This window comes from Megascapheus bottae, chromosome 28 (assembly GCF_031878675.1).
Source record: "Megascapheus bottae isolate mThoBot1 chromosome 28, mThoBot2.hap1, whole genome shotgun sequence".
In the NCBI taxonomy this organism is placed as follows: Eukaryota; Metazoa; Chordata; class Mammalia; order Rodentia; family Geomyidae; genus Megascapheus; species Megascapheus bottae.
In genome coordinates, this window is record NC_143536.1 from 14351277 (window position 1) to 14422215 (window position 70939).

At 44.4% G+C, this 70939-nt stretch overlaps 3 protein-coding genes across 7 annotated transcripts in view; 2 read left to right on the top strand and 1 right to left on the bottom strand.

Annotated features, from left to right (window-relative positions):
- Nucleotides 1-25350: 25350 nt before the first annotated feature.
- LOC150045255 (immunoglobulin lambda-1 light chain-like) lies at nt 25351-40211 on the bottom strand. Its single transcript, XM_090320075.1, has 4 exons — nt 40166-40211; nt 39610-40054; nt 27632-27750; nt 25351-25752 (listed from the first exon to the last, which is right to left on the bottom strand). The coding sequence occupies exons 1-4, from the start codon at nt 40209-40211 to the stop codon at nt 25433-25435; spliced, it is 930 nt and encodes a 309-aa protein (XP_090176201.1). The 3' UTR covers nt 25351-25432.
- Nucleotides 40212-42851: 2640 nt separating this feature from the next.
- Nucleotides 42852-56555, top strand: LOC150045256 (PRAME family member 20-like). 3 transcript variants are annotated; one of them, XM_090320154.1, is made up of 6 exons: nt 42852-43106; nt 43415-43747; nt 48004-48134; nt 52749-53048; nt 53343-53954; nt 55884-56555. In XM_090320154.1, the coding sequence occupies exons 4-6, from the start codon at nt 52759-52761 to the stop codon at nt 56434-56436; spliced, it is 1455 nt and encodes a 484-aa protein (XP_090176280.1). In that variant the 5' UTR covers nt 42852-43106; nt 43415-43747; nt 48004-48134; nt 52749-52758; the 3' UTR covers nt 56437-56555. The 3 variants fall into 3 exon arrangements, with proteins under 3 accessions (XP_090176280.1, XP_090176281.1, XP_090176282.1); XM_090320155.1 differs by lacking the exon at nt 43415-43747; XM_090320156.1 differs by lacking the exons at nt 42852-43106; nt 43415-43747; nt 48004-48134 and adding an exon at nt 48423-48557.
- Nucleotides 56556-63685: 7130 nt separating this feature from the next.
- Nucleotides 63686-70939, top strand: part of Top3b (DNA topoisomerase III beta) — an 18754-nt gene continuing 11500 nt past the window's right edge. Inside the window, exons 1-5 of one of the 3 annotated variants that reach the window (XM_090320542.1) lie at nt 63686-63857; nt 65651-65747; nt 66840-66971; nt 68900-69006; nt 70546-70620. In XM_090320542.1, coding sequence (XP_090176668.1) covers nt 65678-65747; nt 66840-66971; nt 68900-69006; nt 70546-70620 — 384 coding nt within the window. In that variant the 5' untranslated portion in view covers nt 63686-63857; nt 65651-65677. Of the gene's footprint in view, nt 63858-65650; nt 65748-66839; nt 67009-68582; nt 68710-68899; nt 69007-70545; nt 70621-70939 lie in introns of those variants that run through there. The other 2 variants (XM_090320545.1, XM_090320543.1) reach the window with 2 other exon arrangements.

The window sequence follows — 70939 nt, forward strand, 5'->3', positions numbered from 1 at the left end:
CTTCTGAAATGCAGCTAGACATAGGCTTCTCAAATTGAAGCAAATGCAGGCTTTCGTCCTGGGCCCCAGTTGGTCAATTGGATGAGGAGTGGAGAATAGAAGTGACTTCTCACTCTCTTTCTAACTAGATAATTTCAGCCCTCATCTCCAATTTTATCCAATTTCAGTTGAAATTCCAAATAGGATGGCTGCACTTCACACAAGATGAGTTCAGTGAACAGATCCTAAGTCAGGTTCCACTCAGAGACACACAAAGGTGTTCTCTGGGAAAGGCGTTCTACCCGACTGAACGCAGTGAGGCCCGGTGGTGGCATATAACTACAGGGAATTTGAAATGTGGCTAGTGTGACCAAAGGATTGGAAGAAATTGATTGGTTAATGAAATAACCAATGAATCTGGGTAGTTGCTCTTATCCTCTAGTGCAAAGAGCAGGGGAGGTCTTCTAGATCTTCTCCTTTCTGTCTCCAGAAGGGCTGGGGACCACGCAGGAAACCCAGATGGATAGGCCCTTAACTCATCTCATCCTGGCAGTATCCTTTCAACCAGGAATGAACAGAGAGGACCGAACAGAAAACGCTCCTGTGAGGTCTGACAGTGCAAGGAGGTGAGGCTTGGACACTTTGCCACCTTTGGCCCATGAGAGAATTCTACTCTCCAAGTTATGTGGCACCTGTGCATGAAGCCTTTCCCACATGAGACCTTCCTTCCATGTGGGTCAAGACACCAAAGCTAAATGCACATTTCCTATGCACAATTGTTAACAGATGCCAACTAATCAAAGACAAATGTTATCAATGTCTGGTAAAACCAAGAAAGGGAAGGTCTTATGGGAGAGATTGTGTTTAGATAGCAAAGTGAGAAAAGAGATGACACACAAGTATGTTCCACACTCATAGACACACTCCTGCTAATTGACATGGCATTGGTAAATCACCTATTTCCTGTTTCTTGCTATTTCACCACTGCCTCAGAGTAGCAAGTATCCAGTTCTTCTCAGGAGAGCATTCTCAGTGGTCTGTACCACAGGAATCAAAATCTGCATAGTCTTCATATATTCACTGCTAGACTCCCATCTTCTATCTACTGCCCAATCTCTAGACAAACGTCAGTAAGAAAATTAGGTCTGGCAACTCCTTTGTACAACTACTTAAAGATAATAAAAATATTTTTTCAAAAACATGTGAAGAAAAAGACAAGTGAAGAGTAATTGCAGAAAGAAAAAGCAATTACTAGGGGGAAAAAATGATTTCTTACTGATTTTCTTAGTCCTTCTATACCAGTTGAGATCAGGGTGGGTGTGATGTGGTCTGACCCCTCTGGGGAGTTTTAGCCCTCCATGTGGAGGGAACACTCCAGCCCTATTTGGTTCTGTTAAGAGTTCTGTATTATAAAGGAGAAAACTAGGTTCCTGAATCCCTCTAATTTCAGATATCACGTGTTTACACACACACCAAAGTAGTACTCAGCCTTACAAATCAGACTAAAACCACAGATTATACAAAATTATCCTGTTCTGACCTCCTCAGTTGCCAGACCCTCCCTGGACTGTGTAAATGCAGACATTCATTGTAGACAGTTGCAAGTGAAAGATGTGAGCTGAAGCAACCAGCCTCTCAAGGCCTCTTGTTCACTGGTCCCTGGGATCTCACCTGTAAACATAACTTCTGATGCACACATTTTGAATATCTGAACTCAATGGACAGATCCTGGGGCTAATTTCAGAGCAGCCTCCCATCAGTGTTCACGGGATAGGAATGTTTTCTGTGTGACATCCGTCTCAGAGCTACTGGTCACTTGAAACAACTGGTATGATGTCTAACCATTTTATTTCTTTAAATTAATTAAAAAATATGCAGACACGCTCTTGTAGTGGCTACTACACCTGAATAGCAAAGACATAGAGATCCAAAGATGTTAAAAAAAAAAAAAACACATGACTTTCTTCCCTGGTGTGATCTCCCTTGCACAGTTTGATTATCCGATCTGAGTACCATTTGTGTGCACTTTCTGTACACATGTGGATTACATGTCCATGCAAGCTGTGAAGTCCTGAGCACACTAATACTATGAGGCAACATCCAGGCCATTTTTTTATTCCACAATTCATGTCATTTTCTATTTCTCTGCTGTCCACTGTCATTACAGACAAGGGATCAGAATGAGGATCTGACTGTGGCATGTTCTAAGCACAGACCTTCCACTTACTTGATGACAATAAGTAAACAGTAAATGGTAGTTAACTCAGCAGAACACAAAGACAAGAAAGCAACTTACACATGCCTGAAGAATAGCTCTTCACAAGGGGGTATATGATTCCTGCGATTGCTAAATCCATTTCTATAGAAATGCACTTTAAAGCCGGGCACTGTTGACTCACACCTGTCATCCTGGGTACTCAAGAGGCTGAGATCTATAAGGATCGCAGTGCAAAGCCTGAAGAAAAGGCTGTGAGACTCTTATCTCCAATTAGCCACCAGAAAACCAGGAGTAGAGCTGGGGCTCAAAGTGGTAGAGCATGAACCTTGAGCAGAAAAGCTCAGAAACAGCAGCCAAGTCCTATGTTCATGCTCCACAACTGACAAAAAGGAAAACGTGAAGAGGAATAAATATTGCTGGTGAAATCCTTGCTTACACACAGTTGGCAATAATGTTTCCATGTATGTGCATGTGTGTGTGTGTGTGTGTGTGTGTACATATGTATGTGTGTATACAAATATCTGATGGGACACTAAGAAGATACTATATTGTTTTGAACCACTCTGTTCACATATTTGATAGCATGGAGGAATCAACTCAATTCAGTCCGAGGCAGAAACTACCAAAACTTTCCCAATGAGAGAAACATAATCTGAGTGCTACTTATATCTATGAAAGAAATTGAATCAACAATTACTTCAAGGCCGAGAGTTTGGCCTAGTGGCAGAGTGCTTGCCTAGCATGCATGAAGACATGGGCTGGATTCCTCAGTACCCCATACATAGAAAAAGCTGAAAGTGGTGCTGTGGTTCCAGTGGTAGAGCTCTAGACTTGAGGAATGTCCAAGGACAGTGCTCAGGCCCTGAGGTCAAACCCCAGGACTGGCAAAAAAAATCACTTCAAAAAAAGAATGCACCATGCCAAGATGGTTTTCTCTAAAGGAAATCATAATCTTACCATACAAGGGAGAATCTTAGGCATTCTCCCAGTTAAACTTTTTAAAACTATTTTGAAACATAAGCTTGCATAGGAATATTTGTGGCAGCTTTCCTCATATTTGGTCAGACTGGAAGCAACCCAGGTGTCATTCAACATGAGAATCCACCAACACATATTAGTATGTCCATCCATAGAAATTTTAGTGACAAAAACCACTGTACTATCAAGCTACAGAAACATATAAAAGGCATCTTAACATAATATTGCTAAGTGAATTCAGTTTGAAATACTACATACTACATAATGTTAGCTGGGTGAAACAGAGAGATAGAGAACAATGGTGATTATTTCAGTGGTTGCAAGAAGTGCTGGGAAAAGGAGAGTGGAATTCATAGATTACAACAGGAAAACTATTTTGTAATGGTGATAAATGGTATTAGATATGATAACAAAGTTGGGGGGGCAATAAGGCAGTAAGTGGAGTGGATGAATGGAGGAAGGAAGATGAGAGGACACAGTCATAATATCCAGTGCACACATGTGAACGTGGAACTAGGAAAGTTAGGCAGATAATTGGAATTGGAAGAGAAGAAGGAGAAGGATGGAAAGGGAGACACTGATCAATCTGCATTGCACTCCTAAACTGACATGTTGGATTGAAACTCTTTGTATAACTATTTAAAGACAATAAATTTTTTAATGATTTTAGGCATTCATCAGCTTTGAAACCTGCTAAAACCTGTACAACACAGACAAACTATCAACCACAGTGAACAACTGTCAGAGCAACAAAGGTATTAAACACGAAATGCTATTTTTAAAAAGAAAACTGGTACCAGGCACAAGTGGCTCAGGCCTGTAATCTTAGCTACTCAGAACTTGGAGATCTAAGGATTGCAGTTCAAAGTCAGCCCAAATGGAAAGCCCGTAAGATTCTTATCTCCAGTTAAGCAACAAAAATAAAGCTGGAGATGGAGCTGTGGATCGAGTGGTAGAGCACAAGCCTTGAGCAAAAAAAAAAAAAAGCTCACAGGCAGCATCCCAGTCCTGAACAGGCTCAAACCCCAGGACCAACACACACACACCACACACACACACACACACATACACACACACACCACACACACACACACACACACAGACACACACACACCACACACACACACACACACCACACACACACACACACACACCACACACATACACACACACACCACACACACACACACACATACACACACACACACACAGACACACACACACATACACACACACACCACACACACACACACACACATACACACACACACATACACACACACACCACACACACACACACACACACATACACACACACACAGACACACACACACACACACACCACACACACACACACACCACACACATACACACACACACCACACACACACACACACACACAGACACACACACACACACATACACACACACACCACACACACACACACACAGACACACACACACACACACACACACACACGGAAACTGGGTGATAGAGGGAAGAGATGTGCGGCCTTTGAACCTATCCAGTTTTTCATGTTCATCTAAACTTTTTCCAAATAACAGAGTCAATTAGTTCCTTTTTTTAAGCTTGAAACTTGCAGGAAGAAATCCAGCTCCACTAATGTTTAATGGTTGGCTAAATGAGTAAACATCTCCTTGAGATGTTGTTTACTATTAAAAGCACACCAATTGTTATGATGTAAATACCTCTTCCCCTCTCTAGTTGCAGAATGACTGCGGGGACTTAGGAATCTAAATTTGCTCATGTGATTCAGTCGTATGGCATGACAAGTTAGTGTTTTCCATTAAACATGGTACCCTGACTGAACTAGAGCTGCAACTGAAGAGTGGACGGGGATAGAACTTGCAAAGAACCTCCCTTTGACCTCCCTTGGTAGGAGGCACACCATTGTGTGGCCTGATGCAGTCTTTCCCATCCTCTGGCTGGAGTCGCTTTTTCTCCCTGTGACAAAAAAAAAACACCTGAGAAGACAACTTAAAAGAGGAATGATTTATTTTGGCTTACACATGCAGGGGTTTCAGTCCATAGTCCCAATTTTTAGCTCTGTTGCTCTGTGACTAGGAAAAGCAGGAGGGGGAGGGGGAGGGGAGGTGGGGTAAGAAAGCTGCTTACCTCATGGTAGCCAGGAAGCAGAAGTATCCAGGGACACCCTTTACAGAAACTCCCCAGGAACTTGCTCCTACAATAAGTAGACACCACCTCCAAATGGCCCATTTCATTTATGATCTCATCACTGGATTAATCCATTGATGAAAAGGGCATCCTCATGCTTCAGTCATGAGGATGTGAAAGAACCAAGCCTTCCACACAAGAGACTTGTTCAGGGGACATGTCATAGCCGAACCATAACCTCCTCTGAAGAATTATTTTTACATGTGGGAGGCAAGGTCCTGGGGCATGTATTAAGATAGCTGGCTCTTCACCTGCTGATATCTTCCCTGCAAGTTGTCCTAGAAGACCATAGGAGGTAACTCTGTTGCCTTCCAGAGGAATAATGAGACTTCAGGGGGAAAATCCTGAGACACTGACCTAAGGACAGATGATAAGTGCTGACTTGGCAGAACTGTGTTCACTTGATATGAAGTGATGGGAATGGGGAAAGAGTGAAAGTAGAGGCAAGTCAGTTACCAAGAAGATTGATTTACTAACATTAGTTTCACCTTTGTTTAGGGAGTTTTCCTATGATGAGTTTCATTTTACAGAGAAAATCGTTTGAAGCAACTGGTAGCAAGTGACTATTATTGAATACAGTCACATCTAACATAAAAATACAGAATCTACTTATGAAGTTATACAATTAAACTAATCCTTAACCTACACAATGAAGCATCACTAAACTGAGGCTTCACAGGGTATAACAGTAAACAGTATACATATGGTAGATAGATAGATAGATAGATAGATAGATAGATAGATAGATAGATAGATAGACAGACAGACAGACAGACTATATCTTCCCACAATTAAACTAGTCCTTAACATGAATAAGTTAGCATGAGTGATCACCAAGTTAACAAAGTTGGAGGATGTACAGAGGCCATTGCTTTCCGGGAGGACAAGCTGACATGAGCTTCTAATTGCTCCAGAATCGCCAGCTTCTCTTGAGTCCCAGGAATCCTTGTTGCTGTTTCAGTCGGTGACAGTACAGGAATCTGCAACGCAGATACAGGATTAAGACTCGCAGGGAAGATGCAGAGATGAGGAAGGAGATTCAGAGATGAAAGAGGAAGGCTCAACAGAGTGAGTCAGCAGAATCCAAAAGGCTAATAAGTCCTGGAAGCTGACTTTGGATCTTCTCACTGCTTAGGTTCCAGAGCTCGGGGACTTCTTCACTCTACTGAGGAAGCTCTCTATGGACAGAGAGAGAGACTGTTAAATGTCTTCTAGGAACAAAGGGCTTCAGACACTCTCCTGGGCACCCTTCAAGGACTGCTCCCCTAATGGTGGCCCAACAAGGCAGGAGAGAAGGGTTTCTCAAACTGAGGATGGAATGGCCCAGCCCACACACCCGAGTACCCTGAGGAACAGGAAATCTGATAAGTAGGGTGGAACCATGCCCCCCCTTCCCCTATCTCTAGCCTTTACCCGAACACCAAGATAATAGCTATCTTTAGATAGAGAAATACTGCCAAGAGAGAATGCAGGTCTCTGAAGGGCTCCTAAGAGGCTTAGCCAATCCCAGCTTGTCTTAAATCCCATGGTATCCCCTGGGAGATGAGCTGAGAATCCCCAGAAAGGTAAATCTGGGTTGGGTGGGTGGTGAGAAAGGGCTCACTACTTCCTGCCTCACTGTCTCAACTTCTCACTTCAACAATGGGAGACAGAAATACCTCCCAACCCACTGAATCACAAACCACGCTCCCTGTTCATGATGGGAGATGCGAGTGGACAGGCGAGGCTTTTCCTGTAGACGGAGAGTAAAAAGCACCTGGTGGCACCTCCGCCAAAGATACAATGTGCTGACTCCTGGAAGTCATTCACATGATGGTCCTTCCACCCTCCTATGGAGTCTCCTTGTAATTACAGTAGCTGGGGAGAGACTGGAGCAACAGAGCCTGTGGGATGAGCTGGGGCTCCTGGGGAAATTTTCCTTAAATGCTTCTTTCCTCTTATCTGCACTTTTATTGTCACACACACACACACCAGTGACCACTGCATTTGGCTGGAGCTTTTTTGATTTGGCTGGAAAGAAAGCTAAGCAAGCAATAGCAACCTGTACTCCTTTTCTTTGTCCCCCATCAGTCCCCAACACATTCACCTGTCTCCTCTTCCAGTTCACTGAAGCCCTCGCTGCTTCCAATGGACCCAAGATACAGAGAAATCGCTGTCATCATAGTATTTCTGAAGAGAAAGGCAAGAGCCACTTGGAACAAGAATAATTCTATGTTGGGTACTCAGAGCAACTGTTCTGGATCTGCTGGTCCTTCATCAGAATGGGCCTCAGCTCTTTTAATCCCAGACCCAGCTGTCTGCCTGCCTGCTTAGTCCCACTTACTGGTACAGTCTGGGCTCAGGCAGTAGTGAAATGTCAAAGCAGAGGAGACATGTTTATGGACATTATATATGTAACAACGCTCAAGGGCCCTACAATGATCTTTGGGCCAATCAGGAGGCTTAAAGTGACAGTGAGTTCCTAACAAACCTGTTTGCTTCTATGCACTGTCTGATGTTTGCACTTGAGGAAATCACCTGAGGATCCATTTACCAGGACCTCTCCTATCTCTTGCTGGCACACCACTGTCTGCCAACTGCCCTGGGTAAGACCAAGTCCTTCAGCCTGAGAATTATAGAAAATGTAAAGAAGAAGAAAAAAGAGAAGGGAAGAGCCAAACCAAGGAGTCGTGAACAAGGAGAGAAAGAATGAAAAAAATGAAAGGTCAGGTGTCTCCTAACTGTAATCCCAACTACTTGGGTAACAAAGATAAGGACGATCCCAGTTCGAGGCCAGCTAGGCAAAAGTTAGCAAGACCCTATCTCAATATTAACTTAGGTGTGGTGGTAAATACCTATGGTCCTAGATCCTTGAGAGGCAGATGTGGGGGTATTATAGTCTGGATATGCTTAGGCCAAAGTAAGAGCATATCTGTAAAACTAAAAGGACTAGGATCTTATCTCAAGTGGTACAGTGTTTGCCTTCTATGTGTGTGGTGTACAAACTTTATTACATAACTGGAGGGTAAGAATGGGAGAGGGGAGAAAGAAAGAAGAGGTAACGTTGACCAAGAAGCTATTGTACTCATAACCTGACTTATGGAATTGTAACCTCTTTGTAGAACTATTTAATAATATTTTTTTAAGACTGGGGCCCTGAATTCAATCCCCTAGCACTGCCAAAAGAAAACAGAGAAACAGAGTGAGACTGGGAAAGTAATTATATGCTGTTTAGTGGAAGCCCTGTGTGAACTGTGCCTGGCCAAAGCAGATGTGACTGTGTGCTTGAAGCATGAATTAAGCCAGTGGGAAACCACTGGCTGAAAGACACGGGGTGGTGAGCGGTTCACCTTTTGCATTCATTGCTGTCAAAAGACAGAAGTCCCTGGATGTACTTACCTTAGTGCAACAACCAAAACTGCTTAAGTGCTCCCTAATTTTTGGTCTCCTACTCTTTGAAATGTATCCTTTTTGTCTATTTTCCTGTTGCCCTCCCTCGAAGTTTGCTTGTAGCTAAGAAAAAAGAGTTGAGATGAGAATTGGGACTCCTGCTGCTCCTGAACCTCTGTGGTCTCATCTCAACACACTCTCTCCTCATGCCTACACTTCTCTCTCAAGGCCCGTAGTGCCTTTCTCCTGTAACAAGAAAAGTGGTCACTCCAACATACTTTTGCGGCCCTCCAATTGCATCACTGCGACCAGAGAGTGACATTTGTGACATTCCCTCCTCTCCAAGAGGCAATCACTAGCTCCATGACTCTCTGGTATTAGCACTGGCTTCACTTCCCCCCCCTCCCCAACTTCCCTGCTAGCTTTTATTCCTCCTTAAATATACCCGTTTGCTTTCTCCTTGTCTACTGTTAAATACCATATTCTTTTGCAATACAAAAACAAAAATCCTTGAAAGAAGCCTTTCCATTCCAAGAAATGAATGGATCACTTCCTAGACCAGGAACATTTGTCATGGGCTGGAGCCACGTGATCTTCCACAGAGGACAACTACAACTGACTCCGTAGGTAGAGTGGCTGTCTTAGGCATTTTGTTATCTTAGGTAATTCAAACATATTCTATCGTTCTATCAACATTATATGTCTTCTGGACCATTAGAGATGAGGAACACACATTTAGAAGTCACATGACTTGCCCAATCCCCTTTGATCTGCAAATAAGGCAAGGTCCTGAACCCACATCCATAAATGGGTTGGGCCTGGGTTTGCAACAGGCCATGAATGGGCTAGGAGAGAAGGTTACTGGGCAGATCTGAGGTCTCTGAACATATAGGAACTTGGCTGAAGCCAGAAAAACATTAGCACAGTCTGGTACATTGATCTGAGAGTAGCAACTATGGTTTGGTCCTGATGCTCAGACTCTATCCTGGGTGTGCTCAATTCCAAGAAATCAAGCGGTGGCACAGCGATGGTTGGCTGATGTACAGCAAGCCGAGCAAGCCCTTCCTACAACACTTTAGCACTGCTACTTGGCCGGGAAGCTGGATACAGGCCTCACAAATGAGAGAAAATTAAAGACCTCGGCTTGGATGAGGTATGGAGGCTGACAAAGGCCCTGACTTCTCTAGGGTCCTGGAACACACAGTGATACCAGAGAAAATGTACTTAATACCCACCAGCCATAGCAAGTGCCCTGTAATCCAGGAGAGGTAGGAAAGACAGAAAAATGATAACCTCTCACCATTCTCTGGCCCATGCCAGCACAGCTTTGTCTCCACGGTTGAAGTTTTGAGAGAATCCTGTCTCATCCGCTGTCAGAATGCATTCTGCCATGGGAAAACTCAGAAGAGAAGCTTTCACTAGACCAGAAGCTTTAAACTTGGACTACTCAGTTCCAAAGGGCTAAGAATAAATTGTGTTTCTTCTAGACCTCTCTACTTCAGATAATTTATGAGAGGAAAAAGTTAAGTGTTCTAAGACATTAGTTGGTGCCAAAGTCGGGGTGAGGGGGGTCAGAGAATCATTGGGACTTATTTCTCAAAAACATTGCACAGTCAAACCCCAAGTTGCTGGTCTTGGCTGGGGCAAGAGCACAGAAAAGTGAATCTTTGTAAAAAAAAATGTCAAGGAAAAATAGTATACAAATGTATATTCAATACTCTTGAAGACAAATCCTCTTTCTACTGTCACTAAATTAGGTGGGAGTCTTCCATCTCTTTTCTTCTTGGTTTTGCTTCCTTTGCCTTTCCTCTGCTCATTTTTCTTTTCTATGTTCCATTTCCTCTTCTTTCTCACTTCATCCCCTAGGACTCAAAGCAGCAGGAGAAACATGACTGTTCTCACGCTGAATTCCCTGGGATTCAAGCTGGTGTGTGCTATCGACCAACACAGTCTTCCTCTTTACTTGTGGACTCTTCAAAAAAAATGAAAAAGTTTCTGTGAAACCTTTAGAAACGCAAACAGTGATTATAGAGCGGCACTCTCTTCCTCGCTATTCTAGTTTAAGTTCACATTGGCATATTCAATAGCTCCCTGCTCTTTCCCCTGGATTCTCAGGCCCTCCTTAGGCTCTAAAGACTTCAAGGCCTTCAACAAGAATGGACTCTTTGGAAACTTAACCAAATGAGAGGCAGCAGCTGATGGAAATCTCTCCACTTCTCACACCCACTCGTCACAAACACTCTTGTTTCCAACTGTGTCACCCTGAAACTCAGCCTTGGGTGCACACATATCTGGAGATCAAGGACAGATTCTCACCTACCACCCCCCCCCACACACACACACAAGCCAGGCTTATTAAGCAGCTGCCCACAAGAGGGCGTGAATCTTTTCACTGTTCTAAGCACATATCTACTGGATATGTAAAATGTGAATGTGTGAAATATGGAAAAACAAGATTCTGACTGTTTAAGGTTACTTGTTTAAATTACCTTATATAGAAAGAGAACAGCCCTGAAGTAGCTTGCACATTGGGTGGCAAAGACATAGTTACTCAAGGACAAGGAAGCCATCTAATGCATGGTGCTGTCAGGAATGATCTGTTCTTCCTCTAAAGCACTCCCTGAGCCACATATACAAGGTCCAGGTACTGCAGATTAAACAATGAGGTGGATAGCTAGGCCTAGATGAGCCTGCCAGGCTCAGCACCCTGTCCAGAAATGATGACAATAACAAGGAAGGAAATGATCTGGGCCCTGGTGGCTCACACCTGTCATTCTAGTTACTCAGGAGGTTGAGATCTGAGGATCGAGGTTCAAAGCCTGCCCAAGCAGGAGAAAGTCCATGAGACTCTTCATTCCAACTAATCACCAGAAAGCCAAGGGACCGGGAGCTTGGCCTAGTGGTAGAGTGCTTGCCTAGCATGCATGAAAACCCACATACATAGCAAAAAGCCAGAAGTGGTGCTGGGGCTCAAGTGGTAGAGCTCTAGCCTTGAGAAAACCCAACAACAGTGCTCAGGCCCTGATCCCAAGCCCAGGACTGGCAAGAAAAAAAAAACCCAGAAAGCCAAAAGTAGAGCTTTGGTTCAAGTGATAGAGCACTAGCCTTGGGCAGAACAGTTCAGGGACAGTTCCCAAGCCCTGAGTTCAAGCCCCACAACTGGCAAAACCCACCCATCTCCTCCCAACCTTGGATCAGATCCTGGGCAGACGCCAGGGTTAGTGTTGGGCACAAGAGATTGGACAATCTGAGTATAGAATCTCTCCATCGCAGAGTGCAGTACTTGCCTAGGAACTTACTCATCGCTCATACATGGCAAGCCAAACAGGGAGGGAACACAGGGCTGAGGCTCAGAGAAGAGGAGCCATGACATAACACATGGACATGCCTTGCAGTGACCAGCCAGGATCCCACCCGCCACAGGTAAGTTGAGAGCATTTAGGAATGGACGTGGAGACTTACGTCAAAAACAAAATTGCCTGACGCTGTAGAGGGATTGCCTTGAGCTGCAGAGCTCAGGAACAGTGTGCAGGCCCAGGGGTAGGGTGGTATCCTTGGGCTGAAGAGCTCAGGGACAGCACCCAGGCCCAGAGTTCAAGCCCCATGACTGACCAAAAAAATGCCTGTGATTGCTATCATCCAGGTCATACAAGAACGGGAAGGATGACACAGGAGTGGAGGTAACTCCTTATCAGAGCACTAAACTGGCCTTGGAGTGAAGAAGTACAGCCCACATAAGTATCGAAACTAGAACATGGCAGCCTTGGGTCCTGGGCAGAACTCTGAAAATCCCTACAGTTTAAACCTGGGTCTGGACCAGTGTGTGCATATGAACCCCATTGTCGGGTGTGTTGTACAAGCAGTTGAAAACCGAAGCTGGTTCCTGCCCCAGCCCTGTATATCACCCAATCACACTACTGTCTCTAGCTGTACTCATAGATCCTGATGAAAGTAGAGAAAGAAGCATGTTAAGTAGTTGAAGAGATCTACTAAGGATTCTGTATTCTTCACATAGACACGCAGACCCCAGATCTATTTTATTCCACAATGCCCGGCCCCTGATTCTGAAATAATGAGCAAAGTTAAACAGATGGAATCCAGGCCCTGAAACTATATGTCAGATTCAGCAGACAGCCAATCAATCCTAGTTAATGAGTTGGAATTCTCTGATTGGACTGGGAATGCATGTATAGTACTGGGCCCTGAGGGCTGATGTCCTGAACAAGGCATGTAATAATGATGAGGACCACTTAGCCACCTGGGTAACAATTACCCAGTGGCTACCTAACCCTAGAGACTTCCATGGTGACTACAGGAGTTTTGCTTCTCTTTCCTATTGCTATGCTCTGGAGCCATGTATGCAACCACTGTGTTCTTTTAGTGTATCTCACTGTCACTTTAATAAAACGTTTTTTTAATCAAGTTCATTGTATTTATGTCTTGGTTGAAATCTTCTAATGCCAGACCTGTTGGCTAAGGTTAATTGGTTGCACAGGATTTCTGGTGACCCTACCAGTGTGGGAAAATGGAAGAAGCCTGATTCCTATTCTTTGCATGTCATCAGAAAAAAACTCTTTACAAATACTTGGAGGAAGCTACAAGGACACAGAGTGACAATAAACCCATGGCATTTTTTTCATAAGTTCTTCTGGAACATTAGTTGATGTGGACACGAGGTAAGAGTAAGATGGAGAGGAGCAGAATAGAAATGGCAAAGCCTTTGGCTTGTCAGGTAAAGTCAATCCAACCCCTATAAACTGTTGTGCTTAAGGGGGACAAACTTGAAAGCACATGACAGGATTCAAAGGCGCTCTCTACCCACTCAAGCCAAGCTAAATTGCCACTGTCTCCTCAGTCTCCAAGATTCTTATGTTCCACCAGGATCTGTGTGTGCTGCTATTATACACATTGCATCCTCTAGAGGAGTTAGTGCTCAATTAAAAGAAACCATGCTTGAGAGACTGGATTTGATTCTAGCCAAATTTTGTTACTATATTGGCATGCTCTTTTTTAAATAAAAAGTTTAAAGATTTGGGGGAAAAAATGATCTGGAACTACGGGAATTCTAACCCTTAAAAATAAGCCTTATTGGGGCCGGGAGTTTGACCTAGTGGTAGAGTGCTTGCCTAGCATGCACGAGGACCCGGGTTCAATTCCTCGGTACCACATACATAGAAAAAAGGCAGAAATGGTGCTGAGGCTCAAGTGGTAGAGTTCTAACCTTGAGAAAGTCCAAGGACAGTGCTCAGGCCCTGAGCTCAAGCCCACGACTGGCCAAAAAAATGAGACAGCATGTGTCCAAAACGAAAATGCAATGTCAGAAAACAGGCTGAAAGTTCCAAAGATGACACCAGAAGAGGGAGGCTTCCAAACTGGATTTAAGAAGGATAGCCACCTAGTGAAAATCATCTCTGGGCTTCTGCAGTTCCAGATCCACTGAAGGTACTTCCGGGACAAGTTTCAGAGGAATGATGGCCAGAAAGCTGAAGATGTGATAAACAGTACCGAATCTGTGGTGGAACTCCTGAAAGAAGAGACAAATCAAGATGAAATAGTCTGGCCTAGCACAACTGCAAATGCTGAGCTGTTGAACAAGCTGCAGTCACAGAAAGAATGGCAGAAAGGCATGGTGATTCATTTCATCCTGCGCAGGCTTGAGGATTTCCTGGAGCACAGGGTGAGAGCTGTTCGCTACCTGTAAAACACAGCAGCTAAGATTTGAGTGTATGAGCATTCCTTCCTATGGTCAGGACAGAACCATCCCTGTCCACTGGGGATCTACCTTATGTTCTCTATGAAGAACTAAAAATATGAACTAATAATGTTCACTATTTTAATTATTTTTAATTTATTGATAATTTATATGAATTAATTTTTATATAATTGCTATTTATCATTTTTATAAAGCGCCATTTGAATCTTAAGTGTCATGGCTTTGAAATGACAATTTAGGAGTCTAGGTAGTTTGATTAGCCTCTGTTTCAGAACCAGAATCATTTTTGGAATGGGTAAGTTTACCTCAATAAATTACTAATCTTTGCACATTTTTAGAAAATAAGCCTTATTAACATGGTTAATTCTTATTAATTTTGAATTGTTTATTGTTAAAATAGATAATTTTTAATTATCCATAGGGAACATTTTGCTATGAATGGTTTGAAATGGGTAATAAGCAACCAATTTAAAATAAAATATGAAACGTGCCATTGTATTATAACACTATATACTTTCTTGACAGTTAACTTTTTTAAAGTTTTCTAGCATGTATACAGAATAAAAATATGGCCAAAAAAATAAACCCTATTAATCGGACATGGTGGCTCACACCTGTCATCCTAACTACTCAGGAGGCCAAGATCTGAAGATCGCAGTTCAAAGCCAGCCCAGGCTTTAAAGGCAGTGAGACTCATCTCAATTAACCACCAGACAACTGAAAGTAGAACTGTGGCTCAACGGGTAGAGTGGTAGCCTTGAGCTCAGGGACAGCCCCCATGCCCAGAGTTCAAGCCCCACGACCAACAAAAATAAGTCCTACTAGCCTGGCACTGGTTGGCTCACACCTGTAATCCTAGCTACTCAGGAGGCTGAGGATAACAGCTTAAAGTCAGCAGGGGCAGGAAAGTCCATGTGGCGTTTATCTCCAATTAATCACTAAAAATCCAGAAGTAGAATTGTGGCTCAGGTAGGTGGTAGAGCACTAACCTTGAGCAGAAAGCTCAGGGCAGCACGAGGCCCTGAGTTCAATCTCCAGTACACACACACACACACACACACACACACACACTACTAATATGTATGCATCCACATCGTCACAGTTTCCCCCATTCACATTCAGTCTCCAAACAGTGACCCTGCTTATGCTGGAGGTTAGCTAGGGTCAGATGCTTACATTGTACTGGAGACAATAATGGATACCAAAACTAACTTTTTGGGAGGGGGTACCTTTTGGGCTATGTATGAAGAAATATGTTTTCTAGGAAAACCCAATGTAATTATTCACTCCAGACACATTCACCATCACTATACATGGACTTAAACTTCAGTGCCCTCAATTCTCTTAAAACACAAATCCACACCACTACAATTGTTAAAGCTGCTTCCTGAGACTGCCACAGATAGTGCTAGCCCTTGATTTAGTTTCTGTGCCACATCCCCCCGTCCCCCATCCTCTTTTCCAGCAGGATCTGAAATGACGCTGTCTTTCTAGACAAAAATAGGCAGCCAGGCACTGGTGGCTCACCCCTGTAATTCTAGCTAGTCAGGAAGCAGAGATCAGAGGATCAAGATTGAAAGCCAGCAGGAAAGTCCATGAGGCTCTTATCTCTAGTGAACCAACAGAAAACTGGAAGTGGAACTATGGCTCAAAGTAATAGAGCACTACTTTTTTTTTCAAATTTTTTATTGTGATTAATAGAAGGGTTACATTATATTCACCAGATAGAAGGTGCATAACTTCACAAACATTGATACCCTTTCTCATGACATGGTCCCCATTTCCCTCCCACCCTCCCCCGCTTATCTTGATTTCCCCCTTCCCTATCCAATTTCAAATAACTAATTAAGCATATATAAAATATATCAGATAACAAGGTGAAAAATTGTAACAATATGAGATAACCAAGGGATGGCAAAAGAGATGAGAGATAACATAGTACATTAAGGACAACAGTCACTCATTAGATGGCTTTTGTTTCCTTATCCTGGAGTTCCTTACCTTAATGTCGTACTATTTGGCCTAATGTCTCTAGATTTTGTTCTATTGTAAATATCTGCTAGGAGAGCCCAAGGTTTCTACTGATTATGACAAATGAGGGAGACTATTGGGCCTACGTTCCTTTGAGTCTGGCTTACTTCACTTAATATTATTTTTCAAAGTCTTTCCATTTCCTTACAAATGGGGCGATGTCATTCTTTCTGACAGCAGCATAGAATTCCATTGTGTATAAATACCACATCTTGTTGATCCACTCACCAACTGAGGGACATCTGAGTTGGTTCCATATCTTTGCTATGGTAAATAGTGCTGCAATGAACATCATTGTGCTAGTGGCTTTAGTCTGTCCTTGTTTCTGGATGACTGGGTAAATGCCCAGTAGCGGAATTGCTAGGTCATAGGGGAGCTCTTTTGAGGAACTGCCATACTGCTTTCCATAGTGGTTGAACGAGTTTGCACTCCCACCAACAGATAGAGCACTACTTTTGAGCACAGAAAGCTCAGGGATAGCACTCAGGCCTCAAATTCAGGCCCCACTCTAGACAAAAACAAAACCGGCCACCAATTCCATTCCTTCATCCAAATTAAACCGTTTTCCTCTGCAAGTGAGTGAGCTGAGAGTATGCACAGTTTCCATCTGCTCTGGGCTCTCTATACCATTAGACAACAGCATACACTGTGTAAATCACACCACACCGTCTCTCGTTTCCACAAGTGTTTTGTCTACATAGTTGCCATCCAAAATTTTGTCCAGTAGCCCAGAATAGACATGGTAGCATCTGTGTCTGCATCTACCAGGGTAAGAACACTGGTAAGTTTAGGGTCAGGGACTTTGTATGGCCAGGCTTGGATCTAGTGCTAGAAACTGGTGGCAGCCATGGATGGTCTGTGTGGTGGGCATGTAGAGTGAGGGATGAGGGATGCAAGAGACCCTAATACCTCTTCCAAGGTGAGTTTCTAGAGGAGGATGGACAAGCACTGATCTGAGTGGAGGGGCTGGGTCTGTGTTGGCCTAGCCATTTTGTACCGTAATTTATGGGGTTTGATCTCTCTCCTTCTCTGTCCACTTCCCCTCCACTTACTCCCTGTAGTGATTTTCTCTAAGGTTTGAGGGATGCCTGCCCATCACACCTCCCACCTCCACAAACCAATGTCCTCCAACTAATTTTCCCATTTCCCCTTTGGAACAGCCCACTTCTGCCTACATTCTCCTCAGCCTTCTCTCTATCCTCTGTCAGAATAGTCTTTACCCCACAGAAAGCTCCCTTAGTCCTCCTTCCAAACATGCTCAAGAGATCAGGGTCTGGAAACTGTAACCCTTCTGCACAACATTTTGATCACAGCAATAATATATTTTAAAAGAATTGCATAGCCAGGTACTGATGGCTCATATCTATAATCCTAGCTACTCTGGAGGCTGAGATCTGAAAATTACAGTTTGATACCAGCCCGGGCAGGAAAGTCTACAATAATCTTATCTCCAACCATTCTCATAATCACCAGAAAACCAGAAGTGGAGCTGTATATAGGTCAAAGTGGTAGAGTGCTAGCCATGAGTAAAACCATTCAAGGACAGCACCCAGGCCCTGAGTTCAAGCCCCATGATCAACAAAAGAGAAAAAAACACATTAAAAAAAAAACTGCACAGGGCCAGGGGTTTGGCCTAGTGGTAGAGTGCTTGCCTAGCAGGCACAAAAACCTGAGTTCAATTCCTGAGTACCACATACATAGAAAAAAGCCAGACGGGGTGCTGTGGCTCAAAGGGTAGAACGGTAACCTTGAGAAAACCCAAAGGCAGTGCTCAGGCCCTGAGCTCAAGCCCAGGACTGGGGAAAAAAACTGCACAGCAAGCAGTGCTCTTTCTTATAATGAATGGCATTGTCACTCATGTATAGTTGATAATGGACTTACAATTGACCTTCTTCCCTGAGGGAATTGTGTATGCCCTTCTATAAGGTACATGTTTAGACTTTGCTATCTAAAGTTGATTGACAAGGAATAAAACCAAGTAAACCACATTCCTATCTCAGACCTAGGAAGCAAACATCCTACCCTTGCAGAACTGTGCTTCATCCTGAGCCTTGTCTCCTGAAAGCCCCTCCACCAGGATTTCAGATGATCGGTGAGAATAGAGAATCAATTTCAGTACATTGATACGGCTCAACAGTTTTTTATTAAAGAATTTATTAACATTGGTTTTACATCATATTTCAAATGTCATGTTTAACAAACAAGTATTCAAGAAGGGAATCTCTATATATAATCACTGGCACGTAAATTTTAGAACATAATTAAAATTAAGCTGAGGGTTTGTATGTCATAGGTACATATTAATATATATAATAAAACATTATGTCTATAGAGTATATAGCCCATCATAGATTTTTATGTCTATGTAGTTATGTTTATATCTCCAAGACCAAATATTGAGTCATCGATGTTGGACTGTTAACAGTTTTTGAGAAGTCGTGGTTTGAAAAAATGGCCAAGGCACCAGTGGCTTCCATCTGTAATCCTAGCAATTTAGGAGGCCGAGATCTGAGGATCACGGTTCAAAGCCAGCCTGGGCAGAAAAGTTCCAGTGAGACTCTTATCTCTAATTAACCACCACAAAGCTAGAAATGGTCTATGGTTCAAAGTGATAGACCACTAGTCTTGAGCAAAACGACCATGCTCAGGCCCTGAATTCAAGTCCGATAGCTGACCAAAAAGAAAAAAGAAAAAAAGGCTGCGTGAGGAGGACTGAAGGCATACGATTAACTGAAACATTGTACTTAGTGGATGATGGAAAGAAAAGAAGTGAAATAGGAAGGGGATGAAGACAGAGCCACTTAACCAGCATGATATTATGAGAGTGCAAATGGGTTCATAACGCACTGTGCACTCCAACCATAGTGTCTCCTCACTCGTCCTATTTCAAATCACAGGCAGCTCCAAGTCACTTGGTTTCCAGAGTTCTGCCACTATTGCATTTATCACCTATGCTATTTAATTTGGAAAACTTGGTTGTGGGTAATGGCTTTAGCCATCTTTCTCTTCTCCTTGTGCAGGTGGTGCTCGGCTCCCAGCAGCCTCCTCCAGCCATCTTTTTCAGACCCAACACCACATCTTCAATTAAGTTTTGATAGAGAAATATTTGAAGGTGATGTAGAAATTGCCATCGAGACCATGTTGAACGATTTGAGAACCGATGGTAAATGAGATGATGACCCAGCACCTCTACCAAATATTAATGCAGCCATTTCCCAAAAGGTCATTCGGTGGTGCACTCACCACAAACATGACCCTTCTCATTGTGAGGATGAGGAGAACAAAGAAAAGTATACAGATGATATTCTTGTCTGGGACCAAGAATTGCAAAGAATTGACGAAGGAACACTTTTGGAACTTATCCTGGTTGCAAACAACTTAAACATCAAAAGTTTGCTTGAGCCAGGAGCAGTGGCTCACGCCTGTAATCCTAGCTACTCAGGAGGCTGAGATCTGATGATCAAGGTTCAAAGCCAGCCTGGGCACAAAAGAACCTGAGACTCTTATTTCCAATTAGCCTCTAGAAAATGGGAAGTGGCACTGAGGCTCGAGGGTAGGGTAGCAGCCTTGAGCTGAAGAGCTCAGGGATAGCATCCAGGCTGAGTTCAAGCCCCATGACCCACCAAGAAAAAAAGTTTGCTTGATGTCACTTGTGCATCTGTTGCCACCACAATTAAAGGGAAAACTCCTGAGGAGAGTCACAAAGCCTTCAACATCAAGAATGACTTTTTACAGAAGAAGAAGAAGAAGAAGGAGGAGGAGGGGGAGGGGGAGGGGGAGGAGAAGACGATGACAGAAGAAGCCACCCTGCTATGCAAAGAGAACCAGTGGTGAGAAGAGAAACGGAATGTCCCTAACACCATAAACCCAAATACTACCTGCACTCCTCTGTCTAGAACTGTTCATGTTAGACAAACCATAGGCAAGTGCAACAGCATACTGATTATATTAGCATAATACTGTCTTCATCTGCCTATGTAGTTTGAATATAGATCCCAGACTATCGGCTGAGTTTCTTCTAGCCTGAGCAAAATCTTCACTTATCTTTACTCTGACTAAAATAGTTGTCGACTCTCTGTGTAAAGTAGCATTTTAGGCTTTCTCTCTCTGTGTCTAGTTAACTTCAGTCGAGAATTCAGAAGTTGACATGGTAAATATAACAAGTTGAAACAAGGCTTCTGATAGAATTAGCAAAATATGTCTTTATTCCCAAAATGAAAACTGGAAAAGGCTACTTGAAGTTAATGTTCTGCGTGGGGTTTAGGGGTACCTTGTAGCCTCTAGAGCCTCGCAGGATCACTGGTACGAATGAAACAGGGCTCTTAATTGAACCTGAGGACTCTTTTACCTCTGATTTTTAATCTTTTCAGCTTTGAATATGTTGTCCAGACATTCAGTTATTATCAAATTTATATGGTGGTTTTGGGAAGAAATGTTACTAGACAACTGTTTAGCCTTTCAATTAAAAACACTTAATTCGTAAGAAAAAACTTGGTTGTGTGGAAACAGTCATTCTAGTAGTGTATTCATTTGTAGGTATATATTTTAGGAGCATTATTGCCCAAAATGTCCACATCAGCCAGTTACAAAGGTATACACTTTTGTAATGTTTACTATTGCAAAGTTTAAATGTAGTTGAAAATCTGCTAGAACAATTTGATAAGGTATGTATTAAAGTCACTAACTGAGAGGGGAAGAAATCAGATTATCTCTACTCATAGAGAACTTAATATAATGTATGGAAACCCCCCCCAAAAAAAAAAAACACAAGGGCACTTTCCAAAATAATAAATAAATTTTACTAAGCTGAAAAGCAAAAATTATTTTATCCATGTACATTAGCAAATATCAATGCAAAAGGAATTTTTCAAAGCAATTCCATTTATAATAGTGAGCATTGGAGTTCAGAATTTGTGTGTATTACAGAGAAGTTGACAGGATTCCTTCTCTGAAACAGTCAATGTTTCTTGGCAGCTGATGGTACTTTTAAGATATGGGCCCTAGGGACATAAAATTAAGACACTAGGGACAAGCCCTTGAAAGGAATAAAGGACCCTGGACTTTCTCTCACCTTTGGCACTGATCAAGACGAATTACATTTATAAACAACAGATAACATCATGAATAATCATTAAAACTGCACTACATAAAGGTATTCAAAGGAATCCTGCATATAGGAAGGGGAAAAATAAATGTAACCAGGGGAAAAAAATGGAGAAAATACATCTCACCAGACAAGACGCAAATGAGTAGCAGGAAAGAAACACTCCCAAAACAACAAAACAGCAGGAACTACTGCATAGCTTTCAATTAACACTGGGATGTTAGTGGTCTACATTCTCAAATCAAATGACATAGAATGGTGTAGTGAATTAAAAGGCAAGACCTGAATATTCATTGGCTATAAGAAACGCATCTTAACAAACCAAATCTTGTATTAGGGAACCAGAGTAGAACCCCAAATCAAGTAGGATTATCTGTCCCCATGTTTGGTAGTGTAGATGTCAAACGGAAGTATGAAAAGCATGCTCTCTCCCTGGAGACCCCACCCAGTTCTGATTTGTTCTAGCTCTCCATTTTAGGAGCATCAGTTCCTATGGGTGATTTTCTGACCCAATGCCTGCCGTGTCCCTGGGCTCAGGGACAGAAACCAGGAATCCAAAGACTCTCTCTCAAGGGATCCAAGGAAAGGTGAGCCCTAGGGTCCTCAAAAGGCTCCTTGCTGAGGGGACAAGCAGGCACTCGGGGTGGCAGGGAAGGCAGCTGAGAACCTCCCAGGGAACAGATTAGCACAGCACACTCCTGGCCTGGAGAAGCCTTTCCATGCCTGCCTTCCCTTTCCCAGTGGGCTACTGGGCCCATTTCCTGCCCCCCCCAATGGTGGGTCTGGCCCTGTTGGAAGTCATGACCATCAGAGGGACAGTAGTGAGGGACAGACACCAGGACACAGGCCACCCCAGGCAACGTGCTCTCCTGTTCTCTACCATTCCACTACATCGGTGACCTCCATTTTCCCACACTTGCTACACTAGGGATATTTCCATCCATCTGTCACTTAGGACTCAGGATTTCTCATCTTTCCCACTTTGTGCACAATAAGACACTCGAGCTCAGAGCGCTATGCCTTCTGAAGGCAAGGCTCTACCATTCACAATCACGGCTGCAGTGTGCTCTTCCAGAAAGAAGTGAATGTGAGGTACCAAACCTAATCAGGGCTTCCTGGCAATCTCAAGAATGGAAGTGGAGACAGGCACGGTCGCTCACCCCTGTAATCCTAGCTACTCAGGAGGCTGAGATCTGAGGATCAAGGTTCAAAGCCAGCCCAGGCACAAAAGAACATGAAACTCTTATCTCCAGTTAACCTCTAGAAATCGGAAAGTGGGGCTTGGCTCAGGGGTAGGGTAGTAGCCATGAGATGAAGAGCTCAGGGACAATGCCCAGGCTGAGGAGAAGGAGGAAGACGAGGAGGAGGAGGAGGAGGAGGAGGAGAAGAAGGAGGAGAAGGAAAGTGGAAATGTCCCCTGGGACAACTAGCCACCCACCCAGGCAATCTCCAAGTTGAAGTTTTCATCAGAACTTTGACCTAAACCAGAACTGAGGAAGGCAAGGAAAAGAAACATTAGGGGAAAAGAGACCAAGCCTGAAGCCAGGCACCAGTGGCTCACACCTCTAATCCTAGTTAGTCAGTGGCTGAGGTCTTAAGAATTGAGGTTCAAAGTCATCCTAAGCAGAACCAAAAAAAAAAAAACTCATGAAATTCCATCTCCAAAATAATCAGCAAAAACTTGGGCTAGAAGCAGGGCACAGTGGTTCATGCCTGTAATCCCAGCTACTCAGGAGGTTGAGATCTGAGGATCAAGGTTCAAAGCCAGCCTGTGCACAAAAGGACCTGAAACTCTTATCTCCGATTAACCTCTAGGAAACAGGAAGTAGGACTTGGCTCAAGCGTAGAGTGGTAGCCTTGAGCTGAAGAGCTCAGGGACAGTGCCCAGGCCCAGTTCAAGTCCCATGACCCACAAAAAAAAAAATTGGGGCTAGAGGCATATGCCAACTAAACAAGTACAAGATCCTAATTCAATCCAGGTGCTGCTCTTCCCCCGCCCCAAGAAAAGTACAGAGAAAAGCAGAGAACTGTAGAACCCACAAACAAACAGCACTGAGACAAGGGACTGCAGAACTGTAGCTGACAAATGTAAAGCTCACAGTCCCTTACACCCTGGTCCCCTCTCAGCCCCAGATCCCAGGTCTGATGCTACCCCCAAACTGCCTTCCACACCCTAAGACACATCCTAAATCCTAAAATCCTGGAGTGCCTGACATGGAGGGATTTTTATCCACCCCTTTGAGTGTCCACCTTATCCAATAAAAATCTATTAAACCCAAGAACTACAGTCTCTTCCCAAGTCTTCAGATTCTTTATCTCATTTGTTCCCTGGTGTATACAAAGCTCCCAATAAGCTACTGGAGGCAAAGAAGGAGAAAGGGAGGGAAAGGAGGAAGATTTTGGAGGTGCTTTTTTTGGGGGGGGCGGGATAGTTCTACTAATATTTCTTCTCCTTATTATCTTCAGTTCTGATTTAGGTCAAAGTTCAGATGAAAACATTAACCTGGATATTGCTTAGGTAGGTGGCTAGCTGTAGTCACAGCCACCAGAACTGGGGGATGTGACTCCTTCCAGGCCCTCTCCTTCTCCTGGAAGGAGGGAGAGAAGAAGAGAGGGGAAGAGGGGAAGAGAGAAAGGAAGAAAATTCTAGTGGATATATGGATGATTGATTAAAAGAATTTTTTAGGGCTGGGAGTTTGGCCTAGTGGTAGAGTGCTTGCCTAGCATGCACGAAGACCCAGGTTCGACCCCTCAGTACCATATACATAGAAAATAGCCAGAAGTGGTGCTGAGGCTCAAGTGGTAGAGCTCTAGCCTTGAGAAAGTCCAAGGACAGTGCTCAGACCCTGAGCTCAAGCCCCGGATTAGCCAAAAAAAAATTTTTTTCAAAGATTGATGACAGATGATGGGTGCATGGATGGATAGATGGATGGATGAATTAGTGGATTAGGTAGTTTGGTTAGTTGGGTAGGGAAGTTGACAAGGAAAAAGCTGGATGATAGGTAAGTTGGTAAACAGTGAGGTGATGAGTGGGTAGATTGGTGGATGCATGGGAAGTGGGTTTTTATGTGGCTGAATAGATGAATCTCTGGGTGGACAAATAAATCCAAATCATGAGAAGCACAGAGCTTTGGTACCTGACAACTCTCTACTAAGGATTGAATCTAACCATTGGGTTCTGTTTATGGAGCTAATCCTGATTAGGATGTGATCCGGGTCATTTCTTACTATCTCTATGCCTTGACCCCTCAGACCAAGGTGGCAGAAGTATCTCAGAAAACCACAGTTCTCAACAGCTTGTCTTGAAAGGAGGCAAGAAGGAGGAAGAAGGAGAGAAAGTGGGCTGATATCCAAGTATCTAGACTGTTTCCCAGACCATGAGCTTCTCTCCTGAGCTACCTTTCTACCAGGCCCACACTCGCCACAGTAATCCCACCCCACCCTTATCCCCTAAGAACTGGAAGTGAAACGAGGTTAATATACAAATGCGAGCCCGGCACTAGTGGCTCACGCCTATAATCCTAGCTCCTCAGGAGGCTGAGATCTCAGGATCATAGTTCAAAGCCAGGAAAGTCCAGTTAGCCACCAGAAAACCGGAAGTGAGACTGTGGCTCAATGTGATAGGGCATGAGCCTTGAGCAAAAGAGCTTTGGGACAGTACCCAGGCCCTGAGTTCAAGTCCTACAACCAACGAAGAAAAGTGAGATAGAACAGCATCTGTCTTCAAAACAAAACAAAAAGCCAAGAAAACATTTATTGGGCTCAAGTAGGACTAGGAGGATAGAGGAGACGCCATGCTGAATCTTTCACCTTCAGCCCATCAAGGGTGTGAGATTCTTCAACTTAGGAACACTGTACATGGGACACACTCTTCTCCACAGTGCTCCCCTCGTGCGTGACATGGCACGTGTACTTGCTCCCAGATTTCCACTTGTCAGGTGTCAGAGTCAGGTAGCTAGTGGCCATGTACTTGTTGTTGCTTTGCTTGGAGGGCTGGGTGATCTCCACACCCTCAGTGACCAGGATGTCATCTGCTTTCCAGGTCACCATCACTGTGTGTGGGTAGAAGTCATTCATCAGACAGGTTAAGGTAGCTTTGTTGGCCTGTAGCTCCTCAGAGGATGGTGGGAACAGCGTGACCAAGGGGAAAGCTTTGGGCTGACCTGTATGGAAAAGGAGAGGCTGAGAGGTGTCATAAGAGAGCCAGGAGTCAAGCCCCAGTGGCTCATGCCTGAAATCTTAGCTCCTCAGGTGGCTGAGATAGGAGGATCACAGTTCAAAGCCAGCCTGGGCAGGAAAGTCTGTGTGGACCATCAGAATACTAAAAGTGACACTGTGGCTCAAAGTGGTAGAGCATTAGGCTTTGAGCAAACGAGCTCAGGGACAGCACTCATGCCCTGAGTTCAAGTCCCATGACTGAGAGAAAGAGAGAGTGACCACATGCCACACATGCCAGCGCCAGGAGGTGGGAGAGCAGCCTCCATCTAAACTTATTGTGAACATTCATTGTAGCCACCTTATCCATTCAAAGACCCTTTTTCCCTCATCTTTTCCCATCATCCTAGGCAGTTCTAGACCTCCCTCAGCTCACCCCAGAGACCCACCCTAGTCTCTTCCCTTGAAGCCTCAGTTTCCCCAATGGCACTAAGGCTCTAAATGCTGCTTCCTCCCTGATCTCTAGAGTGTGAGTTTAGAATCTGACCCTGACCTTCTGAGCACAAATTTAGGTCTCACCTAAATTCATTCTTCCTGTGTTCAGAGCCTTCTCTGCCAAGTGGGGGTTTCTATTCTGCCTGGCAGGAAGATCCTGGTATGGGAATACCTTGCATCTGTGTCCGTGGCACCCCATCTTCTTAGCTCTCCTGGAGTCATGGGTTTTACTCAGACAAGAAGGGACTCCTCCAAGGTTCTTCTGTTTCCCGCTCCCCAGCCTGACCACAGGACTCTGCCTTGGCTATGTTCTTGGAGCTACAGAGAAAGGCAGCCCTCTGCTAACCTCAGTGGATCCCAATTATTGCTGAATTCTTTCTCAGGGGGCTGTGGGGCTTGAACTCAGGCCCTGAGCACTGTCCCAGAGCTCTTTTGCTCAAGGCTGGCTAGCATCGACCACTTCGGGCCACTTCCAGTTTTCTGGTGCTTAATTGGAGGTTGGAGTCTCACGGACTTTTCTGCCCAGGCTAGCTTTGAAGCAATTCTCAAATCTCATGAGAAGCTAGGATTACAGGCACGAAGCCACCAGGGCCTGGCGATTACTGATTTCTGATTTTACTTGGCAGCCTCTGAACACCACCCCTATTTCCGTCCTCATTCCTCCATTCCTAAATCTAATGTGCCCTAGGAGGAAGTGGGGAACTAACGAGCAGATAAATGAGCCACAGAGCCCTTCGTTCAGAGACAAAAGAGCAGCTGTCCTCAGAAGGCCAAACTCCAATCGCTGCCCAGTGTGTGTCGTCTGTATCCCTGTGTCCTCAGGGCCCAGGAGATTATATCAGAGAATGAGCCAGATCCTTTGCTGTGCCTCTGCTGGTCTCCACTTGGGATGAATCTGTGAGTCACCTGGGGTGGAAATCACAGCCTCAGCAATATCTTTGTGCCTCCTCTATGGCAGCCTGGATGGTCATCTGGCCCCTCATTCCAGATTCCGAGGCTAATGGACTATCTCAGTCTTACTCAGATTGGGATCAGCTCCTGGTCCCAATCTGCCTCATAAGGGAAGAAGCCTTGATCCTTGGCCAACCTTCATCCTAGGCTCCTGGGACCAGGCCAGGTGCAAGCCCAGGAATCTACAGGTAGATCTTCTTGCTGTTGAGGACATTCCTGTCTATTACCAAAGACCACCCACCTCCCTCAGACACCCCAAAATAGAAAAGTAAAGGGACAATCCTCAAGGTTGACAGAGGGGAAGAAGCCCACCCCCCCACAAAAAAAAAAAACAGGCCAAGCACTAGTGACTCATGCCCCGTGACTGACAAAAAATAAAAGAGAGAAAAACAGATAACAAGTGGAAGGGACAAGCTGGGAAAGGTTATGAGAGGCACTTACCTAGGACAGTAAGCTGGGTTCCACTGCCAAAAACATGCTCCAGTGACTGAGGCTCGGACCAAAATCCATGGGTCCAGCATCGAGAGCCAGCCCCTGGAGGGCCTGGATGGAACGGGAACCTGCAGAGCATAGGCACAGAGCTGTGATGGGTTCAATGTCCTGGGTGGATGGTAGTGGGTGGAGAGCCTCCCAGTGATCTGTCCCCTGGTAGCAGGCAAGCCCCACCATTATGCCCCTCCCTCCCCACTTGTGCCATTTCTGATGGCAACGTTAGGAACAGTGGATGCTCAAAAAATCTCTTGAGTGTCTTCTCAGGTTCAGGGAGCATCAGAGAGTCCTGAGCTGGCTCGTGCTAGAGCTTCTGTGTGTCCTCCTCAAAAAGTCCCACGGTCCCGACAGACCAGTTTCTTCCACAGCCCCAGGAACCACTGGGTCATTTCAGACTTAAGGTGTTCCTCTATGGAGAATCCTCTGCGTTTGTTTCCGTGCACGGAGATGGGACTCAGTCCCGTGGCACCCAGGAGACCTTCTCTAATCTTTTGGACTACTATTCATCATTCTATCGATCCACCATGCATCTGTCTCGCCATCTGTTTGTCCATCTACCCATATCAGCACCATTTCTTCATCCAGCTATTCGTCCATCCACCCATCCATCATTTCATTTGTCTACCCATCTGTGTCCATTTGCCCATCCTCTGTCCATCTGCCACTCATCTTTTCATCGGCCCATTCATCCACCTGTCCATCCATACATTCATGTGTGTACACCAGGCATTCTTTCTCATGCTTAGGACATTTCAGGATTCCTTTGGCTCTTGATCTCTCCCCCACACCTCTTAGATCAGGGACCACAAAACCCTCATCATGGTCAACCCAAGCTCTTTCCTCAGTTCTTGTTGCCCGAAGTCTCTGCACTTGATGTAATATTAAACCCACCATTTTCCCAATGGTTCTCTTCTCCAGTTATCTCAGAACACTCAGTCCTCTTCTCTTTGGCCCATGCCTGGCTACTGGCCCCCAGACCAGCCCTGGGTCCTCCTTCCTTATCACCTCCACACACCATTCAGTCCCATGACTTGACCATATGGGAGGCGCCAATCTATCCCCACTGAAAAGCCTCTCCTCAACTCTATCTAAATTGCCTATCAACCTTCAACAGCTGGATGCCCAATAGGAAATCTGAATTATCATATCCAGATAAGCTTTACGCCCTTGCCTTCAATTCATCTCTGTCTTCATCACGACAGCGGCTGTGAGTTTTCTTGCTCACTTCCAAGCTGAAAGCATGAAGTCATTGTACACTTCAGTGATTGCCCTTCTGTCATTGCAGTCTCCACCTAAATAACCATTGGCGTGGATCAAGATGCATTGGTTTGTTGGCTTGAACTCCTTTGTACAACTATTTAAAGGTTTTGTTTGTTTGTTTGTTTGTTTTTGTCACTTGTGGGGCTTGAACTCTGGGTCTGGGCACTATTCCTGAGCTCTTCAGCTCAAGGCTAAGGCTCTACCACTTTGAACCACAGCGCCACTTCTGGTTTTCTAGTGGTTAATAAAAGATGAGTCTCACAGATTTTCAGGCCCAGGCTGGCTTTGAACCATGATCCTCACATCTCAGCCTCCTGAGTAGCAAGGATTACAAGGATTAGCCACCAGTGCCCAGCTATTTAAAGATAATTTTTAAGAAGAAAAAAAAGAACATATAAAGCAAATTCTACCCCTAAGTCCTTATCCAATTTCAACAAAAACTGACATTCAAACAAGTCTGTATGAAAATGTTTATAAGAGCCTTATTCATCTTTACCCCAAACTAGAATCAACTCAAGTAATCTCTCAGCTGAGGAATGGCCAATTGAATGATGAAACTCATAAATGAAATCAGTTCTCAGGAATGGTTCAAAACTAGCCTTGCCAGAAAAGTTTCCATGAGGCTCTAATTCCAATTAGTCACTTAAAAAAACAGAAGTGGAGGGCCAGGAGTTTGGCCTAGTGGTAGAATGCTTGCCTAGCATGCACAAAGACCCAGGTTCAATTCCTTGGTACCATATATGTAGAAAAAAGCCAGAAGTGGTGATGAGGCTCAAGTGGTAGAGCTCTAGCCTTGAGAAAGTCCAAGGACAGTGCTCAGGCCCTGAGCTCAAGCCCAGGACTGGCAAAAAAAAAAAAAAACCCACAGAAGTGGAGCTGTGACTCAAAGTGGTAGAATGCTAACCTTGAGCAAAAAAGCTCAGGGGCAGAACTCTAGCCCTGAGTTCAAGTCCCACAGCCGACAAAAATAAGTGTTTAAAAAGCTAATCTTCAGAGGCCACACACCATGTAGAATATAGAGTATGGATGCAGGTCAATGGGGAGCACGCACTCAGCAGGTGCAAGGCCCCAGGTTCAATCCTCAGCACCACAAACACACACCACACATCCCAAAACAGAAATAAAGTCCAAATGACCAGTTGCCAAGAAGTAAGGACGGTTTGGAGGAGAGAGATGGAAGTGAGGGTAGCTCTCAAAGAGCAACACAAGTGAAGATTGTGGTGACAGAAAGGTTCTGTCCTTTCACGTTAGCCATGTTGGTGTCCTACTTGTGATATGTTGCTGTAGCTTTAAGAAACTGAGTAAAGAGCACATGGGATGCGTCTGTATTATTTATTATAATTTAAGGTGATGCTATAATTACATCAAAATAGAAGGTTCTAATTAAAAACAAAAACCTCGGGCTGGGAGTTTGGCCTAGTGGTAGAGTGCTTGCCCAGCATGCACGAAGACCCGGGTTCGATTCCTTGGTACCATATACTTAGAAAAAGCCAGAAGTGGTGCTGAGGCTCAAGTGGTAGAGTTCTAGCCTTGAGAAAGTCCAAGGACAGTGCTCAGGCCCTGAGCTCAAGCCCAGGACTGGCAAAAAAAACACAAAACAAAACAAAACAAAAAACACCTCACTGACATGGTATTTTTCAGGGCTTTGTCTTTGGACTTTATACCACATACAGAGAGGAGAAAACTACACGCACACCATCACTAAAGCAGCTAGCCTGGACAATAACTAGCTATCTCTTCCAGGGCCTACACTTCTGTACTACCCAGGAGCTAATAGGAGGTTTGTGCATCATTAGTTGTTTTGTTTTGTTTTTGCCAGTCCTGGGGCTTGAACTCAGGGCCTAGTCACTGTCCTTGGACACTTTTTGCTCAAGACCAGCACTTTTCCACTCAAGCCACAGCACCAGTTCCAGCTTTTACTGTATATGAGGTACCAAGGAATCGAACTCAGAGCTTTGTGCATGCTAGGCAAGCACTCTAACATTAGGCCATATTCCCGGCCATCACTAGCTTTAAGTTAGCTTTTTAGCTAATTTACAGGGAGCCAGAAAACTTGGGGATCAAGATATGTAATATTGGAATACAACAGACTTACACCTGTAATCCTAACTATTCAGGAGACTGAGATCTGAGAGTCACAGTTCAAAGTCAGCTTGAGGAGGAAAGTCATGAGACTCTTATCTGCAATTAACCATCAGAAAACTGGAAGTGGTGCTGTAGCTCAAAGTGGCCTTGAGTAAAAAAGCTCAGGGACAGGGCCCAGGCCCAGAGTCCAAGCCTCATAACTGATAAGAATTAGAAGAATAAGAATAAGAATAAGGAGGAAGGGCCGGGAGTTTGGCCTAGTGGTTAAAGTGCTTGCCTAGCATGCATGAAGACCCGGGTTCGATTCCTCGGTACCACATACATAGAAAAAAGCCGGAAGTGGTGCTGAGGCTCAAGTGGTAGAGCTCTAGCCTTGAGAAAGTCCAAGGACAGTGCTCAGGCCCTGTGCTCAAGCCCAGGACTAGCAAAAAAAAAAAAAAGAATAAGGAGGAAGAGGAGAAGGAGGAGGGAGGAGGAGGAAAGGGGGGAGGAGGGGCCCTGGTGGCTCACATCTGTAATCTTAGTTATCGGGGCCTGAGATCTGAGGATTGTGGTTCAAAGTCAGCCTGGATTCAAATGGTGCTGTGGCTCAAGTGGTAGAGTGCTATCCTTAAACTGAAGAGCTCAAGGATACCACTCAGGTCCAGAGTTCAAGCCTCACAACTAACCTAAAAAACATAATATAATTATAATAATAATAACCACAACAACAACAACCTAGCACAGTGGCTCATGCCTGTAATCCTAGCTACTCAGGAGGCTGAGATCTGAGGATGATGGTTCAAAGCCAGCCCAGGCACTAAAGTCTGTGAAGCTCTTATCTCCAGTTAACCACTAGAAAACTGAAAGCGGCACTATGGCTCAAGGAGTAGCGTGGTAGCCTTGAGCTGAAGAGCTCAGGGACAGCGCCCAGGCCCAAAGTTCAAGCCCCATGACCCACAAATAAATAAATAAATAATAGTACATCTGGGGATGAATGGCTCACATCTATAATCCTAGCTACTCAGCAGGCTGAACTACAGAGCACTGAGGTACAAAGCCAGTCTGAGTAGAAAAGCCCACAAGATTCCAACTCCAATTAATCAACAAAAATATAGACATGGCTCAAATGGTAGAGCACCAGCCATGAGTAAGAAAGCCAAGAGAGAGCATGAGGCCCTGAGGTCATGTTCCAATATCAACACTAATATTAATAACAATAATGATCATTGAAATAGAAGCACTTTAAGCCAGCAGTTTCTTAGGCTTTTCCCCTCAAGCTGCTCTTTCTTACCTCTCACCATCATTACTACCTTTCCCCGCAGTCACTCATTTCTGCCTTTAGCCCAGGGATCCTGGAAATCTTCCCACAAGCCAGTCCTTTACCTGCCCAACAGGCTCCACAGACTGGGCCAGCTGCTTCTTGCTGGGGCGTTGAGATCAGGAGCTCTGTTCTGGGCTGCTGCCCTGGGGAATAGCAGACCCTGCGTGCTCAGGGCCAGACCCAGAAGCAACAGACCCAGAACAGTCCCCCACTGTCTAGAAGCAGGGCCTGGGCTCCGAGGAATAGGACCTGTCCCAGATTTCATCTTCCCTCAAGATCAAAGGTTCCTTGAGCCTCACTTGCGATATGGGCTTCCTCAGTCTTAGGGCTGGCAGCAGCTTTTCCAATGCAAATGAGTCTGTGGGGGGCATGTTTGATCCCTGCCCCCTGCCCTGCCCCTTCTAGAGATCTCTCCCAGGGGGACGTTGGCTAACTGCCCTGCTGTGGTCAGATCTGAGGTCAACTGTCTGATTCAACAGCTGCCTGCCTGGTCCCTACCCCCTGGGATTGTGTGGGGGCCATGCCTGACTCACTCTGAGGCCCTGGTTCCTCAACGATCCCTTGGGTCTATGAAGCATGTCTTTGGGTCCTGGAACAGGAGTCTCTGAGGGATTGGGTTGGAGGAAGGATTCAAGGAAGAGAGGGAGGAACTTTAGCAGAAAACAAAGGTTCCAGTCCAGAAATCATGATAAAATGATAAACGCGGTGTTTACTGCACTACATTCAGCATCTATCTCACTGATCCCAGATCCCATACACACATCCACATCTCATAAAGTGACAAATGACAAACATCATCTGCGTGTGGTGGCATTCAAGAAGCTAAGGTAGCAAACTTCTGTGTTTCAGGCCAGACTGAGCTACGTTACAAGAGCTTATCGCAAACACAAAAGCAGGATTACAGGTGGCTCACACCTGTAATTCTAGCTATTCAGGAGGCTGAGACCTCAGAATCACAGTTCAAAGGCAGCCCAGGCGAAAAAGAAAGTCTGTGAGACTCCTTATTTCCAATTAACTACCAGAAAACTGCAAGCAGCACTGTGATGCAAAGTGTTAAAGCACTAGCCTTGAACACCCAGACCCTGAGTTCAATCCCCACGATCAACCAAAATAATAATAATATAAAAATTATTCATAGTATACAATATGACATTTTTCTGTGCTTTATGTAAGCATTGTGAAGTGATCTAATGAAACACTGTATTTTCTGCAAATCAAAACAACATTGAGATTCCACCTCACTCCAGTTAGAATGGCAAGAATGGCCAAAAGAGAATGCTACTACACTGTTGGTGGCAGTGTCAACTTGATCAACCACTCTGGAAAGCAGAGTGGAGGCTCCTCAAAGCACAGAGCCCCCCTATGACCCAGCAATCCTACTCCTGGGAATTTACCCAAATGACCTCAAACAAGGCCACACTAAAGTTACCAGCACCATTATTTCATTGCAGCCTTATTTACCATTGCTAAGATATGAAACCAACCCAGATACTCCTCAGTGGATGAATGGATCACAGAAAGGTGATATATATATATATATATATATATATATATATATATATATATGCCTCCATCAGAAAGAATGACAATGCAGCATTCATAAGGAAATGGAAAGACCTGGGAAAAATTATATTCAAATCAAAGAAATAAAGGTCACACCGTTTCCCTTATTTGTAATAACTAGAACATGTCTATGATATTCCTTTTTTTTGCCGGCTCTGGGCTTGAGCTCAGGACCTGATCCCTGTCCTTGGACTTACTCAGGGCTAGAGCTCTACCACTTGAGCCACAGAACTACTTCCAGCTTTTTTCTATGTACGTGGTACCAAGGAATCGAACCCGGGTCTTCATGCATGCTAGACAAGTACTCTACCACTAGGCCAAACTCCCAGCCCATCTATGATATTCTTAGGAGGGGTTCATAATAGCCCAATCACTAAGTTCACATGGAATGAAGCATATCAAAATGAACTCCAAGAATCAGAAACAAGAGGGCTCTTATTATGTCTTATATGCAGTTGTTTCTATTTTTTCTTTCTGTTTTAGTTTTCTGTACCCTTTGTCTTGTAGCTAAGGTTATCGGATCCATTGAAGGGAAAGGGGATCACAGAAATAACAGGACAAAGGATGAGCTAATGCAACAATGACACTCATAGACACTATGTTGGAAATAAACTTTACAATGTGGGGGTAGGGGAGTGGAAAGTGGTAAGTGGGAGAAAATGAGGGAGGGGGTAACAGTGTTTAAAAAGAAATGCACTCATTACCTTACTTAGTAACTGTAACCTCCCACCCCCACCACCCCCATCCATCACCTTTACAATAAAAGCAAAACAAATATTGCGCTTTCCATCTCACGTATTTCTTTTCTGGAGTGAGAATACTGAAGGTCTATTGTTTTAGCAGGTTTCAAGTGGGCATGATCATCTCCCACAGACTCCACACCACACCACAGAGCTCTAGCACTCTTCCCAGCTCTTACCCAGAGGCCAGCTATTGTCTCCCCCGTGTTATGTAGAATCACAGGCTATCCCAGACATCCCTTTGTCTGTCTAACCACGACTACAAGATACTGAAATGAAACAGACTTCCTGTTATCCCAGAAAGAGCTCACAGAGGCCATGATGAGCTCAGCCCCACAGCCTTATGTAGCTCTGCTAGAATTCCTGTATGCAACACTGACTGAAGAGCTGAGGACCTGCAGTGATCAAGGCAGATCACCAGTGAGACCAGACTCCTAATTTACCAGCTCTGTCTGCTTCTATCTACCCTGTTGATACCTGTTACCTGTGCTAAAGAAAACCATCCTCGCCAGGTGAGGTGGCTCACACCTGTAATCCTAGCTACTCAGAAGGCTTACATCTGAGGATCAGGGTTCAAAGCTAGCCCAGGCACCAAAGTCCATGAGCCTTTTATCTCCAATTAACCACTAGAAAACCAGAAGTGGTGCTGTGGCTCAAGGGGTAGGGCCGTAGCCTTGAGCTGAAGAGCTCAGGGACAGCACCCAGGCAGGAGTTCAAGCCCCACAATCGTCAAAAAAAACAAAAAACAAAAAAACGGGACTCAGATGTTCAGCAGAGAGCTCAAAAAAAGATCATGGCAGGGCAGGGCATCAAGGACTCATCTCTATAATCCTAGCTACTCAGGAGGCTGAGAGCTGAGAATCAGAGTTCATACCAACCCGGGCAAGAAAGTCTGAAACTCTTATCTCCAATTAACCACCAGAAAACCAGAAATGGAACTGTGGCTCAAAGACTGTGCCTTGATCAAAAAAGCTCAGGGACAGTACTTATTAGGTCAAGGACAGTATTCCTTTATACCAAGGAGTAATGTTTAAATCCTTTCCAACAGTTATACACTGCGTACTGGTCAGTACAATAATAAAAAAAAAGATACAAATATTGTGACTGTAGATAGCTGGTAATCTAAGGAAGATAAATGAAAAGTCACAAATATACCTTTCAAATTTGTGAAAAGGGCTAGGTGCCAGTAGCTCACACCCGTAATCCTAGCTACTCAGGAGGCTGAGATTTGAGGATGGCAGTTCAAAGCCAGCCTGAGCTAGAAAATCCATGCAATTCTTATCTTCAGTGAATCAACAAATAATGGGAATGAGAGCTGTGGCTTAAGTGGTAGAGTGCCCATGTTGAGCAGAAAAGCTAAGAAGCAATGTCCAGACCCCAAGTTCAAGTCCCAGTACTGGCATAGGAAAAACAATTAGTAACAAATTCTTATAAGGGCTATGAAAGAAAAACCAAAATGGAAAATAGCAAGGCATATGTGTTACACATTAAGTGACTGGAAAAAGCCTCTCTGGGGAAATAACATTTCAACTAAGACCCAAAAATAAGTTAGAAGGAGGTTATAAAAATGACTCTACCTGCCCTTTAAAATACAGAAGAACTTAATAAAGTTCCAAACAGAATTTGATAGGTAAGCTAAAGGAAGCCTTTCCAGGTTCTGGCCTGTAACCCTGGCTGCTCAGGAGGCTGAGGTACAGAAGGTCATAGCCAGTCTGGGCAGAAAAGTCAGAGAAACTCCATCTCTAAATTAACCAGCAAAAGGCAATGGTAGAGGCATGATTCAAGTGGCAGGATACATGCTGAGCAAGAAAATGGAGTGTGTGGGCCCGGAGTTTGGTGTAGTGGAAGAGTGCTTGCCTAGCATGCATGAAGACCTGGGTTGGATTCCTCAGTATCACATACATAGAAAAAGCCAGAAATTGTGGTGTGGCTCAAATGGCAGAGTGCTAGGCTTGAGGAAAAAGCCCAAGGACAGTAATCAGGCCCTGAGTTCAAGCCCCAGGACTGGCAAAAAAAAAAAAAAAGAAAGAAAAGAAAGAAATGTAGTGAGTACAAATTAGAGGTCAACCCCCATACACACACATAAAAAAAGATTGAGACCAGAGGCCAAATTCACAATTTTTTAGTTTATGAGCCCCAAGTACCTAATGAAGCTAGATTCAGGCATTTCTAATTTGTTTTTGCAACTGCTGTTTCTTTCCCAATTCATCCTCACTCATCTTCCTTGCAATCCTAGATTAGACAATATCTTCTATGAAGTAGCCTAATTCGAAACATCTTCCAGTCATCATGCTTTATTTAAAAGCATATAGTTTTTTTTTCCTTTGTATTTAATTTTTTTTTGCCAGTCCTGGGCTTGAGCTCAGGGCTTGAGCACTGTCCTTGGACTTTCTCAAGGCTAGAGCTCTACCACTTGAGCCTCAGCACCACTTCTGGCTTTTTGCTATGTATGTGGGGTACCGAGGAATCGAACCCGGGTCTTCATGCATGCTAGGCAAGCACTTTAACCACTAGGCCAAACTCCCGGCCCCTGTATTTAATTTTTTAAACCATTCATGAGCTTGAACTCAGGCCCTGGGCACTATCCTTGAGCTCTTTTTTATTTTTTTTTTGCCAGTCCGGGGCTTGAACTCAAGGCCTGAGCACTGTCCTTGGGCTTTTACAAGGCTAGAACTCTACCACTTGAGCCACAGCACCATTTCTGGCTTTTTCTATGTATGTGGTACCAAGGAATCAAACTGGGGTCTTCGTGCATGCTAGGCAAGCAGTCTAGCATCCTAGCCCACATAACACCTTTTTATATTGAATTCTCCCAGAAATGATTGTATAATTCCAATGATAAAAATACATCATCAGGGGGCCGGGAGTTTGGCCTAGTGGTTAAAGTGCTTGCCTAGCAGCACGAAGACCCGGGTTTGATTCCTCAGTACCACATACATAGGAAAAAGCTGGAAGTGGTGCTGAGGCTCAAGTGGTAGAGCTCTAGCCTTGAGAAAGTCCAAGGACAGTGCTCAGGCCCTGAGCCCAAGCCCAGGACTGGCAAAAAAAAAAAAAAATACATCATCAGAAATCGTTTCATCTTCAAGGTGCCACTGTATCATGCCTGTAATCCTACTATTCAGGAAGCTGGGATCTGAGGATCAAGGTTTAAAGCCAGCTGGGACAAGAAAGTCTGGGAGTCTCTTAACTCCAATTAACTACCAAGAAACCAGAAATGGTGTTGTAGCTGAAAGTGGTAGAATGCTAGCCTTAAGCAAAAAAACTCAGGACACCGCCCACACCCAGAGTTCAGGCCCTATGACCAACAACTGCAATGACAACAATGAGTTTTGTTTGTTTGATTTTTTAAGAGAGAAATCATTTCACTTATTCATACTTTATTTCTTGTTGCCAGTCATGGGGTTTGAACTTAGGATCTGAGCACTGTCCTTGGTTTTTCTCAAGGCTAGAGTTCTTCCACTTGAGCCACAACACCACTTCCAGCTTTTTCTTTGTATGTGGGACCAAGGAATTGACCCCAGGTCTTCATGCATGCTAGACAAGCACTCTATCACTAGGCCAAACTCCTGGCCCCATACTTTATTTTTTAAAGAGGGATCTCACTCAAGCAATCCTCTCTTCAAGCCTTCCAGGTTACCTGGGGCTACAGGCATGTGCCACCCTATCTGGACTTCTTTTAAAATATAGTCACTGGAAAATTGGAAACTGCAAATATAGCTTACCTGAATGCAGGAAGATAGTACTTAGAGGAAGGGCAAGGTTGGGTCCAGAAAAAATAAGGATGCAATCAATAGAGGTTAAATCTGCAGTAAGTGAACAGATAGGAAGCCTGATTTAAAAAAAAAAAAAAAAAACGAGATGCAAGCTTGGTGCCAGTAACTTATTCCTGTAATCCTAGTTAGTCAGGAAGCTGAAGTCTAAGGATCACAGTTCAAAGGCCGCCCAGGAAGGAAAGTCTGTGAGACTCTTATCTCCAATTAACCAGCAAAAAGCCAAAAGTAGAGTTGTGGTTCAAGTAGTAAAGTGCCCAGCCTTGAACAAAAAAAAAAAGCTAAGGGACAATGCCCAGACTCTGAGCACACACACACACACACACACACACTCAAAATTACAATTAAAATTAGTTAGCTATTAACCCATTATCAGACTATGATACATAAGAACAAAACTAAATGTGAATTAAACAATAAAATTATTATAACACAAAAAAATTATGCTAGGAGGGGGGGAGGGGGGAGAGGAGCAATTGGTGTGTTTTGACCTCTGCTGGGCAAACGTCAGGAATTCTGTTCCACATCCCACAACGAAGAGTTATCAACCACCTATCATGTGACACATATTCCTAGAGGCCCAGTGAAGTTTTTTCTGTGCTGTCTATGGTAACTTAACCACACAGTTTCCTGGAGTTTTTACCTCTCTCTCTCTCCCTCTCTCTTCTTTTAATTTTATTTTATTGTTGGGGTAATGTACAGAGGGGTTAGAACTGCATTCATCAGGTACTGGGTACATTACTTCTTGAACATTGTTACCCCTTCCCATGTTTTTCTCTTACTTCTCTTGCCTCTCTTCTGTTCTACATGTGTCCTATGAGACAGTATAGTCAGACCAAACTCAGAAAAAAAGGAAGAAAAAAAAGTCATCACTGGTGGCTCACGCCTGTAATCCTAACTACTCAGGAGTCTGAGATCTGAGCATCTCAGTTCAAGGTCAGACCAAGCAGGAAATTCCTTTACACTCATCTCCAATTAACCATTCGAAAACCAGAAGTGGTATTGTTGCTCCAAGTGGTAAAGCATTAGCCTTAACTGAAAGAGCTCAAGTCCCAAGACAGACAAAAACAAAAACAAAAACATCTTCTCAAGATCCAAACAGCTTTAATTCCATAATCCAGGTTCCAACAGAGTTTACAACAATACTGTATGACAAAACGCTGAACGCCCATCTCCTCTACTCTGTGCAAATTCCACCCTCCTTCCTACATCAGTCTCTGAGTGACCCCCAGCTCTCCATGTAAGCTCTGCATTTCCTGGGCTGTCTGGGACCCTGAACCAGCATCCTCATCCTTTTCATCCCTTCTTTCTCTCTCTATGTCATTCTGTTTCTCGAAGCTGCGGGTTCCTATAGCACAATAATACATAGCCTCGTCCTCAGGCTCTAGCTCAGAGATGGTTAGATAAGCCCTGTTCTTAATCATGTCTTTGGATCCAGAGAATCGAGATGGAAGTTGAGGGCCTAGATACTTGTCTGTGGGTGAGAAATATCTCATCAAGAACCGTGGCGGGTGTCCTGGCCTCTGCTGGTACCAGAAGATGCTGTAAACACCGATGTTATGGTTGCTGTTCAGGGTGCAAGTGAGGCGGATGGTGGTTCCAAGAGGAGAAGAGGCAAATGGTGGCTGATGCAGTGTGAGCTGAGGATCTCCACCTAGAAAACCCCAAAGCAAGGTGCCTGAGATCCACAGGCAAAGCCAGAAAAGAAGCAGGAGATTGGGGGCCTCCCCACACACACCCTGCAAGCCAAAGTTGCCTCACTTACCTGTGCAGTGAGCCAATAATATGAGTAGAACAGGAGTCGGGGACATGGTGTGGGACCTGCAGAGCTCTTCCTCCCACAGCCACTGCTCCTGTGGCCCTGGAGAAAGGGCAGCATTCTCCTTCCTGCCCTGAGAGGAGGAACCAAGGCAGCCCTGGCTCCCGCTCACTGCACTTTTTCCACTTTCTTGGGTTTTGCAGCCTCAGTTGCAGGAACAGACTGGTGGCAGCTATATTTGGTGTGTGCATGTGTGTGTGTGTGTGTGTGTGTGTGTGTGTGTAACTTTGTCCAGGAAAGTTATTTGGGAGGAAGCACCTGCTGGAAGCATACTGGCCAAAGCCTAAGAGATTTGCTAGTATTCTTCAGGTCCCCAAGGGAAAGTAACCTCAACTTCTCCCTAAGGACTCTGAGCCCCACAGAAACTGAAATGCCCCACAAACTAGGAAGAGCACATGTCCTCCAAATAAAAAAGCAAATTAAATTAAATTTTAAAACCAAAAAGACCACCTGCTGTGTACAACAGAAAATTTGCCAAGGGGGGTTCTCGGGACTGTGGTATGTTTACTCCTCCAAGCACAGCAGTGCCTTCAAATAGTGTCTTTTCCTTCCTAGAGTAAACTGGAGCAATGGGGCTTCCCATTGCTGGTTCAAAGCCAGCTTGGGCAGGAAAGTCCATGAGACACTTATCTCTGATGAACCACCAGAAAACCAGAAGTGGTGCTGTGGCTCAAAGTGGTAGAATACTAGCCTTAACCAAAGAAAGCTCAGGGACAGGACCCAGGTCCTGAGTTCAAGTGCCATGACCAACAAGAAAAGGAGGAGGAGGAGGAGGAGGAGGAGGAGGAGGAGGAGGAGGAGGAGGAGGAGGAGGAGGAGGAAGAAAGTAATGGTGGCAAAGCTTTGTGTGTGTGTGTGTGTGTGTGTGTGTGTGTGTGTGTGTGTGTGTGTGTGTGTGTGTATCTGTATGTATCTGTATTAGAGCTTGAACTCAGGGCCTCCACTGGCTAGGTTAGGCTATGTTTGGCTATTCCCTGCTTCACAGAACACATTGATTGGCTAATTCACTGTCTCTTGCAATTTGGTTTAAATGTTGCATGGCTGAGAATGGCTTGAGGCCTTGTTTGATCACTGGTTTTCATATCTGTGCTCCATCTAGTGATCTTGGCTTGCTTTCCTAGTTCCAACTGGACCTGGGTATTTCTCTGTCTGTCATGTCACCATCAATGGGCCCTCCTCCCCAGTGTCTGTACAGGGCTCCTTGTGAAGGTCGGGCAGAGAAAAAAATGATGGCTAAAATCCCACTGTGAGGAGTGGAAAGTAATTGTCTAAAAAAAAAAACAAAATGTGTTGTTTACCTGACTTGTGTAACTGTGACCCCTCTGTACATCACTTTTATAATAACAGTTTAAAAAATAATAATTGACAAGCACAGGTGGAGAAGCTGCCAATTTTGATGGTGTTCTAATTCTGAGATAAAGAAATGGAGAGACTTGAAAGTGACTCTGTGGCTCAAAGTAGTAGAGCGCTAGCTGTGAGCTGAAGAGCTCAGGGAAAGTGCCCAGGCCCAAAGTTCAAGCCCCATGACCAACACACACACACACACACACACACACACACACACACACACACACAGAAATGAAGAGACTTGCTCTGCCAGTTGTCATCCTTCTAGCCTACTTTCCCAGTTCCTCTTTCATCTTACATGAATGTCCCCGTTTTGAACAACACAGTTAGTTGAGCTCCCTCTCGTTTATGAAGCAAGATGGTGGAAATTTTCCTCAAAGGAATAAACGAGCCCACGTTATTCACCCAAATTCTTCCCTCATTCACTTATTTCATAGGTATTTATTGACTTTCTGCCTTATTCCCAGTCTGGGGAATAAATCTGGAGAGAATGAAAACCTTCGAAATCCTTGCTTTCACAGAACTTGTGAAATAGATTGAGGATGTGAAGCAAGTCAGTAACCCAATATAACAGCTGATTTCATAGAATTGTCATAAAATTATAAAATATACAATATGAGGGCCAGGAGTTTGGCCTAGTGGTAGAGTGCTTGCCTAGCATGCACAAAGACCCAGGTTCGATTCCTCGGTACCACACACCTATAAAAAAGCCAGAAGTGGTGCTGAGGCTCAGTGGTAGAGCTCTAGCCTTGAGGAAGCCCAAGGACAGTGCTCAGGCTCTGAGCTCTTGAAAGCAGCCAGGCATCAAGAGAAGTCTTCCAGAGAGATATACGAAGTCTGGGAGATCGAGGATGAAGATGTGCCCAACTTTCACATGGGTCACATGACCCAAAAAAGAAGCAATGGGATCTGCGCGCTGGTGGTTCACACCTGTCATTCTCGCTACTCAAGAGGCTGAGATCTGAGGATCCTGGTTTGAAGCCAGCCCAGGCACGGTAGTCTGTGAAATTCTTATCTCCAGTGGAGTCAAAGAAAAAGCTGGAAGTGGCGCTGTGGCTCAAAGTGGTAGAGCACTAGCCTTGAGCGAAAAAGCTCAGAGACAGCACCTAGGCTGGGAGTTCAAGCCTCGTGGCCACCAAAAAAAAAAGAAGAAGAAGAAGAAGAAGTAATATGCATTGAGATAAAAGTATTGGATGATGGGGAGAACAGAGTAACTAAGTGGAATTGTTTACTGATTATTGCATCATAATAAGTTCTGACACCTAAATATATGTCTCCTCCTCGTTCTACCCCCCACCACACCTTGCACCACTTCTTGAGAGACAAACCTTTGCCATTCTCCCTTCCTTCACTTCCAAGCATGTATCTGTGGCTTCTCTTGTGACAGTGATTTCATCTGCAGTAACAGCAGCTTTCTTTGCCTCATTCTCATTCCAGGTTTCTCATACCACTTTCATTTCCTAGTATACAAATTAGCACCTCCAAGACAGCACTGACCAGAGCGAGTGAGAGTTGACATCCTCACCTCCTCCAAGACCTTGTAAGCTGTGCTGCTGCCTTCAGAATGGCATAGTCTATCCTGGGGGTGGGGGGGGTCTCCATCTGTTCCACTCCTTCGTGCTCCTATACCTGCAAATAGTCTACTATAAAACTGAGTCTGGGGCTGGGAAGGTCGATTAGTGGTAGAGTGATTGCCTAGCATGCATGAAGCCCTGGGTTCATTTCCTTGATACCACATACACAGAAAGTGGTACTGTGGCTCAAGGATAGAGTGCTAGTAGTTGTATGAAAACAAATCTGTTTTTTTTTAAGTGTGATTTTAAAAAAATGTCATTTTAATCATTTTAGGCAGATAATTCTCCACCTAATTCATGACATGAACCTCAAAATGGGACTTTAGCTGGACACAGGGAAGCAATCAAGTTAAAGTGAGGTCGTGGGGGTGGCCCTTAACACATTATGACTGGCATCTTTGTAAGAGGAAATTTGGTCTGAGACAGCTGTTCACAGAGGGAAGATGGTATGAAGAGATGTTGGGAGAAGATTATCATCATCAAGCAAAAAGACACCTGAGATAGCTCACAGCCAAGCGAAAGGCCTAGAACAGATCCTACTCTGGTAACTTCCAAGAGAGAAATGGCCCTGCTGACATCTTGATATCACATACTGGACACCAAAACTGTGAGACAATAAATCTGTATTGCTTTAAGACAACCAGTTAGTACTTTTTACAGAAGCCCTGAGGCACTAAAATGCAATAGATTTTGTATCTGTCTTCTTTTCCTTTGTGTGTGTTAGCACTTATCCATTCCATTCTTTTTCATAGATGTCTTCTGTATCATAGTTGCCCTTTATGTATACATAGTCACTTCAGTTGTTTTGATCTCTTATGCCGTGGTGAACATGAACATACGGGTGTCTCGTTGAGTCCGTGTTCTGACTTCTTAGGCATACACCTAGGACTTTTGGACCGTGTGGTTTCTCCATACATTTCCTTTTCAGAAGCCACCAAATATTTCCATGGTACCTGCATATGCTCACCAGCAATGGACAAGCATTACAACTTCTCAACATCTTTTTTTGGGGGGGGGGTGGTATGGAATTTGAACTCTGAACCTGGGAGCTGTCCCTGAGCTCTTCAGCTCAAGGCTACCACCCTACCCCCAGAGCCACAGCCCCACTTCCCCTTTTCTAATGATTGGAGATAAGAGTCTCACGTTCTTTAGTGTCCAGGCTGGCTTTGAACCTCGATCCTCAGATCTCAGCCTTCTGAGTAGTTAGGTGTGAGCTACTGTGCTGCCTGGCTTCAACATTTTTTTCAAAGTCTCAGGCTTGAGCTCAGGGGGTAAGCACTTGAGCTTTTCTCAAGGCCAGCACTCTACCACTTGAACCACAGCACCACTTTTGGCTTTTTCTATGTATATAGTACTGAGGAATCAAACCTGGGTCTTCATGCATGTAACACAAGTACTCTGACACTAGGCAAAACTCCCAGGCTCTTTTTCTCTTTTGATTTGGATCAGTCCTAGAGCCCCAATTAACCACCAGAAAACCTGAAGTGGCACTGTGGCTCCAAGTAGTAGAGCACTAGCCTTGAACAAAAAGCTCAGAGACAGCACACAGGTACTAAGCTCAAGTCCTATGACTGACCGCCCCCCCAAAAAAGAAAAGAAAAATAAATAATACTCAGCTATAAGAAAACTGTTCCTGTTGAGAGAAAAGAGCTTGAATTGAGTTTGCTTGAACTTAGATCTACAACCATGTAATTGCATTCACTCAGTGAACATGCACACTGAATTCTTAGTATATGTCAAGCTCTGCCTGGAAGCTAGTGAACAAACATCTAAAAACATCTAAAAATTGATCACTGGTAGAAGGGAGACAGTCAAGAAGAAAACAAGAGGACCGGGAGTTTGGCCTAGTGGTAGAGTGCTTGCCTAATATGCACAAAGACCCGGGTTCAATTCCTCATACCACATACATAGAAAAAGCCAGACGTGGTGCTGTGGCTCAAGTGGTAGAGCACTAACCTTGAGAAAGCCCAACGACAGTGTTCAGGCCCTGAGTTCAAGCCCCAGGACTGGACAAAAAAAAAAGAAGAAAACAAGAATTTTAGGTAGTAATAAAAAGCCACAGAAAATGGAAGAGGTAATAGGCAAGAGTATGAATTCAAAAAAGAAGTGTTCTGATTAGGAGAGTGGGTTTCAATGAACGACCTGAGAGCAGTAGTGAGTTCTCAGGTGAGTATGTGAGTGGCTCATGCCTGTAATCATAACTGCTCAGGAGGTGGAGATGTAAGGAAAACAGTTTGAAGCCAGCCTGGACAGGAAAGTCCATGACACTGTTATCTCCAATAAACCCCCAAAAAAATTTTTTTTAAAAAGGAAGTAGATCTATGGCTTCTTGTAGAGTGTTAGTAACCTTAAGGAAAAAGATAAGGAACAGAGCTCAGGCCTTAGCTGAAACCACCCTACCAGTATATAAAAAAAAAAAAAAAAGCCCTAGTGCAATGATGGCTGCCTGTGGTCCCAGTGATTCAGGAGGCTAAGGTAAGAGAATGCTTAAAACCCGGGAATTAAAAACAAAAACAAAAAAACAGCCTGAGGGCCAGGAGTTTGGCCTAGTCATAAAGTGCTTCCCTAGCATGCACGAAGACCAGGGTTCAATTCCTTGGTACCATATACATAGAAAAATGCCAGAAGTGGTGCTGTGGCTCAAGTGGTAGAGCTCTAGCCTTGAGGAAAGCCCAAGGACAGTGCCCAGGCTCAGAGCCCAAGCCAAAAAAAAAAAAACCTGAGCAACATAATAAGACCCCATCTTAAAAAATAAAATAAGTCAGGTGCAGTGGCTCACACCTGTAAGTTCTAGCTGCTCAGGATGCTGAGATCTGAGGATTCTGATTCAAACCCAATCCAGGCAGAAAAAAGTCCCTGTTATTCTTATCCCTAACTAACCACAAGAAAAACTGGAAATGGCACTGTGGCTCAAAGTAGTAGAGCCCTAGCCTTGAGGCAAAAAGCTCAGAGAGAGTGCTCAGGCCCCACCACCAAATTAATTAGTTATCTGTATATGTATGTATATGTGTGTGTGTGTGTGTGTGCGTGTGTACATAAAGAGTTCTCATTGGCAGAGCAAACTACATGCTATAGTTCAAATTAATAATGTCTCCTACAAGCTGGGTCCTGGTGGCTCATGCCTCTAATCCTAGCTACTCAGGAGACTGAGATCTGAGGATCTCGGTTCAAAACCAACCCATGCAGAAAAAGTCTGTGAGACTCTTATCTCCAATTAACCATTCAAAAATCAGAAGTGGTGCTGAGGTTCAAAATGTTAGAGAGTTACCCTTGAGCAAAAATAGCTCAGAAATAACACCCAGACTCTGAGGTGAGCCCCAGGACTGGTAAAAAAAAAAAAAACAAAATTCAATGTACTGAATCGTGTCTCTTTCTTCAGTCTAGTGTCTGATATGCAGTGACTCATCACTAAATGATAGCTATTATTCGTGTGTGTGTATGTGTGTGTGTGTGTGTGTGTGTGTGTGTGTGTGTGTGTGCTCTCACACACTGATCCTAAGGCTTGAACTCAGTGCCCAGGAAGCTGTTCCTGAACTTTTGTCCTCAAGGCTGGTCCTCTACCACTTGAGCCACAACTCCACTTCCAGCTTTTTGGGTGGTTAATTGGAGATAAAAGTCTCACAGGCTTTCCTGACTGGGCTGGCTTGAAGCCACTGTCCTCAGATCTCAAACCCCTAAGTAGCTAGGATTTTAAACTATTGAAACAGTACTTATTTTTCTGTGTGCCAGTACTGGGACTTGAACTCAGTCTGGGTGTTGGCTGATCTTTTATGCACATGAATAGTACTCATTTGAGCCACTTTTTCACTTGTGGGGTTTTTTTGTGATTAATTGGAAATGAGAGTCTCATGGGCTTTCCTGGCCTGGGGTTGGCTTCAAACCACAATTCTCAAATCTTAGCCTCCCAAGGAGCTAGAATTTATAGGCATGAGTCACTGACATGCTGGCTGTATTTATTTTTAGTCCCATTTAGAGGTTGCCTAATCATTTTATTCAATCCACATACTTTAACATGGTATGACACACTGCTGAATATGGGAAAATCTTCACCACATGCTTCCACACATTAATAAAGGGCTAAATGTGGAAAGATAAAAGCATTAATGGCTGTAAATGAATAACTAAGGGAGTTTGTGGGTCACACTGATATGAGAAGTAAATAGTAAGGAAATAGGGATATCCTAACAACTCCATAGGCATTTTCTTTCACTCTCATTCGTCTGTCTCCTCCCATTGTCACTCACCACCCTCAAAGGAGCCCGCCCCACTTTCTTGTAATTCCTTTTACCATTTCCATTTATAATCTTTTTTGGGGGGTTTGGCAGTCATGGGGCTTGAACTCAGGCCTTGGGTTCTGTCCCTGAGCTTTTGCGCTCAAAGCTAATCTTCTACCACTTCGAGCCACAGCTCCACTTCTGGTTTGGAGGTGGCTCATTGGAGATAAGAGTATTGTGGATTTTTCTGCCCAGGCTGGCTTCAAACCATGATCCTCAGATTTCAACCTCCTAAGTCTGTAGGGTTACAAGATTTATATATCTTTAATAATTACTTCTAGGGGTTATCTTTGCATTTGTCTGTTGACCATAAAAGTACCTTTTTATTTCTCTTTTTAAGGGTCCTAGGCTTTAAATTCAGAACCTCCCACTTGTTAGGTAGGCATTCTACAACTGGAGCCATCCCCCTAGCCTAAAAGTATCTTTTAACACCATCGTCCACCTTTTAGCAAGCACTGTACATCTACCAAGATAAGTCTATAGCTATGTCAGAAATTAACATCTCAGAAGTCATTGTGGGACTTACCTTCATGGATATCAGCCTTATCAGCATCTTTTGCCTTTGTTTTTGTGCTGTTTTCTTTTCTAGGTGGTGCATCTTACAGACTCATCTCTCCCATAGCCATTTGACATTTGTCAGGAGACAGAGCTGCTGCAGGTCCATAGCAGAGCCCTTAGGGAAGGGAGTGGAAAATTATATTCATTTGCGTAAAATATCTGGTAAGATTAACATCTCCTGAGTATTCTTCTCTTAGTTGTTCTTTTTAAAAAGTTGTTTCTTCATAAATATCCCCTATGACCCAGCAAACCCACTCCTGGGCATTTACCCAAATGTCCATAAATAAGAACATACTAAATCTACTAGCACAACGATGTTCATTGTAGCATTATTTACCATAGCTAAGATATGGAACCAACCTAGATGTCCCTCAGTAGATTAATGGATCAAGAAGATGTGGCATTTACTAGCACAACGATGTTCATTGCAGCACTATTCACCATAGCAAAGATATGGAACCAACCAAGATGCCCCTCAGTCGATGAGCGGATCAACAAGATGTGGTATTTATATACAATGGAATTCTAAGCTGCTGTCAGAAAGAATGAAATGGAAGGACTTGGAAAAAAATAATATTAAGTGAAGTAAGCCAGACTCAAAGGGACATAGGCTCAATGGTTTCCCTCATTTGTCATAATCAGTAGATACTTTGGGCTCTCCTAGCAGAGATTTACACTAGAGCAAAACCTAAATACACAAGGCCATATAGTATGATGCTAAATGAAAGGACCTCCAGGATATAGATACAAAAGCCATATAATGAGTGATTGCTGTCCTTAATGTACTATGTTATCTCTCATCTCTTTTGCTGTCCCTTGGTTATCTCATATGGTTACAGTATTTCACCTTATTATCTGATATATTATATATGCTTATTTGGTTATTTGAAATTGGATAGGGAAGGGGGAAAACAAGATGAGGGGTGGGGGGGGGAATGAGGACCAAGACATGAGAAAGGGTATCAATGTTTGTGAAGTAATGCACCTTCTATATGGTGAATATAATGCAACCCTTCTAATGATTACAATAATAAATATATGAGAGAAAAAATAAAAAGATGTGGTACTTATATACAATGGAATTCTATGCTGCCATCAGAAAGAATGACATTAGCCCATTCATAAGGAAATGGAAAGACTTGGAAAAAAATCATATTAAGTGAATTAAGCTAGACCCAAAGAAACAGGCTCCATCATTTCTCTCATTTGTAATAATTAGTATATGACTAGGATTCTCCTGCAGAGGATCACAGTAGCTCAAAAGCTATGTATGTATGACCATATAGGATGAGGCTAAGCAAAATGAACTCCAGGATATGGAAACAAGAGGTTTATCTTTGAGATTGTTGTTCTTAATGTACTATGTGAAATTTTCTTTTCTTTTTTCCCCTTTTATGGTTTATCTCATGTTACTGTATCTGACTTTGGTATATTGTATATATGTTTGTTTGTTTATTTGAAATAGGGAAGGGAAAAGGAAGAACAAGATGATTGGAAGGATGTGGGATGGGGGAAAGTGGGAGAAAAACATGGAAAGGGGTATTAATGTTCAAGAAATTACGTACCTACCACCTGATGAATGTAACTGTAACATCTCTATACATCATGCCACCAGTAAAAAACTAAATAAATAAAATTTTGTTTCTTCAAAACAGATTCCCAAAAATAGCCTGGCTATAGTAATATTTGTATCTTTTCCCTATCTATCCTTTCAACCTATTTAGATGTGTTTCTTTTTATTTTGTTTGATTATGTTTAAATTTTGTTGTTCTCTTTTTATTCTTTTTTATTATAAAGGTGATATACAGAGGGGTTACAGTTGCATACATCAAGTAATAAGTACATTTCTTTCTTTTTTTTGTCAGTTGTCGGACTTGAACTCTGGGTCTGGGTGTTGTCCCTGAGCTCTTCAGCTCAAGGCTACCACCCTACCCCCTTAGCCACAGCGCCACTTCCAGTTTTCTGGTGATTAATTGGAGCTAGGATTACAGGCCACTGCCACCCAGCAAGTACATTTCTTTTTTAACAGCATCACCTCCTCCCCTATTTTCTCCCAGTTTTTCCCCCTCTTGAGCTGTCTATTCTATTTTTTTAATAGAACTGTGGTTTGTGCTCATGCATCCTAGGCAAGTGCTCTACTACTTGAGCCATGCCAGAGTACTAGAGACTGAACTCAAGGCTTGAGCATCATAGGCAAGCACCCTTCCCTCAACCTAAGGTCCATCATAGGGCTTAAATTCAGGGCCTGAGCGCTGTCCCTAAGCTCTTTTGCTCAAAGCTAGAACTTTACCACTGTGAGTCACAGTGCAACTTCTAATTTTCTGGTGGTTCATTGGAGACAAGAGTCTAACGGACTTTCTGCATAGGCTGGCTTTGAACCTTGACATTCAGATCTCAGCCTCCTGAGTGGCTAGACTACAGGCGTGAGCCACTAGTACCTGGCTGGCAAACACTCTTGCACTGAGCTATGTTTGTGCCTTCTTAAGTTTTTGAGGCAGGGTCTTGCTATGTAACGTTTGTGGTTATTAAGAATCTTTGTGATTGGAACCTTATAATAATAATGATGATGATTACTATTTTCAAGTTGTCATCACTAATAGAGAAACCTGATGGATGGGTGTATGGATAGTACTCTGACATCCAGAAACTTTGATGAACTGTGTTTCTTTAAATTTGTCTATGATTATCTTTCATATGCTATTGAAGTGTCATACGATCTGCATGTATTGTTAGGGCTATATTTTTTTTCTTTTCTAGTATTTGATCTTTTTTTTCTATTCCAGCACTTTTTCTTTCTTTTGGTTAGATTTGTTTTGTTAGATTGAATCCCATGGGGCTGGGAGTTTGGCCTAGAGGTTAAGTGCTTGCCTAGCATACACATAGACCTGGGTTTAATTCCTCAGTACCACATAGAAAAGGCCAGAAGTGGTGCTGTGGCTCAAGTGGTAGAGGACTAGCCTTGAGCAAAAAGTGCTCAGGCCCTGAGTTCAAGCCCCAGGACTGGCAAAAAAAATCTAAAGAAGTGATTAAACTCGAATACTTTTATGCTAGGTATGATGAAGAGAATCTGAGAGATCTGATACAAAGGGGGAGTATAAACTAAAGGTACTGAACTGAGGGAAGCAGCCAGAACTAAACTATATGTTTAGTTCTTCTTGGCAGTCTTATATCTTCATGAATAGATCATTTGTTTCCTGGGGTATAGAGAAGTTACCTTTCACAGGAGAATCTTTGAATCTGTTGCAGGGAAGGTCAGAAAAAATCTTTCCTGTATATACCATCCCTTAATTTCTGTCATCCTAAAATATTGAAGAGGTCATATTTTAATGTCCTAAACCCCATCAAGAGTCTACTAGAAGCATCCACAAAGATTGATGCAAGGATTTCAGTAAAGGAAACACCTAGGAGGAAAAATGAGGAGGAACTAGGGAAAGCATAGAGTCTGTAGGCCTACATGTGTCACTTCCTGTCAGAATAGAGCAGAGCTGGAGGGGACATTAATGGAGATGAGAGAGATCTCATCAAGAGATCTATCAAGGCCCTCCTGACAAAAGCAACTGATGGGCCCGGAACGTGGCCTAGTGGTAGAGTGTTTGCCTAGCATGCATGAAGCCCTGGGTTTGATTCCTCAGTACCACAAACACAGAAAAAGCTAGAAGTGGTGCTGTGGTTCAAGTGGTAAAGCACTAGCCTTGAGAAAGGTCAAGAACAATGCCCAGGCCCTGAGTTTAAGACTTACAAAAAGAAAAAGGCAACTGGTGAATGAATGGCATCTCGTGGGCTGGGTCTGCCACAGTCACTGGTCAGGACAGGATGCAGAAGGCATGGCTTAGACTCCAAGATTGCCCTTGAATCCTAAGGGCAGCTACATTTCCAGAGATGGAGATACAGGATGCATTCTCATAGTGATCACACCATCTTTATCTTGGTCCTGACCTTCAAGACATAATAAATCATCACTACAGCTCGTATGCAAGAACTTCCCTACTATTCTGTCACTGATCTTCTTGAATGTTTTGACACAATTACATGAATAATCATTCTAACATTAACCATCCTTGCATTCATGTCAGTTGCATTTCATTACTTTTTTTTTGACAGTCCTAGGGCTTGAAGTCTGGATACTATCCCAGAACTCCCAGAACTTGATGTTAGAGGTAAAAATCTCATGGTCATTGCTGATCAGATTCAAACAACAATCCTCAGATCTCAGCCTTCTGAGTAGTAGGCAGTCTCCTGAGCCACCAACACCTAGATTCTTGCTCTTTTAGATGATATTTATGTTTAATTTGCCAGCAGTTCACTAAACATGTGGCATCTAACCTTGAAAATGAGATGGCCTAGTTATTGTTATTTCTTGTATGGTTCTTGCCTCGCATTGTTGCCAAGGCTATAATCTCACTCTAAAGAGTAGACTGCAGGATTTGTAAGAAGGAATATTGATTTCAGACTTGCATAGATTCCAGACCTCATCTAGCCACACACAACTATTTAAATTAATTGAAGTGAAATAAAATAGAAAATTAATTCCTCAGTCACTCTAGTTACATTTCAAGTGCTTACCAGCCATGTGTGAGTGATGGCTCCCACACTGGAAGAATCTAGAACATCTCCCTGTGCACCAAGCCTGGCTCTGTGGCCTGAGTAGACTAGAAAGGGAGATGAGATAGGAATCCATTTCGCTGTGATGATTATGAAAGGCTTGTTTCTTCTGTGCAATCTGGGATGGGTGCTGAGAAATATGTCTTTTGAGAATTTCTACCCTTCCTACATCAGGTTCGTGGAAATGAGCAACCAAGCTCTACCCAAACTTTTGGAACTTGCAGCCCACAGCCTACTAAGCAATGAAGCCTCAGCTATACCTGCACTGGAAGAGTTCACAGTGGACCTCTTCCCACCATTACTCACTGCTGCCTTTGCTAAGGGGCACAAGAAGGCTCTGACGGCACTGGTACAGGCCTGGCCCTTCCCCTTTCTGCGGCTGGGCTCTCTGATAGTGCAATGGCCCAACCAAGAAAGTGTGCAGGCTGTGCTGGATGGGCTGGAGGCTTTCCCTACCAACAGGACCTGTCTCAGGTAAGAGGCACAGAGTTAGAGGGAGGTAAACTGATAGGGGAATGTTAAGTCCTAGGTTCAAACCCCAGGATTGGCACACACACACACACACACACACACACACACACACACACACACACACACACACCTGTGGTTTTCTGGGCTAAGCAATTGATGTTGCAACTGAAGGACATTGGAGAGGAGGCCTCTTCTCTTCTCCGGAGCATGGTACAAGTATAGGAAGAATAGGGGCTAAGCTGGCTCCCCGACAGTGTCCGAATCTCATCACATCCCTTTCCTTTCACCCCATTACAGGAGGTCGGAACTAAGGGTGCTGGATTTGACTCTGGACTTTGAGCAGGTCCAGAGTAAAGGAGTTTCTGAGGCCTTAGCCAAGTTTCCATTTTGGTTACCATCAACAGTCAAGGCACAGATACCCCAGACCCTGGCCAGGCGCAAGCCAGAAGATGTAAGAAAAGGACCAAAGCAGCCCTGGGAGCCAGTAGAACTACACATTGATCTTTTCTTGCGTGGACCCTTCAAGTTAGATACATTCCTTTCAAGCCTCCTAACAAAAGTGGAGCAAAGTGGCGGGTTTCTGCGCCTCTGCTGTAGGAAGCTACATATTGAAGAAATGCCCTTCAACAGCCTGATAGGAATCCTCAAGGCACTGGAACTGAACTTCATCCAGGAGCTGGAGGTATTCGACTGGTTCCGGGCTCTATCTGAGCAGAGACTATTTGCCACCCAGCTGGGGAGAATCTGCACCCTGCACAGCCTCAAGCTGGCCTATTACCACTGGTCCTTTTCTCCAGATGGAGAGGGCTCCTCCAGCTACTTCCTCTCCCAGCTCAGCAAGCTGAGCCACCTCCGGAAGCTCCACTTGTCTTATTCCTATCTCTCAGGCAACTTACAGCAAGTACTCAGGTGGGCAGAGGCCTCTACCTATCGAGGTTCCCAGGACAGCCCCAAAGTCAAGTCAGGGCAGGGAGCATAACAGGAAGTGGATCCATTCTCATGGATTCTAAGATGCAGCTTGAAAACCTATGTATGGTTGGTGCAGCTGGTGAGTGGGGGTGGGAAAGATTCATATTGTTTTTATAAGAAAATTCCAACATTTAGCTTACATTGTAATTGATTCACAAATTGCCTAAATAGAAGTCTATAAACTAGAAGAAGAGTTCCAGTAAGTAGAAACAAAGGAGTAGAGGAGAAAGAAAAAAAGCAAACAAGCAAAAAAAAAAAAAAAGAATTAGGAATTTGGGCATTTTGATGATGATGATGTTGAGATTAGATGTTACTATGTAATCTAGGCTAGCCTCCAACTCTTTATCCTCCTGTCTCAATCTCCTGACTGTTAGAATTACAGTTATCCCCTCCCATATCCACTCAGATTGCTCTTCTCAAGGATTTTCCCCCTTAAGAGAGAGCTTCCTTAATCCTAGCTACTCAGGAGGCCGAGATCTGAGGATCACAGTTCGAAGCCAGCTTGAGCAAAAAAGTCTGTGAGATTCTCATCTCCAACTAACCACCAGAAAACCAGAAGTGGAGCCATGGCTCAAAGTGGTAGAATGCTGGCCCTGATCCTAAAAACTCAAGGAAAGCACCCGGCCCCCAAGTTCAAGCCCCACAAATGACCAAAAGCGATGGGGTGGGGGAGAAGAAAGGAGAGGCTTCCTTATTATGCATGTTCAAGAAAATCTGAGTCCCTTCTGACTGACTGCTGTGAATCCATGAAAAAAATGGCCCATTTCAAAATTGAACTGGATTATGTGACACTTAGCACCAGCAACACCATTCTGGTTTTGCTTTGTCTACTTAGAGCCTAGGACAAAGGTTTAAACCAAAACGATAATAACCTCCTGTGAGTTTTGTTCAGGAATACGTTCACTGGACAGTTCTCTTTAGGTATGGCTCTGTGCTGTGCTAGGCGAAGAAACATAAGTCAGAGCTCTCCTATTGGAGTGCCTGTTTCCCGGATAGACAAGTAAAAAGGCTGTGCAAGGTGCACATAATACAACGGTCTTAGTTCTTAGAAATTTCCTGGGGGGGGGGCATTTGGTAAATTGAGGCTGATTAAATGCGAGCTTGAATGGCAGCGTCCCCAAAGCCAAGCCTGAATAGTAGCAGACTCGTCCTATAGATTCCATATCGTCAGGCAAGTTCTTTCCAAATGGCTCCTCTGAGCAGTCATCTTGAGTGTATCCCATGTGGGTATCTAATTCACCAAAAAGAAATATAGAATTGGAGAGTATGTTAGCTTTTCCATCACTATGGCAAAAATACTTGAGATAATCAAAGGAAGGAAGGGTTAATTTGAGTTCAGAATTTCAGAGGTTTCAGTCTATGGTTGGTTGACCTATTGTTTTTAAACCTGAGGTGAGGGAATAGAACCATTTACTTCATAATAACCAGGAAGCAGACACTGAGGAATGAGCCAGTATCCAGGATCTCCTTTAAGAGACCTAACTTCCTGACACTAAGCCACACCCACTTCCAGTAGTACCACAATCTGGTATCAGGCCTTTATCAAAACCATAGCAGTGGTGTTGGTAGGGTACTTGGTAGGTATATATATATGAAGGCAGAGCCAGGCCTTAAACCATGAAAGGACATAAAATTCTAAACTTGCTGGTGAATGTGTATCTAGATGAGGAGGCAACATTAAGTTACAGGGCTAGGCTGTAGCTCAGTGGCAAAGCACTTGCCTAACAAGTGCAATGTCCTGGGTTCCATCCCCAGTACCAAAAAGAAAACAGAGAGAGAGGGGAGGGGAGAGACTAGGTTCCTCCATAGGCGAAGCAGATGTCCACAGGGCCTGGCCTTCCCCTGAGTCAGTGAAACTTTTCTTCTCAGCTGCCTGCAGGCCCCACTGCATGCCCTGGAGATTCGCTCTTGCACACTTCTGGACACTGACATCAACTACTTGTCCCAGAGCCTTCATGCCACCGCCCTGAAGAAGCTGGATCTGAGTGGTAACAACCTGTCCTACATGGTCCCTGGACCCTTAGACACTCTGCTGGGGAAGATCTCAGGGACCCTGCAGCACCTGGACCTGAACCACTGCCGGCTAAAGGACATTCACCTCAGTGCCATTCTGCCAGCCTTGTGCTGCTGCTCCCAGCTCAGCTCTCTGGGCCTATCCGACAACCCCATTTCCAAGGCCGGCCTCCTGAGCCTGCTAGAGCACACCGCAGGACTGCTGGAACTGAAGCGGGTACTCTACCCAATCCCCATTGAATGCTGTGTTTACTTGCATGGCCTCTCCTGGGGCCCTGTCAACAAAGGCAAGCTGTGCCAGGTTCAGGCTGAGATGCAGAAGCTACTACAGACTGTGCAGCGGGTGGACATGCAATGGAGCCCCCCACTGCCCTCACCCTTGCCAGTGAGACTAGTGCAGCTGGACTGAGGTGGGGGTGCACAGAGCAGGTTCTAGAGATTGTAGTCAGAGAGGAAGGTGGAAACCCATAGCCACAGACCATCCTGTCAGGAGCATAAGCTTTGCAGGGAACATAAAAGAACCTCCCACCAGAAGGGTCCAGTGCTTTCTTCCTCTTTTTATCTCATTCCTCTCCGTCAGCCCAAAGTTTCCCTGTTTCAAGTGTCCCTTCCATTCGAACATTTTATCAAAGTTGCCCTGCTGTCAAGTGTTAAGAATTAGAGGGCTATCGGGCTCTGTTGCCCTTAGCCCCATGGGCATTGCCTGGACTCAGCCCATTCTTCTGGAATGACTACTCACTCCATCTCTCTTGTCTAGCTTTTGCTTCTGGATAATATGAACTGGAGCCTTAGCTGGTTGCTCTGATAGCAGGTCATCATCTGTGTACAAAAACATTCTGAGCTTCTGGGACACTGGAAAAAGCTACCCCTAGCACTGGCACCAATCCCACAGCCAGTTAACTGGGCTATCACAAAGCCAATATGGGTGCTGTCCTCAGACATAGCATACAGAAATCCCAGGAGTTTGGCCTAGTGGTAGAATGCTTGCCTAGCATGCACAAAGACCCGGGTTCCATTCCTCAGAACCACATATGTAGAAAAAGGTGGAAGTGGTACTGTGGCTCAAGTGGAAAGCCTCTTGCCTTGAGAAAGCTCAAGAACAATGTTCAGGACCTGAGGTCAAGCCCCAGGACTGGCAAAAATAAATTTAAAAGAAATCCCAGGACACTCATACAAACTTTTTTTTTTTGCCAGTCCTGAGCTTGAGCTTACAGCCTGAGCACTGTCCTTGGACTTTCTCAAGGTTAGAGCTCTACCACTTGAGCCTCAGCACCATTTCCGGCTTTTTTCTATGTCATACAAACTTTTAAGGGCACCCTTCAACAGGCGATCAGAGAAGGACCAACGTGACTATCTAAGCAGATCAGAAAAAAAGGTATCTTGAGATAGGAAACATTTGGATTGAGCTTCTACTGAAGAGACATAGAGTCGGGCTCCCTAAGAAAGATGGGCAAGCACAGTGGCTGAGCTGTGACCTAGGCTTGAGTGCGAGGTCTAAGAGGCAGGTTTACAACATATTAGAGGTTCAGATCCGCAACACCAGATGGGGAGATCAAGATGGCAGCACAAGGAAGATAAATGAGAAATGATCAGGATACCTCAACAACCAAGATATCCTGCAGAGGTTGTGCAGAAAAGTCCAGCTGAAATGAACCTACAGGACCAGAGCGAGGCAGAAAATGGCCATTACACGCAAGAAGTTTACCAAGCAGTAGGGGAGTTGCACTCCCAAACAAGCTACAGAGGAACGTGTCATTAGTCTATCTTGCTAGCCTGCTTGTTACCCTCCATTTCCTGTCCACATTGGAACGGTTAGGCATTCTGTTCCCACTCATGCTCAAAGCAAAGACAATCAGAAAGTCACAGTGGACAAGTCTGTTCATTTTCTGCCAAGGCTAGATATAAAAAGGAGAACACAGATGGTCAGATGAGAAGCTAGTACATTCTCCCTCATTTTCTGGGGTCATGGAGATAACATGGAAATTACTTACCTCTTAAGAGTTTGAGAACACATCAATAGTGGGGGGCGGGGAATGGGCTCAACTTCTCTGGTTCAGACAAGTATGTCTCGGCAGACTCACAAGGGGAAAGGACAAGATGATGTCAGGGATGAGTTGTCCCTACCCATTTAGAATCGACCTCCCCTATTTTCCCCTGTGCCTTCTCTCAGTGGGCACCCCTCTCCATGTGGATATATTTCTCATCAATGTCTCGTTTTATTTTTAAGCATTTTTTGCCAGTCCTGGGGCTTGGACTCAGGGTCTGGGCACTGTCCCTGGGCTTTCTCAGAACTAGCGCTCTGTCACTTGAGCCACAGTACCACTTCCAGCTTTTTCTGTGTATGTGGTAGCAAGGAATTGAACTCAGGGCTTCATGCATGCTAAGTAAGCACTCTACCACAAGGCTAAACTCCTGGCCCCAGTAAGATTCTTATTTTAATGAACCACAAAAAGCTTAGCTAGAGATGTTGCTCCAGTGGTAGAATGCCAGCCCTGAGTTGAGAATGCTAAAAGATAGTGCCCAGGCCCTGTGTTCAATCCCCGGGACAGGCACAAAGATATGAATTTATTAATTCTTTCCTTTGAGATATTAATCTAGTGAATTAACGTGGGAAGTGGTTTCCCTGTGGAATTATACTTTGTAAAAGGGAAGGCATGAGAGTTTGAAATCGGTGCTTCATACCTGCTAGGAAGACACTCTTCCACTCAAGTCATACATACCCCTTGCCCTTTTTCTCTAGTTACTTTTCAGTTAGGGTCAGTTTGAACTAACCTGGCCCACAATCCTCCTATTCATGCTTCCTACATAGCATAGATGACAGATGTATGCCACTATGCCAAGCTATTGGCTGAAATGGAGTCTCATGAACTTATTTTCTGAGCTGGCCCTACCCTGCTTCCCAAGCTTCACCGAGGAGTAGCTGGAATTACATGCATGAGCCACGACCCTCCGCACAAATTATTTGTTTAAAAACAACACTGCCAAGGCTGGGAGTTTGGCCTAGTGGTAGAGTGCTTGCCTAGCATGCACGAAGACCAGGGCTCGATTCCTAGGTACCACATATATAGAAAAGGCTGGAAGTAGTGATGTGGCTCAAGTGGAAGGGCTCTAGCCTTGAAAAAGCCCAAGGACAGTGCTCAGGCCCTGAGTTCAGTCCCCAGGACTGGCAAAAAAACCAAACACTGCCACAGGACTGGGAATATGGCTTAGTGGTAGAGTGCTTGCTTAGCATGCAGGAAGCCTGGGGTTTGATTCCTCAGTACCACATAAACAGAAAAGCTAGAAGTGGTACTGTGGCCCAAGTGGTAGAGTGCTAGCATTGAGCAAAAGGAATTCAGGGACAGTGGCTAGGCCCTAAGTTCAAGCTCCAGGCCTGGCCAAAAAAAAAAAAACATTGCCAGGCACTAGTAGCTCACACTTGTAATCCTGGCTACTCAGGAAGCTGAGATCTGAGGATCATGGTTCAAAGCCAGCCTGGGCAGAAAAGTCTACAAGATTCTTATCTCTAGTTAACCACCTGAAAGCTGGAAGTGGAACTGTGGCTTAAGTGGTAGATCACTAACTTAGGGACAGTGCCTAGGCCCTGAGTTCAAGTCTCAGAACTGGGACATGCACGTTGCACACACAAAAAATAGCAAGACTGGTTTTCCTCATTGTCTAACCTCCTAGGAGTCTTAGTATATGATATCTCTCTTTTGCATGTGCCCCTACCATGATGTCACCACCATGATACAATACACAGGATGGACAGAAGAATGCTTGCCAAAGCCATTCCCACACTTCTGGGCTTTCAATCCCACAAACTGTAAGCTAACTAAACCTCTTTATAAATTACCCAGCTTCACGTGTTTTTATAGCATTTGAAATGGATGCACTCACTGTTGCTATAACAAAATACCAGAGACTGGATACATTTAGAAAGTTTAGTTGGCTCACAGTTCTTGAAGGATTAAAAAGTTCAAAGGGAATCTACCAGTAGCTGGTACATTAGCTGGTACATTGCTTAAGAGAATTCCATCTTCAGAGGCCCAGTTACTTTCCATTTATCTACCACTGGGGATAAAAGTTCTAATACATGCATTTGTGAAACACATTCAAACCATTTTCTCCCACTCCTGGCCCTAAAAATCAATGTCTTCAATACAAAATACATTCCATCCCAATAGTCTCATACATCTTAAAATATCCTGATATCAACAACTCTCAAAAATCCAAAGTCTCATCTGAATCAGATAAGGTTCATTTCAAAGCATGATTTCATTCCTATCCAAACTCCTCTCCAGTGTGGGCCTCGTGGAAAACGTGCTTAGTTAGCATGTACAAAGCCCTAGGCTCGATTCCTCTGTACCACATACTAAGGAAAAGCCTGAAGTGGTGCAGTGGCTCAAATGGCAGAGTGCTAGTCTTGAGCAAAAGTGTCTGAAGACTGTGCCTAGGTGCTGAGTTCAAGCTCCAAGACTGGCTAAATAAATTAAATAAGTGAATGAAGGTATCTATTCCCAAACAAAAATTGTGTGGCAGAGAAAGCATATGTATTCCTTCTCCAAAAGGGAGAGATTGTAAGAAGAAATGATACAAGTACCAAATAAGTCCAACGCCCCATACAAGTCTTACAGGTCCCAAATAATATGTCCTTCTTCCTACACACGTTCATGTGTTGACTGGACCCTTCAGGCTTCAGACGGCCTCACTTTCTCAGATTTGCTAAGTACATCTTAACTCTTTTGGGTTGAAGTCTCAAATCTACAGCTGTACCACGCTGGCTGGTATGGTATACACTGATGGCCCTAAAGTATCTGCTTAGAGATATTCCAGAGCTCTGCTTCCTGAAGTCCCACAGCTAGGCTGGGCTTCCCTGTAGCTTATGGCTTCTTCCAAGCCCCACAGAGGAGAGACTTCACATAAACATCAGCCTGCACTCCTTCCTTAAGTGAATACAGCCATAGGTGGTTAGAAATGCTCCTCTAGTCGACTTGACTGTAGGACATGATCTTTCAAGTCAAGTGAAGCTGGGGAGGGAAAGTCACACTGGGAGGGTTTCTCTCAGTCTGGGTCACCTGTCAACCATGGGGCTGGTGTGGGTGGGGGGAACTGCACTGCAGGGCTCTCCCATCAGAAGGCAAAGGGCAGCCCCACAGTCTGGTCAGTTCCAAGGAAGAGAGCCCAAGAGACACTTGTCCAGAGCTCATCACCCAGTGCCCCCTACTGGATCCAGACCCCAGTTTGTTCCAACTATACAGGATGAAATTTGGTGCTGGATAAAATGAATAAAGGGCATATGGTTTTGCTTCACCTCCAGCCCATCCGACCCCTCAGAGCTAACCTTTGCCCTGGCGCTGTAACAGGGAGCTGACAGGAAAACAGGAAAGATTCTTCTGTCGAAATGGGGAGACCAAGAGGGTGGGTGGCAGCAGAAACAAGAGATTGAATAGATCTCTAGTATAATTTTGAAGACAAAAATCTATGAATAAGTAACAAAGAAAGAGAAACATCCAGAATGTTTCTGAAGCATTGTTGCTTGTCTGTAGAAATGTTCTTTTTTTCTGGAATTTTTCTGGAATATCTAGGATGTGTAGTATTCCAGTAAAGACTATTGGGGAGGACTAGGAGTATGGCCTAATAGTAGAGTGCTAGTCTAGCATGCATGAAGCCCCGTGTTCAATTCCTCAGTACCACACACTCAGAAAAAGCTAGAAGTGGCGTTGTGGCTCAAGTGGCAGAGTGCTAGCTAGCCTTAAGCAAAAAGTGTCCAAGGACAGTGCCCAGGCCCTGAGTTCAAGCCCCAGGATTGAAAAAAAAAAAAAAAAGACTATTGGGGAAAAGGTCTACACAGAGCAAAAGCAATGTATATATTTAGTACTTTAAATATATCCAAACCCAGAAAAGATACTCAAAGGAAGTTGAAGTCATGAAAACTACTTGTCTTCCATAGTCCTAATGGTCTAACAAAACAATAACGACAAAACAAAAAGCTTTTTACACTAGGGAAAAAAATTGTGGGCTGGGAGTTTGGCCTAGTGGTAAGAGTGCTTTCCTAGCATGCAGAGAGACCAGGGTTTGATTCCTTGGTACCACATACACAGAAAAAGCCAGAAATGGTGCTGTGGCTCAGGCGGTAGAGCACTAGCAATATATATATATATATATGTATATATATACGTGTATATATATACACATATATATACATATATACACATATATATACTTATATATGTGTGTATATGCATATATATACATATATATATGTATATATATATATATGAAAGTGCAGAATAATAGGGAATCCAGGAAAGAAAATTTAGCATATTTGTTAATTGAACCTTATCTATGATGATGATAGGACTTTCATATATGTCTTCAGAGTACATGGAAACTTAACCTTTTTTTTTTTTTTTTGCCAGTCCTGGGGCTTTGCCTGAGCACTGTCCAAGGGCTTTCTTAAGGCTAGAGCTCTACCATTTGAGCCACGGCACCACTTCTGGCTTTTTCTATGTATGTGACACTGCAGACTCAAACCTAGGTCTTCATGTATGCTAGACAAGCACTCTAACCTTAAGCCAAACTTCTGGCTGAAAGCTAAACCTTTTTTAATTCTATAACTTGTTTGAAAATGGTTAAGATTGTGAAGGCCAGGTACAGAGATCTTGCTAAAGAAAATACACACCAAAAAGTAAAATAATAAAATATTGATATGATGGATGTCACTTGGTCTGGAAAAGAGCAGATAAAAAAAAAACATATAAATACATGTAAAGAATCTGCAACAGGGCCAGGAGTTTGGCCTAGTGGTACAGGGCTTGCCTAGCATGCATGAAGACCCAGGTTCAATTTCTCGGTACCACATACATAGAAAAAAGCTGAAAATGGTGCTGAGGCTCAAGTGGTAGAGCTCTAACCTTGAGAAAGTCCAAGGACAGTGCTCAGGCCTTGAGTGCAAGCCCAGGACTGGTAAAAAAAAAAAAAAAAAATGTATCTTTCACATATATGTAACCCAGATCATTCTTTTTGTTATGCACATACCTGAAGCTTTGGGTTATTTTAATAACAAGCTGGGCACAAACGCCATACACCTATCATCTTAGCTTCTTGGGAGATTGAGAACTGAGGATCAAGGTTTGAAGCCAGCCTGAGCAAGAAAATCTATGATACTCTTTTTTTTTTTCCAGTTAACTACCAAAATGCAGGACGTGGAGCTATGGCTCAAGTGGTAGAGGGGGAAAAAAAAAAGAAAAGCTTAGGGAAAACGCGCGGGCTCTGAGTTCAAGACCCAAGGTCGGCACAAACACAAACATAGTATTAATAACACACTTGCATATCCGTTTTCGTAATTGTTACAGTGACTGTTCATTATCGCGTCCCCTGTACTGGACGGAGGATTTGGGGGGGGGGCTACAAAAGTCCTGAAGAAGCACTGGCTCCCCGTGGGGTGCGGGTGACCCCTGCAGACCGCAGCGCACCGCCACGCACCGCCGTTCCAGGGCCAGGTCCTGGCCCGCGGAACGCGCCAGTCGCGGAACTCGCGGACCCCGACCTCGGAGGACATCGGAGGACAATCGCCGCCGGAACTCCAGAAGCGACCGGATCCGGAAGTCGGTATTACCGGAGGCCTCACGGAGCGGAGCATCTTTAAAGGAGAGACGCTCGGTGGGGGAGGCGGGTCTGCGAGCGGGCGGCGGGTGGCGGGCGGTGGGCACCACCACGGGCTGCTCCGGGCCTGGAGAAGAAGACGCGGCCTTTCTCAGCCGTGCTGTGGTCAAAGCTCTTCTTCATCGCACCTGCTCACGCCGCCTCGCTCTCACTTGAGCGAGGTCTGCTTTCCTAGATTCACAGGTAGGGAAACTGAGGCTCGAGGATGCAGGGGGGATGGGGGGGGGAATCGGATGGCCTGGAGGGAACCTGGGCAGCGGCCCGAAGAAGTCTGTGAAGTCTCTAGGTCTGCAGTCTTCGCCAGAGCGTTTCCACTTGCCTCCTCCTGGGCTGCGGCAAAAAAAACTTTTCCCAACAAAGTAGATAGAACCCCGAGATAGCCGTTTCTGGCAGAGATGAAAGGGAGGGCGGTGGGCTGCCTCCCCGGTACCCTGTCGTCCCTCCTGCTTTCGGAAACAGGACTGACAGCCCAACTTGAGCATGCTGGGCCTGGGGTCCCTGGGGGTTCTTTTACCAGGGTCTCAGCTGTCAGTGATCTGAATTGTTTTAAATCTTGTTTCACCCGTGGTTTTAAATGTTTACATCCCCACAGAGCTGCTGGTAGATGAAAGAAAACGGGGTTTCTAGCTGTAGAGTGCCTAGGACAGAGAAAGGACCTGAGAAATGGTTTTCCTGATTCTGTGGGTGTTGCTGGTAAAGTTCCTGCAGTAGATAACTCTGGAACTGCAGCTGTTCAGACTCTAAACCTCCACACCATGCTAAGCCCACTTGTTCAAAAGACACTGAATGAGACCAGGCTCATGCCTGTACTTTTCTACCTGGTCTGGCTTCAAACTGCTATTCTTATATCTTAGCCTTTTGAGTAGCTAGGAAAACAAGAATGAACCACCAGCACCTGGCTGACTCTGGTGTTTTGTTTTGTTTAATTTTGATTTTTCTTTTTTTTTTTTTTTTTTTTGCCAGTCCTGGGCTTGGGCTCAGGGCCTGAGCACTGTCCCTAGATTTTCTCAAGGCTAGGGCTCTACCACTTGAGCCACAGCACCACTTCTGGCTTTTTGCTATGTATGTAGTACCGAGGAATCGAACCCAGGTCTTCGTGCATGCTAGGCAAGCACTCTACCACTAGGCCAAACTCCCGGCCCTAGATTTGATTTTTCTAAAATGAGTTTCCTGGGACTGAAAGTATAACTTCTGGTTAGGGTTAGAGCACATAGTTAGTGTGCTTAAGACTCTAAGTTCACATAAACTAATTGGTATGTTGAACTGAAATCCTTTCATACACCTGTTTCAAAATAATTTTTTAGCCAGGTACTGGTAGCTTATGCTTATAATCCTAGCTACTCAGGATGCTTATATCTAAGGATGGTAGTTCAAAGCCAGACTGGGTAAGAAAGTGTGTGACACTCATCTCCACCAGAAGACCAGAAGTGGCACTGTGGCTCAAAATGGTAACGCACTAGCCTTAAGCAGAAAAGTTCAGGAATACCACTCAGGCCCTGAGATCAAGCCCCATAACCTACAAAAAAAAATGGTAATAGTGATCATTTTTAATATATTTATTCAAATAAATAAAAGCCAAGCACTAGTAGCTCACGCCTGTAATCCTAGCTACTCAGGAAGCTGAAATCTGAAGATTGAAGCCAGCCAGAGCAGGAAAGTCCATGAGACTCTTATCTCCAATTAACTACCAAAACTGGAAGCAAAGCTGTGGTTCAGAGTGGTAGAACCTTGAGCAAAAGAGCTCAGGGACAGCACTCAGGCCCTGAGTTCAGGCCCCAAGACCAACAATAAATAAATAAAGGATCCTAGGTTCAATCCTAGTACCAAAAAAAAAAAAAGTTTCCTTGTTCGTGAAATAGGCCTGTTAAAAGTATTGCTATTCTCAAGACTTTTCTTTCCTTCACGAGGCAGCATTGACCACAGAAGAACTATTTCTGAACTGTTTTGTTGTCATTGTTCTGCACCTGGATGTGAAGGGCTAACCGCCCAGACAGCCTGGAGCCATGAAGACAGTACTCATGGTGGCAGAGAAGCCGTCCCTGGCACAGTCCATTGCCAAGATCCTCTCCCGAGGTAGGCACACAGACCAACACTAGGCTTCTTTATTTCTTTGGACTAAAAGCATGTTTGTCTTTACTGTTCTGGAAGGATTTCTTTTTCCGAAGTGATTCTGCATTTCAGTTTGGGTCCATTGAGGCAGTGAATGTGTTTGCTTCCACACCTGGTATGTGCCAGGTCTAAACCTGTCAGGGCTGTCAAGACGTGGTTCACCGTGAGATGAATGATGCAATGATCAGGCCTGAGGCGGTTTGGGGCATTTAGTCACAAGCCACAGAACTAAGCCTGGAAGGAGTTAGACACAGCCAGGACCTACCACAGTCGTAAGTCTTGACGAGTCAACATCATGAACATTGTCACTGCTGGGCGCTCATTATTCCTGGCTGAGCCCTTGACTTGTCCTCAGGCACAGCCTCTGTACCTCCCATCCTTCAAGAGTGCCCGGTAAGCCTAACTTTGGCCTTAGTCCTTGCAAAACACTGAGGAAAGAGGGAGACTGTCTGTCCCTTTTGCCCTGTACTGGCCAGTGTGCTAGTTGGTAATGTGCTGTTTACCCTTCTGTCTTTGAATTCCCTCAAAATGGAAAGAATGTTTATATCCTGGATTCCTAGCAGTTTGGCAGGTATCCACCTGACCTCCTCTTGATCCCACAGGCAGGGGAGAAAGAGCCAGTAGTATAGCTGAGAAAGCATCCAGATCCAGAAGGGTCTAAGAGGAAGCATCTCATCCATAGAAGCTGAGAAAATTTGGTGCAAAGGTTATGAGGCAGAGTAAAAAGAGGCCCCAGGAGTTGGTCACTGAGAATGTTAAAAGTTTAAATATAATGATACAAAAATTGAAGTGAAAACAGACAGAGCAAGAGCCCGAGAGTGCCTGGCTCAGACTCCTAGCAAGTCACTGTGGTTGATGTTCACAGATGCTCTTTTCCCTGGGCAGCATCAGATCTCTCAGGACCTGCCGACCCACAGCCGCCTAAAGAATGTTCTCATTGCCCTCTCTATAGAAAGATGACTCTGGGCCCTTGGAGAGGCCAGCCCTCTGGGCCTAGGGTTTCCACACCATCTGCAGCTCAGCCACAGCAGCCATCTGTGTACTTCTCCTCCCTAGGGAACATGTCCTCACACAAAGGTCTGAACGGAGCATGCTCAGTCCATGAGTACACGGGCACCTTCGCTGGCCAGCCTGTCCACTTCAAGATGACATCTGTGTGTGGTCATGTGATGACCCTGGATTTCCTGGGTGAGACCTCCACTCTGCCTGCCTCTACCCTGCCAAGGTAGCACTGCCCTGCATAGCACTGTCCACACCCAGTGAGAGCCATGATGAAGCAGGGACTGGGCATGGCTGGGCGAGGTTTTCACCCTCCTCCCAGGGTCCTGACAGTCTCAGAGTGATTGAACTGTGAAGCGTGACTTAATGTCACCATAGCTATGCTGTGATAGAAAGTGTAAGTGGGCCAGGGTGGACCTTGCATGCTCTGGAGCCCAGCACCCCTGGGCCCCATCGCAGAAGTTTCTCTTAGTTATTCCATGCTGTCTTGTGTGGATGAAAAGAGACACGTCTCAGGAGGAGCCTGACCTGTCCAGGTGCTCTAGAGAAGACTACTGCTCCTGCTGAGTTGACTATTAGCCATTGGCCATTAGGTGGCTGTCTTTGTCATCTTAGTTATCCATTATTTGTTATCTTATTTCCTTCAAAAGGCCAGCGGGGCTCTGTGACTGACAAGAGTCCAGCTGGGTTGGAGGTGTGACCTCATTGAGTGCTAGTCAGAGAGTGAAAGGGTCAGATGCCAAGTTTGATTCCCAGTCTTAGGCCTAAAAAGAAAGAAAGAAAAGAGCCCGACTGCTAGCATGGTCTGTTTTCCTGAATACCTGGGATAGACTAACGATTGAACTCACAGTATTGGAGGCTGAAATCTATAGTGTAGGTTCCAGTGAGAACATGATGGCAGATGCTAGTGACAGGACACATGCAGAAAGGAGGATGATCATGTGATGAGGTGAGGAGCAGAGAGAGATTCAAGGATAGGGCCTGGTCTTATAACAACTTAGTCTCACAAAAACTGACCTTAATCCCTTTCAAGGACAATGTCTTCAGTAACCTAAGGACTCTAGCCTCTGTTTGCCAGCTCCCTTTACTTCCTGGGTTTTAGCACAGGGGGCCTCTGAGTTATCATGTCTCTTTTTGTTTTTGATCACTCATGGGACTTGAACTCAGGGCCTTCACACTGTCCTTGAGCTCTTTTGCTCCAGGCTAGCACCCTACCACTTTGAGCCACAACACCATTTGTGGTTTTCTGGTGATTAATTGGAAATAAGAGACTCATGGACTTTGCTGCCTGGGCTGTTTGAGGCCTGAGCCACCAGTGCCCAGCTGTCGTTTCTTTTATGTAACCAGAACAATTAAGTTACTTACTTCCCAGCATTGCTGGGGACTCAGTGGGACAGGGCCCATTACAAGGGCAGAGTCCTGGTAGTTGTTCTTAACTGCTCATTACCGCAGCAGAGACAGGAAGAGCGACTGGGTTGTACAGCCAAGCATTTGGACCTCAAGTTTAGAGAATCCTGGGAAGCCAGGATTTGAACTTGGCTTTTTCTGACCCCCATCTCCCAGGCTGCAAGAAATACAACCTAAAAGCCAAGGAACAGATCATTCAGAGCTGGGCCTTAAGTAGGTGGAGGTAGTACATAGGAGGCCTAAAGAGACTGACCTTCCCCGAGGAACAACCAGGCACCTGTTGTATGCCCTGTGAGGTGCTGGGTGAAGGCAAAGGGTTATGGTAGTCAAGGTTGGAAGAGGTGATGGCATGAGTGGTATGGTTCAGGGCCTTTGCAAAGCCCATCTTTTCAGAAACAGTGCTTCTGGAAAAACTTCAGAAACAAGGCAAACAGTGGAAACCCAGCTAAGAGCTTGCTTGGTTCCTGTGGGTAGCTGGAACTTTAGCATCAGCTTAGCAGCCCAGAGGAAAGAAGGACAGGTGGGTAGAGGCCACCCTAACAAAAACCCCTTCTTCCAGCTCTCCCTCTAACAGTTGGGTGCCCCTGGGTCAGTCGTTCTCCAAGCCTCCTCCTCCTGTCTTGTGAGATCCAAGATCACTGTCTTTCTGGAAGCTAAGCTTTTATAAGCTGTTAAATGAGACCTGTTGTCACTGTGACTGTGATTGGCAGGAAAGTACAATAAGTGGGACAAGGTGGACCCCGCAGAGCTGTTCAGCCAAGCCCCCACAGAGAAGAAGGAAGCCAACCCCAAGTTGAACATGGTGAAGTTCCTGCAGGTATGCGAGGGGCAGGAAGTCCCTTCTCTGGCTCCTTACCCTTAGGTGGCCGCTACTGTCTTTGCTCACCTTGATTTGAACCTTCTACCTCATCTCAGAAGAGACCCTCATCTCGCCTTCCTGAGCACCTTCTGCGGACCCAGCAGGCATTTTCAGGCCTGGTACACACACGCACCCATGTCCTTGCCACCCTTGTCACTCAATCCCTGAGGGCATACATTCTGTGTTTATAATGGAGTGGCTGAGGATTTTTTTTTCTCTCAGTATTAAAGCAAATGCATATGTGTTGTAGAAAATGGAAAATAGAGTTAAGTATAAAAGAAAAAACTTATTCAAACCACAGGATGCAAGACAACCTCTTTGACATTTAGGGTTATTTTATTTCAGCTATCCTACTATTTAGTCTTTAGCATTAAAAACACATTGTGGGCTGGGCACCAGTGGCTCACACATGCAATCCTAACTGCTCAGGAGGCTGAAATCTGAAGCCCACATTACTTCAGAGCCAACAAGGGCCAGCAAGTTCATGAGACTCTTATCTCTAGTTAACCACCAGTGGAGCAATGGTAAAGTGCTAGCCTTGAGCACAGAAGCTCAAGGACAGGTCCTGAGTTCAAGCCTTAGGACCAGCTCCAAAAAATAAATGAAAAACATATTCTTGAAAGAGGAAGCCAAGCGTAATGGTTCATACCTACGTGTGCACAACTTAGGTGGTGGAGATCGGGAAGATTGCGGCTCAAAGGCAGCTAGGGCAAAAAGTTAATGAGACTCCATGTCAACCACCAAGCTAGGCATGCAGACTGTTACCCACTTACAAGGAAGACATTGGTGCGATTGTGGTCCAGATTGGCCAAGACAAAAATGCAAGACATTGTCCAAAAAAGCAACTAAAAATTAAAGGGGAGCCAGAGCTGGTGGCTCACACCTGTAATCCTAGCTACTCAGGAAGCCGAGATGTGAGGATTGCCATCCAAAGCCATCCTTGGCACGAAAGTCCATGATGCTCTCTTATCTCCAATTAACCACCAGAAAACTGGAAGTGGTGCTGTGGCTCAAGTGGTAGAGCACTAGACTTGAGCTGAAGAGCCCAGAGACAACACCCAGGTCCAGAGTTCAAGACCCATGACCAACAACAAGATAAAAATTTTTAAAAATAAAAAACGATTAAAGAGGTTGGTAAGGAGGGACCTTGCCTCAGATGGTAGAATGCTTAGAAATAAAAACCTCAGTAAATCTTTAGTCTTTTATTGCTCGTTGTAAATAGTAGTGGCCATGGAATAAAAATTGACATAAACAATAACCAAAATAAATCATATTACAAGTATAATATATATATGGGGGGGGGGGTCCAATAAAAGCAGCCATTCTGAACCATATCCTTTTCTGAGTGGCCAAGCCAGTCTTAATGTAGCCAACTCCTTGCTCAGCTCTGGCATCAGTGTATCTGTGGGTGGCTCAGGCCTTCAGGGACTGCTCTCCACCCCAGAGGAATTTCAGGCTGGGCCTGTGGCAGGTGTATTTATGTCTGCTGTGTGGCAGGTGGAAGGCAGAGGCTGTGACTACATTGTGCTGTGGCTGGACTGTGACAAAGAAGGGGAGAACATTTGCTTTGAGGTGAGCCAAGAGCCCACTTGCGTTTGCTTTTGATCTTTCTGCCACCCTCTCTGACCTTCACCATCACACTTTCTGGCACTAAAGTTGGGGTGTCGTAGCTTAAAAATGCCAGTCCCCACCCCCTTTGTTTTAGAAGTTGTATAGTTTGAAATACATGGGGTGACTGTACCTTTTTTTTTGATGGAGTTTATGTGAGACTCTTATCTCCAGTTAGCCACCAAAAAACCAGAAGTGGTGCTGTGTCTCAAAGTGGTAGATTACTAGTCTTGAGTAAAACAGCTCAGGGCAGGGCTCAGCTCCAAGTTCAAGCCTACCACGT

Bases quoted from the DNA above. Each gene is read 5' to 3' on its own strand.
- LOC150045256 (XM_090320154.1), top strand. From the start codon at position 52,759: ATGAGCAACCAAGCTCTACCCAAACTTTTGGAACTTGCAGCCCACAGC. The intron at 53,049-53,342 runs GTAAGAGGCACA...ACCCCATTACAG, and splicing joins ACCAACAGGACCTGTCTCAG to GAGGTCGGAACTAAGGGTGC. The intron at 53,955-55,883 runs GTGGGCAGAGGC...TTTTCTTCTCAG, and splicing joins AACTTACAGCAAGTACTCAG to CTGCCTGCAGGCCCCACTGC.
- LOC150045255 (XM_090320075.1), bottom strand. From the start codon at position 40,211: ATGTCCCCGACTCCTGTTCTACTCATATTATTGGCTCACTGCACAG. The intron at 40,055-40,165 runs GTAAGTGAGGCA...GGGGTTTTCTAG, and splicing joins ATTATTGGCTCACTGCACAG to GTGGAGATCCTCAGCTCACA. The intron at 27,751-39,609 runs GTAGGAAGGAGG...TATGCTCTGCAG, and splicing joins GGGGTCACTCAGAGACTGAT to GTTCCCGTTCCATCCAGGCC.